Source organism: Bidens hawaiensis, unplaced genomic scaffold (assembly GCF_021521415.1).
Source record: "Bidens hawaiensis isolate Kalapana, Puna unplaced genomic scaffold, B.hawaiensis_p1.1 tig00012724_1, whole genome shotgun sequence".
Taxonomy (NCBI): Eukaryota; Viridiplantae; Streptophyta; class Magnoliopsida; order Asterales; family Asteraceae; genus Bidens; species Bidens hawaiensis.
The window spans coordinates 476797-548885 of record NW_027492052.1 but is presented as its reverse complement, the minus strand read 5'-3'; the positions used below and the strand labels follow the sequence as shown (position 1 = coordinate 548885).

The 72089-nt window shown below is 32.2% G+C and overlaps 5 protein-coding genes and 1 pseudogene across 7 annotated transcripts in view; 3 read left to right on the top strand and 3 right to left on the bottom strand.

Moving 5' to 3' along the window:
- The window catches only part of LOC143541930 (TNF receptor-associated factor homolog 1a-like), a 5610-nt gene extending 3437 nt beyond the window's left edge, over positions 1–2173 (bottom strand). For both annotated transcript variants that reach the window (XM_077034614.1, XM_077034615.1), the window contains exons 1-7: positions 1863–2173; positions 1601–1712; positions 1429–1517; positions 1282–1350; positions 1068–1197; positions 476–634; positions 42–390 (exon numbers count right to left, since the gene is read on the bottom strand). In XM_077034614.1, the coding sequence (XP_076890729.1) occupies positions 42–390; positions 476–634; positions 1068–1197; positions 1282–1350; positions 1429–1517; positions 1601–1712; positions 1863–2037 (1083 nt within the window). In that variant the 5' untranslated portion in view covers positions 2038–2173. The remainder of the gene's footprint in view (positions 1–41; positions 391–475; positions 635–1067; positions 1198–1281; positions 1351–1428; positions 1518–1600; positions 1713–1862) is intronic.
- A 7320-nt stretch (positions 2174–9493) lies between these two features.
- On the bottom strand, positions 9494–11577 carry LOC143541899 (TNF receptor-associated factor homolog 1a-like). Its single transcript, XM_077034591.1, has 6 exons — positions 11466–11577; positions 11288–11399; positions 10359–10517; positions 9947–10271; positions 9787–9869; positions 9494–9548 (listed from the first exon to the last, which is right to left on the bottom strand). The coding sequence occupies exons 1-6, from the start codon at positions 11575–11577 to the stop codon at positions 9494–9496; spliced, it is 846 nt and encodes a 281-aa protein (XP_076890706.1).
- A 3314-nt stretch (positions 11578–14891) lies between these two features.
- LOC143541898 (TNF receptor-associated factor homolog 1a-like) lies at positions 14892–16980 on the bottom strand. Its single transcript, XM_077034589.1, has 5 exons — positions 16724–16980; positions 16555–16643; positions 15945–15976; positions 15773–15831; positions 14892–15258 (listed from the first exon to the last, which is right to left on the bottom strand). Exons 1-5 carry the CDS (start codon positions 16978–16980, stop codon positions 14892–14894), a joined length of 804 nt encoding a protein of 267 aa, XP_076890704.1.
- Positions 16981–23298: 6318 nt separating this feature from the next.
- Positions 23299–31852, top strand: LOC143541928 (quillaic acid 3-O-glycosyltransferase CSL1-like). The gene is made up of 8 exons (XM_077034613.1): positions 23299–23944; positions 25910–25999; positions 27445–27561; positions 28120–28332; positions 28542–28644; positions 29485–29663; positions 30215–30562; positions 31143–31852. The coding sequence occupies exons 1-8, from the start codon at positions 23312–23314 to the stop codon at positions 31695–31697; spliced, it is 2238 nt and encodes a 745-aa protein (XP_076890728.1). The 5' UTR covers positions 23299–23311; the 3' UTR covers positions 31698–31852.
- Positions 31853–49382: 17530 nt separating this feature from the next.
- Positions 49383–49910, top strand: LOC143541897 (transcriptional regulator TAC1-like). The gene has a single exon (XM_077034588.1). The coding sequence runs from the start codon at positions 49383–49385 to the stop codon at positions 49899–49901; it is 519 nt and encodes a 172-aa protein (XP_076890703.1). The 3' UTR covers positions 49902–49910.
- An 11367-nt stretch (positions 49911–61277) lies between these two features.
- On the top strand, positions 61278–69819 carry LOC143541927 (quillaic acid 3-O-glycosyltransferase CSL1-like; annotated as a pseudogene). Its single transcript, XR_013136831.1, has 8 exons — positions 61278–61922; positions 63889–63978; positions 65423–65539; positions 66098–66310; positions 66520–66622; positions 67462–67640; positions 68189–68536; positions 69117–69819. The product of XR_013136831.1 is annotated as a quillaic acid 3-O-glycosyltransferase CSL1-like (transcript).
- Positions 69820–72089: the final 2270 nt, after the last annotated feature.

Sequence of the window (72089 nt, the reverse complement as noted above, 5' to 3'; positions counted from 1 at the left end):
AATAATAATAAAATAAACCATCAACCATAATAAATGCTAACCTTAGTACGGTTTTGAGGAGCTTTATCTTCTTTTGGGGGCAAAGTTTCAATAGCAACCCTTTCAAGTAATAGCAATACGTCATCAACTAGAATAAACATGTCGTTTTCCATATTGACAATGGGTATTGCTGGTATTTCTTCGGTGTCACATTTTCCATTTATTTTATTATTGTTGTTCCGGTCTTCAAGAGATTTTAATCCACTGTATAACGAGTCCATTACCAAAGTTGATGTGACTTCCTTTTCTATAAAGAACTGCTTCACGACGAATTTCAAAATTGAATCTGATTTCTCGCGTGACATTCGACGCCTTGAATTTTGATCGATTCCCGACCAGAAATGGCAGAAGCTGAAACATGTGAATAAAATAATATTACAACCCGACCTGTATAGAAAGTACTGCTTTGCAGCTACAACGACTAATGATTACATACCTTGACCATCTGACTTTATCTTCTATCAACTTCCCAAGCCTTCCTCGTTTTTCTTCCACATAGCGGCGACATATTTGTTCCACATTTGACAAATATACCCTTACGAGTTCTCTCCTATAAAGACGGTCAAGACATCGAAAAGGACGATCCGCTCTTTCCCTAATAAATCGTTTAGTACATGTCATCATTTTCCATCATAAATGTTTCTAAGCCGAAAGATAATCCAGATACGATCATTAAATAAAAAAAAGTAAAAAGAGAAGAGGAAATGGTTCATCATGGTGATTTTGAGATATTCGCCAATTGCACTGTTAGGGTAATAGGGTAAGTACTAAGTAGTTTTAATTGCACGTGTGCAGTAACTCTATATTATTATGGTATATTTTCCAGATATTATTATATTTCCGAAAAGAATGAAACATTAACTGCATGTCTGCACAAACACTTACAAATCAAAATAGATACTAAAAATCGTACATTTTTAAAATTTTAAATAATAAGATAACTAAAGTACGTGCCACATAAGATTAGAATTTTTTTTAAAGGCGTTACAGAATTAACAATAAAGATTGAGAATGAGGAAGCTAGAAACCTGATAACCTGGACTTGAGCTTTTATTATGAGTGTGTCGGCATCAATAAATCCATCTAAAACTTTGGATAATTCCATGAACTTTTTCCATCCCCAATCATGCTCTTTCTTCCAGAAGCGATGTAACGTATCTGCAAACATGCGTTTTATCAAAATTCAAACAGAACAATAATGGTAACAAACTAACAAGAAAAATCACAAGAATAAAAGCCAACCAGAATACTTCGATTTCTTGGGGTCCTTATTCACCACAGCTATTGTAAATTGTGCAAAATGACTCCATCCTGCATCAGTATAAGAACATCATACAAACTGTAATAATGAAAACAAATTAAAACCCTAAAAAACTTTATCAATCCTACCTGGTAGAAGTTTGTCATGATTAGCAACGCAAAGAAATAATGACAGATGATTGCAGACATCACACCCCTGAGGGTAGATCAGGATATACCTACAAAAAATATAAGAAAGCTTAAATAAGAATGGAAAATATATGCACATATAATAAAATATTCGGAACAAAAGATAACATACCATTTGTAACCGCCAACCTCAAACGCATTGCTACGAAGCTCTCTTTTATTAATCTGTGAGAATTTGTCTATTTTCCATGTATACTTTCCATATAAATCAGAAGGTTTTTGCTCTGCATGTTTAATAATTCATAATAAGAGTTACTTCTTCAACACACATGAAATATATTCCTTTCAAAGATTCTAACTTTTTACACATATGAATAATAAACTCTGCCTTTAACCTTGTATTAAGAGTAATAAAAAAAGGCATACATACATACCACAATCATCACTGTCATCAATATCCCAATACGGCGGTGACGTTGAGGTAATACCATTCTCCACCTGCTCAGACGATCGCCACTCCGCCAACGCCTCCCCAGAACGTTGCTGCCCGTTCGATACTCCCTCTAATGATCTGCCAACTCCAGATTCCTCACTCGAACTCCCCGCCATTCTCACACTTCACGCCTCCCAATTTCCCCTAAAAATTCACAAAATTCAACCATCAAAATACATCAGATTACAAAACAACCACGTGCAATTCAACCAAAAGTTACAAACAATCTAAATTAAGCTCCTGAAGTACATCCATTTAAACTCAATTCGACAACAAAAACTGAATTGATTGCATATAATTCAACCAAAAAGTTAAAAAAAATCAAAATTAAGCTCCTAAAGTACATCAATTCAACAAAATCAATAAAACAATTGCATACAGTAACGCAATTAAACCTAAAACATGTAACTAAGTTCTGAAGTACATAAATTTGAACCCAATTCGACAACATCGGTGAATTGATTGCGTACAATTCAACCGAAAAGTTTAAAACAATCCAAATTAAGCTCCTGAAGTACATCAATTCAAATTCAATTCAACAACATCGATAAAACAATTGCATACAGTAACACAATTAAGCTCAAAACACGTAATTAAGCTCCTGAAGTACATTTGTACATCATTTCAAATTCAATTCAACAAAATCAATAAAAACAATTGCACACAACAACACAATTAAGCTTAAAACACGTAATTAAGCTCCTGAACTTCATCAATTCAAATTCAATTCGGCAAAACCGATAAAACGACTGCATACAATAACACAATTCAATCTAAAACATGTAACTAAGCTCCTAAACATCATCAATTCAAATTCAATCACATAGATATAACAATTGAACCTAAAACATGTAATTAAGCTCCTAAAGTCCACCAATTCAAATCCAATACGACACCACAAAGTCACGTATAAACCCTAATTAATTATTTATTTCACAAGCCTACAAACCCTAGAAAACGAAGCTGATAATAATAATTAGTGAATGAATCACACGTGAGTCCGATTCAGTTGTAACACGAATTGGCAAACAAATCGAGACGGAAGATCAATTACATGCATATCCAAACCCTAATTGTTTGTTGTTAGCAAATTGGGAAATGAATTAATATATAGAATTAGCAAAGGATGTGTGATATTAATAAGTGTAACGGACCGATTGATGCGATTATGAGTAGTAGTAATAAGAATAATAATTAGAAGAACCTGAATAGAAGAAGGAGAAGAAGAAGAAGAAGAATTTGTTAATGGCGATTGTTAATTTAGGTCTAGAGAGAGAGAGAGAAAACAGAGAGAGAAAGTTAAAGATTTTGAGGTACAAGAAGGAGCAGCAGCAGAGTAACTACAAAGTACATATTATTATTATGTTTATTATTATTATTATTATTATTATTATTATTATTAATGTTGTTGTTTCGATTCGAATTGCGAGTACACTCGGGTTTTAGTTTCACCGTGTGTTACGTCAGAGAGTTCCGCTGTTGTAACGACACTACAACTGTCAAGTGACGGCCGACGGTATGGTTTCTCGAGGGAACGCCCAAAGGCAAATTCTGAAGTTAGTATGAGTCTAGTTAAGACAACATAGTTGTCTTAACTGAGTCTATGTTAGCTTCAGAGTTTGGTTTGGGTCATCCCCCGGGAAATCATACCGTCGACTGTCATTTGACAGTCGTTGTGCCTCCACAAGAACGAAACTCTCTGGTGTAACACACGGTTGGACAAAAAACCAGGTGGGTTCGGGATTCAAATTGACGACCTTACACAGGCGTAGCTCAAATTCCTTATTGACATAATCCACAAAACTAGGGTATAGCCCGAGTGACACGCGGGTGGAATAACATGTCACTAAACATAATCAACTTAAACATCAATTTAAACAAACATATATTTCTTTAACTATTAAAACTTGATAGATTTACATTGTCACCAAACACATCACCATACCAACCAAAAATTAATGGATTTACATTATCTTAATATTAAAACTTTCAAATTACAAGAAGTTAATTTGAGCATAACAACCATTACACATCAACAAAATAACTCATAATGTTCTTTGCTATTAAACCATCATCAACATCTTGAAAACTTCAACCAAAAGAAAATCATTTTTCTTAACACACCTGAAAATTGTTACAACACAATAGCAGATTATATAAAATATAAACCACACAAAACAACATGTATAATAATTAGTAACATATAAATATTACTAAAGTTGTTATATGGAACCAATAAATCTTAACTTCCAAATTATAGTTATTAGAAAGTGTAAAGAGGTGTTGACCATCTATTACTTGTATTAAATCTAACAACAATATCTAAAGAATTTATATTGAAAATGTATATTTAGAATGGTTTACTATATTTAAGGTTAATCAAAATCAGTTAACAAAGACAATAATAAGTTGCTTAATTCAAAAATGAAATAATAATAAGAATAATATATAAACATTAAACTCTCTCCTTAATTATTGTTTTTATAGTCAAACATTATAATATATTTGAATTTCAAATTAGTGTAAAATAAAAGATTAACATTTTTAGAAACTTCTAAAATTTTTAAAAAATAAAAGATTGATCATAAAACAAAGTATATTTAGAATCTATGATTATATACTATTATATAATTTTATGTAATATTATATAATTTCATATCACGAATAAACACCTTAACAATCTTTTCTCATATAACAATATCTAGATAATTAGAGACTGTTAATAATATAATCGTAAGAAATTCATAATTAGTTTAATTGAGATAAATAATAAATAATAAAATATGTTGATTTTGAAAACGAAAAGGTGGCCCGATACGTTTACCAGTTATGGGCAAACCGGACCGTTTTAAACAATTAGAAATCCAAGGCTAGCTTTCTAGATTTACCAATTATTATTATTATTATTATTATTATTATTAAATTATAAAATTCTGGAATAATAACGGATTAATTTAATGTAGATTAATATTTTTAGAAACTTCTAGAATGGATTATACTTGGAAAATCAATATTATACTTTTTTGTTTAATTTTAAAAATCACTATTATGATTTAGTAAATTTACTAAATTTATAATTCAGTAAATATTAATAAAAATTTAGAAACTTTATAATTATATACGGTTATATAATTTTATTTAATATTATATAAAAACATAAATTATTTCCTTAATTATAGTTAATTTAGTCAAACCTTTAAATATAGTCAGTAATAATTAGAATTTGAATTTTAAATTATAGTCAAAGGTTAATTAATTATGGAATCAGTTATGTACATTAATATCTTTATTAAATTCTAGAATAAATTATATGTGGAAGGTGAATATTATAATTTAATATGTATTTTAATTTTAAAAATCAATATTATATTTAGTTTAGTAAATTTAGTATATTTATAATTAGTAAATTTTAATAAAAAAATTAGTAATTTTATAATTAATATTTCAGGAATATTAAATTAAAGATTAAAGATCATAACCTGATAAAACATTAAAGAGTACTGAATCAAAATTGGCTGGAAAAATAAAAAAAATTGAACGATAATTATGTTTCTTAATATTTAATAAAGAAAAAAAATACAAAATTGGACAAAAAAACATAAAGTAGACAGAATTTTAGAAATGGACAAACAAAACAATAAAAAACTGGCCGGGAAATTTTAGAATTGGACAAATAAAATAATAAAAAATTGGCCGGAAAACAATTAAGAATTTGAACGGAAATTCAATTCTGAATATTCACTAAACAAAAAAATAACAAATTCATCGGTAAATCTTATTAAACATAAAAATATGCTTATAATAAAGTGGCCGGAATATATTCATCGGATCTTACTATACTATTAAACCAATATGCGCAAGAATGGATTGTTAATTACCTTTAATATATTCATCGGAGAATAGATCTGTTATAAAAATCATCAATTGAGGAAAAAAAATCCTTATAACATCTCCTCTGACAAACAGTGAATTGAACGGAATCCAAACGATTCGAGACCTGTCCACCTATGAAAGTGAAGAATAACATGGTAGATTAAAAAATTGATGGTGAATAATGTAGAAGTCGGAATATGACCGCCAAAATTAGAGTTGAATATGAGCGGCATAATTAGGGTTAGTATGTTCGTGAAGAGGTCAGAGAGAAAAATGACTGGTTGCATTGGTTGTGGGTTATGGAAAATGGAGAGGGTTATGTATTTTAGGTTTGTGGTTAATATGACACGTGACATCATTAGAGAGACTCTTATATTGGAAATATGGTGAGTTGGAGGCCTAGGTGGACAAGCTAGTAGAATGGCATGTGGAAGAATGTATTGCTTTAATAGTATTTAAAGAAATTACATAAATAGGGATCGACCATGCCATCTTAACTGGGTTCATGCTGGCTTCAGAGTTTGACATTGGTGTTCCCCTGGAAAACCATGCCGTTGGCTGCCACTTGGCAATCGCTGTGCCGCCACAAGAGCAAGATTCTCTGGCGTAACACAGATTGGACGAAACCCTGGTGGGCTCAGGATTCGAACTGTCAGCCTTGCATAAAGTGTTAATAGCACAAGTAGAACTTGTGTTTCTATTGGATTACCATAATACTATTTATATACATGGTTGGACAAGTGAGAGCTAGTGGATTATGGATTTATGTATGGTTTTCTGGTTTCGAGCTTGACTTGTTTAATTTAAAATAATTTGAGTTTAGCTCGTTTTGAAATGTTCAAGCTTGATTGACTCGTGGATAATTTTTCTAGCTATTGTTTTTATCGAATCAGCTCGTTTATTAATTATTTTGTATGTATATAAATATAATCATTTTTTATTCATGTTTCTAATTATATATACAGAATAGGGTTAAAAAACACAAAGTAACAATTTTTTTTTATTTATTTTAATTATAAGATTAACATTATAAAACAAGTTTTAAAAATTACACGAGTTACAATATTTATCTCATATGAGGTACACATGTGTCACTCGCTAAACACTAATCATTTTATTTGTTTTGTTTGTTGATAGATTAATAAGACATAAAAAGAATGTAAATATACAAAATTTAAAAATTGATTGATTGATAATAGTTTTTAAGGTTTTCTCGTAATTTTGTGATTTTCTCACGATCTCTTCCTTTCATACACACACACACACACACACACATTGGCGGACCTACATAGGAGCCCATGGGTGCACAGGAGCCCAATGATTTTTGAAACTTTTGTAGAAACGGCATAGAAAAAATATCAGTGAGCTTATAAATATTTTTTAGGTAAATTCATTTTAACAAATTCTAAGCTATTTTTTCTTCTTTCATGTAAATCTTTGAGTATTAATACTGTAAAGCCCTTGTTCATTAATTTGATTGTGTGTTTTCTAATTAAGATTCTTTTATAATATCGTATTTTTATTTGTACTTCGCCATCTGAAAATTCTAGCATTCGGTTGTGAAAAATTCGACAACCGAGAAAAGGTGAGCTCATTGGAAATAAACCTTGGGTCCGCCACTATATACATATATATCTAATTTAATTGGCTTCTCACCAAACCCTAAATACTAAATAAAAATTATTATATCTGCATCTATATAAATAACAAGCTTATTAGTTCAGTCAAATTTGGTATACGAACGTTAGGCTCGAGCTTATTTATTAAACAAGCTCTGAGTTACGCTTGAGTTTGGACTCGGGTGTGTTGAAACTCGAACAATTCTATTTCTTAACCATTAATGTACTTATGTCAAAGCTTGTTTCCTTAAATTCAATAAAGACTGTTTTTTTAATCTTTATTATTATTACTTGAAAGTAAATGTGTAATAAATATATTTGGAAAAGTTCTCAATATTAATAGTTTGAATTTAAGGAATGAGAATAATGTGTATACAAATATATTAATTTATTATCATAAAGACAGGATATAAAAGTAGACTTAAATTTCAGATTAAAGTGATTTTTTGATTAAACGTTATTAAAAATAAAAAGACCATCACAATGACATGGCAAAAGGCAATAATCCGGTGAAAAGGGACCCCCACAAAATATTCCTTAACTATAAATATTTTATACCTTAAGGTTATGTGTAGTTAGGGCCGTCCAAACCGCTCGACGCTCGAACTCGCTCGCCGCTCGCTCGAAAATTGCTCGGAAAATGCTCGCTCGTTTTTTCGCTCGATTGAAAACGAGCCGCTCTGCTCGGTTTGGTTTATAAACGAGCCAAGCAACGAGCAAGGGAATGCTCGGTTCGGCTCGGCTCGAATATTTTTAATTTATTTGATATATAATTATATATGAACAAATATATAAATATATAGACAAAACACATAAACATACGCTTACAATTATTTTTACCTCTTAAAATTTTTCATATTCCGTTAATTTTATAGTTTTATTTGTTCAATTCAAGTTTTTAGAAAACTAAAAGTTTGTTTACATGATCATTATATCTCACTCTAAAGTTATTTATAATAAAAAATTACAATATATTACATGTTTGTCTAAAAACTACTAATTTATTCATAAAATATATTATTTACAACATTTAAATTTGTTTCTTATTGATTTTTTAAAGTGAAAAATAAATAAATAATGCTCGAAATCGCTCGATGTTCGATCGAAAAATGCTCGATTCGATTTTGGCTCGTTTCGGTTTTCGCTCGGCTCGAATTTCAGCCGCTCGGTTCGGTTCGGTTGTAAACGAGCCAAGCAACGAGCAACCCTTCGCTCGGTTCGGCTCGGCTCGTGAACAACCCTATGTGTAGTGGGGCTACAAATATGAATGACGAGAGCGAGAACACCGCCCCCTGAGCAATAAGAGGGCCGACCCGGGTGAGGGGGGGGTGTTACTTGAGCGACCCTACCTTACCCTAAACTATAAACTATATCCTAGAATTTGACCCAATGTGAGATCTCTATCTTCCTTCGATAGGATGCACACAATTAACTACATGCTATATATGCCATATATCATATATAAAACTTTCAAGCTAAACTATCAAAGTTTATCTCAAAACATTTAAAAAAAAAATTCAGAAAAAAAAGCATGTATTCAACTTGTAATTAGCTTCTAGTTTGCATGATCTTCCGTGCGGTCAATAAGTTTTATAAGCGAGGACAAGCGGTCACATAAGTTTTATAAGCGAGAACAAGCCTTCGAATAATGCAAGTGTATCAAACACAGAAACTCTCGGGGTCCCTTTTCACACGAACGTTTTGGTTTTGGTTTTGCCTTTCGTTTTTGTTTTTGTTTTTGTTTTCGCTTTTGCTTTCTCTTCCTCTTCTTCACGGATTAGCTCCTCTTGTCTGTTCCCAAAGCTTCGTTTTTAGCAGGATTGGCTTTGCTGTTCAAAAGGGGGTTGCGGCGCAGCTTGTTGCCCGTTTGCCTGCCACTTTATTGTAATCGTTTTATAGTATATTATATAAAACTTCGATTGTGAAACCGCCTCTTCTCGGCCTGCTACTTCTATGTTGCTGGTGGTAAAACATCGCAAACGGTTAAATAATCAAATACTAGTTTTGCTAGAATAACATCATACTTTTACAAAGTACATAAATTGATATTCTATATATTTTCTTATTCCAACAAAGATTATTACGGAGTACTTACTAGTATTAAATTATTACTCCCTCCGTCCCGGTCAGAGTGCCTTAGTTTGAAAAACACAAAATTTAAGGTAGATTAAATTATTGTTTTTTTGCTTACCAAATGACAATAATGCCCTTGAAAATTGGGTCCATAAATATTGTTTATTAATGTTAGTTGTGTGTGTTTAAGGTTAAACTTGGAAATTGAGTAATAAATTTTGAAAGTGAACATTTGTAATTAGACAAATAAAAAAAGAAATGTGGACATTTTTAATGGGATGGAGGGAGTACATTATTTACCTGGACATATATGCTAAGACGCTTAATTCAATGATTCTACGCCCCAATTCAGCAAGACGCCTTTCTTTATCCTCAACAGAATCCTATAACAAAAAAGAACATTACGAGAGATTATTCTCGAAAATTTAAAATTACCAATTTACCCCTACTATTAGTTAACCTTAGTTCGGTTTTCATCGTCTAGAGGCAATGGCTCCAAGACCGTCCTCTCAAGCAACGGCAACAAATCATCAACTAGAATAAACGAGTCGCTCTCCATTTGGATTACGGGCACTTCTACATCACATTTTGCTTCGGTTTTTTCACTCTTGGTTTGACGTTTAAGAGTCTTTAATTCACTATATAACGAGTCCATCATCAAAGCCGACGTACTCACTTTTTCTGTAAAGAAGTGTTTCACAAACGCTTCTAATACGACATCCGATTTCACTCTTGCCAGTCGGTTTCTAGACTTTTGATCAAGTCCCAACCAGTATTTACAGAAGCTGAAACAAATAAATGAAAACAATATTTACTTAAACTACACATGATATTATTATTGTCAACTAAGAAATATGCATAGTATTGCATACCTTAACCATCTAACTTTATCTTGTATCAACTCCTCCAATTTTCCTCTTGTTTCTTTCACATATTTGTTGCATATATCCTCTACACTTGATATATATATCCTTGCGAGTTCTCTCTTATATTCACTTGCAAGGCATCGAAATGGGCGATCAACTCTCTCCCTACAAACACATTATCACACAAAACATTAGTTAAACGACGTTAACCGTCTAACTAACACCGATGGCTAGCTTAACAAACTAAAACGGACACATGTCAATGAAGTTTAAGTTAGAAACCTGATAACTTGGACTTTAGCTTTTATTACGAGGGTGTCAGTATCAACGTCAATAAACCCAGCGTACCATTTCGGATAACTTAATGAATTTTTTCCATCCCCAATCAGGCTCTTTCTTCCAGAAGCGATGTAACGCGTCCAGAAAACACACGTTTAATCAAATAAATGAACAATGGTGACAATGATACATAATAATAATAGTAATAATAATAATAATAACAACAAAAAAAACCAACCCGAATATTTTGATTTTGTAGGGTTTTTATTCACCAAACACAATGTGAATTGTGCGCAATGACTCCATCCTGGAAGAAGCTTGTCACGATCGGCAACCCAAAGAAATAAAGACAAGTAGTCGTGGACATCACACCCGAAAGGGTAGAGCACGAAGCACCTACAAACCATAGCAAGAAACTTATATAACTTGTCTTTTTTTTTGGGTCAATTTCATATATACCCCTACGAACATTAACTGAAAATATCATATATACCCAAGCAATATCATTATATCATATCTGCCCTTGTAAAGAAGTTAAAGGTGGGGCATATATATACCATATATATATATATGACATTTTCAATGTTTTTAAGGGTATATATGATAATATGAAATTCGTCTTTTTTTACGAATATATTTGAAAAAAAAATACCTACCATTTGTAGCCGCCAACCTCGAACGAATTGCTAGTAACTTCAATCTTGTTAATTTTTGAGTAGTTGGTTATCATCCATGTAAACTCTCTATATAGCTGAGAAGGTTCTAATCCTGCAATAGATTAGAGTTCATTAACATATACTGAATTGCGCGCATGGCATAAAAGAAGATTCATACCACAATCATCATCTTCCGTGTTAAAAGAAGGCGGTAGCATAGAAGCAACTCCTTTCGTTATTCCTTCTAGCGATCGGCTAGCCTTGGACTCGTGACTTGAAGTCCCCGCCATTATAGCACTTCCTTGAAGTTCATGATGTTAATGTTCAATAGAATAAATTCCATGTGACAAATTTTAGCCTTTTAGGATAAGTATCAACTTATTTGGGCTAAATACACGAATCTCGGATATCTAAGACGCTGGCGGGAGTAGTTTATAAATGTGAAACTGATCACACGGTTCGTTTAATAGTTTCGGAAAAATGTAGCCAAAATAGGGGGATTGTAAGCTTAAGAAGCTTGTTAGGATGAACATGTAAAAATTTTAACAAGAAAATTATTAAACTTTAAAAATAACTTTCAGCATCAATGCAAATGAAATGTAGCAAACATAAAAAACTATGGTTGCAAACTGTAATTTCCTAGAAAGACAGTGTCTCTACATGTTAAAATGTTTGTATCTTTGTTGATAAATATTGCCCTTTTGACAATGTTATGATCAAGAACCATAGTTATCAAAGGCTGTAGGCGCAATCAAGGCGTATAAGCCTCGCCTGAGGTCTAGGCTCAAACGGATGAGTCTAATTTCTGATCTCCGGTGAAGCAACCACAGATCTGTTCCAGACGGAATTTAGTAGAAATTTGCTGGAAACAGGCGAATCTAGCCGGAAAGTCATTTTTGGCCGGAAACTTATCAAAAGAGCGCCTTTGATGGTGCAATGCGGTATGGTTGCGCCTAGCTAGGCCCACCAGGCGAGCGCTATTGATAACTATGTCAAGAACTAGTTCTCAAAAAGTCATCATTGCCCTTAGACTAAGTGGCTTTCTATCAGTTTTGGGTTGAAACTATGGGGCTGAAACTTAACGAGTTCACGGGTTAATCTATTTATTTTATATTTGAAAAATACTCTAAAATTTATTTTATTTAATAGTTAAGTTGGTTCATTATTTTATTTTAAAATCTTAAAACTTCAAAAAGAGACTTACAATTATTTTGTAGGTATATGCCTTTTCTACTATAAATTTGTAAATTTAGAGTATAACATGCACAAAATAAAATAAAATATATAAACATCAATATAATCAATTATGGTTGATATTCGTACAATCAAACCATGGGTAAAACCTTTATCGTGGCCCATTGTGGATCCAATCCCTGTTTTTTCCTCAGTAGTGTAAATTTACCCATTTTCGTCCGAAAACTTTTATACATTGTCTAAATTTACTCGTTTTCGCCGAAAATGTTGAAACCCCCCTCCCCGTTTACGAAACTTTTTATACGTATTAAGTCAGGTCCCTACGTTTTCATCCAAACTTCGCCACTAAATAAAACCATACAATCAAACCATACTACTAAGGACTAATAGATAACAAAAATCGACAATGTATGCAGAAATTATTAAAAGTGTTGGCAGATAATAATATTACCTACCTTTAAGTCTCGACAAAATGAAGAACTATGACTTTCAACTTCGAACCCTTGCCGTCATTACGAAAACTAATTAGGGTTTATCTTCTCTATGATAATTAGCGAATTAATAGGATATATAATTATATGTTTACACTTCATGGCTTTAGAACTTTGGACGTAATCATATTAACAGAATGACCCTTCATGTTTGTTGTGTTTTAAATATTGAGTTATTACATTTTCTCTGGCAAAAGTTATTTAGTTGTAAAATAGATTATGCAAACTGAGGTATTTGTTGAGATGTATATATAGAATCTATAGATACTTCAATTCAATAGGCGTCGGGTGGTTTTTTTTAGGCGGCTACTAGATTTTATATAATTTAGTAGTCGACGCCGGAATTTATAAAACCAGGCGGCGCCTAGATTAATCTAGTAGCCGTTTGGATTTATAAGCCGTTTAGAAAAAAAAACACCCAACGCGAAGAAAAATTCACCTGGCGTCGAGAACATTTTGTCGGACGGTCAAAAAAGCCGCCTAGACTAATATAGTAGCCATCCGGATTTATAAAATTTAGTAGCCGCCTAGAAAAAACCACCTAGCTCCTAGAAAAACACACCTGACGCCTAAAAAATCCACCCGGCACCGGGAACATTTTGTCGGGCTGTCAAAAAAGGAGGCGATTGATGGGACATTCTTGACATGTGGCTCACGGTCATTGGGGTAGAATAACTACGCGGCCTGATTAGTTTTGAGCTGAACATAATGAAACTGGTGGGAATTGAATGGACATTTTGGGAATTATGATGGTCAAAACGGACACTTTAGTCATTCTATTAATTAGCTGAGATTAATGAGATTACAAAAAAAAAAAAATCTTTTGTATCTTTGTATGCATGTTTAAATGAGATGGATAATGGACATGGGTTGTTGAATGGTCTTGGGTTGGCAGTTGATGTTGTGCCGTGGTTGTAAGAATCTCGTCTAGGCGTCGATATTAATCTTCAATTAATCTCTAGTGAATACCCCAGTAGCTACTCGCCGATTAATTGCTATTTGCCTATTTGGTCAAAATTGAAAATTTATAGTTAAAATTTTGGTATATATATGTATATTTGAAAGATTACGTTTAAATTCCTATCAGATTAATCCATATTAATCTCTATTAATCATGATTAATTGCTAGTTCCTCTTTGTAAACTTTGGAGTTAAACAAGCTTTAGTGATTTAAACACCTTGTGATTTTAATTGTTTACGGTTCCAATATGCTTAAAGCTTAAGAACCCCGTCGAATTTTATGATTTGAACCAGCCCATCCTCCTAGCTTTATTTTGCATCATTACTCGTCATGATTCAATCGCACAACCGAATTCAGCATATTCAAGAATCTTGTTTCAAGTTCAACATAAACATAAGTACTCAAAGTTTTTGAATGAACCGTAGGATAATTTCAAATTTTGACACATATGAGAAACCCAATAATAAAATATCAATCGAAGATCACACCAGGGGCGTATGCAGCTTTTGGGGAACACGTTCGCCTAACCTGTACAAATTTCTTTTAAGCAATATATATATTCATGTATTTTGACATCAGACCTATAGAAAACCCAAATTTTAAGTGATAGACAATCAGTCGTGTGTCCATGGGAATTTTTGAACCCGTAGGAAAAAAATATTGGCTATTAAAAAAATAATGTGCTGAAACTGAAAGCATCGTTTTGGGTTAGTAATAACTTTCCTTCCTTTTAATCTTGCTAGTGATATTTCAACATCCATCGCCGTTGAGAAAAAGATCCGCGTAAGTTCACTAATTATAAATGTTGATGAACTGATAATCGAACATGATTAGATTGTTCGAGTTTGAAAGGGTTACATCTGCTTCATGTATCATCTTTTTTTGTATCTTCAAGCATTTGAACAGCCTCATTGTATGCAACTTCTGTTTTATTGAACATATAGTCTAGAACAAATATTTAGATGACTTTGCGTCCATATTCGGTGAGGCACTTTTCATCACTTTCGACAGCTTGCGAAACCTCACCTAAGTCCCCGGGTATGTGATTTACAACCATTGGAACCAATGGTTCCACGGCTACCCTCTCAAGGAGTAGCACTAAATCAACAACTAGAACGAACGAGCCTTCCTCCATACGAACAACAGGCATTGATGGTTCTTTAAGGGCCGTTAGTCCATCGCATAAGGACTCCATCAACAAAGTTGAAGTCACTTCCTTTTCTAAAAAGAAAAGATTCGTAATTAGCGGTAATATTGAATCCGCTTTCTCTCTTGACATTTGGTCCCTCGAATCTTGACTGACGCTTGACCAGACTTTACAGAAGCTGAAACATAGATACTAAATTTATAATTGTAACCTCGTGACCAGTGGCAGAACCAGAACTCCTTCATTAGAGGGTCATCATAAGGCTCTCGCTATAACTGGAGAGTCCAAATTATAATACTCCGTACAGCAAAGAGGGTCAGTGGACCCTCTTGACCCCCCTCTGGTTCTGACGTTGACTAATTCGTAAAAGTGTAAAACAATAAAAGTGTACCTTGGCCATTTAACTTTATCTTCGAACAACTTTCTAATTCTTTCTACTTTTTCTTTCACGAAACGGCTACATATTGCCGCTACATTTGACATATACACCCTTTCAAGTTCCTGTCTATAGAACTTGCCAAGGCATCGAAATGGACCGTCACTTCTCTCCCTACAAAACCATTACCGCGTGTTGGTATTTTGTGACATGTCATATGCTAACATGAGAAACAAGAACCAAACCTTATAACTTGGACTTAAACTTTGATCAGTAGTGTGTCATTATCAACAAACCCGTCAGATAATTTCGATACCTCCAAAATCTTTTTCCAACCCCAAACGTGCTCATTCTTCCAGAAACGATGTAGCGTGTCTGCATATACACATTTAGTACTATATGTTACAATGTAGTAATGGCGATGTTTAGGACAAAAGGTGAGAACAACAACCAGAATATTTCGATTTCTTGGGATCTTTATTGATTACGGCCGCTGTGAATTGTGCAAAATGAAACCAATCTGTATAGAAAAACATTGTATTTACTTCAAGATTGTCATGGTTTGGATAACGAATACAAATGAAGGATAAAGTAGGGGTGTGCGTGGTGTGGTTCAGTGCGGTTTTGGGCTAAAACCGAACATAAAACCAAAACTTCAGTTTTTGGATTTTTGAAACAGTTCGATTTTGGTTTTTTGGATTTCGTTTTGGTTTCAGTTCGGTTTTAGTTTTTCGGTTTTTACCATTTGAACTTGAACATTTTAGGCTGAAAAGAAAGTTGGACGGAAATAGGTATAAATAATTTTGTTAATTAATAACTAATAGACTATTATACATTTGGCTCAAAGTATTCGAGTTACATATTTATTATATTCTTATAGATTATTTAATATAAAATCTAAAAGAATAAAAATCTAGAAATTCAGTTCGGTTTTTATTACATGCAACCCCAAAACCAAACCGTTAGTTCATAATTTAACAAAAACATAAAACCAAACCATCGGTTTTTGTTTCGGTTTGCGATTTTCGTTTTTTTTTCGATTTCCTGCACACCCCTATGAATCCTAGGATAAAGAAAGAAACCATTATTCGACCGTACCTTTAGGAAGCGTGTCATGATCAGCAACACAAAGAAATACAGATAAATGATCAGATACATCACATCCTTTTGGGTACAAGAAAATGGACCTAAAAGCCATTGGAACAAGCTTAAATAGTTAAATACACATTATGCAACATAATGTGCATATAGAGAAAAAAAAACATACCATTTGTAGCCGCCAACCTCGAAGGCGTTACTACGAAGTTCTCTTCGGCTGATTTGCGAAAACTTGTCTATCATCCATGTATACTTTCCATATAGTTCAGAAGGCTCTTTTCCACAACAAGGACATAAACGACGATTCATACCGAAATCATTGTTATCGTCAGTCTCAAATGATACAGGCAATATAGAAGCAACTCCTTTTGTAATTTCCTCTAGTGATATGTTATCGTTCGACTCGTCACTTGAATTCGTCGCCATTTTAGCACCTCCCTGAAGATACAGTTTAAGAATAAATATCATTTTTTTTGGCCAAATTCATTAAATCTTGGATATCTAAGAAGCTGGTAATTGGACTATCAATGGAAGTTTGAAATATGTTACATCTCATGTTACATAGGTTCATTATTTTATGTTACTAAAAGTTTGATAATATTAACAAAATTGTTTTATAGACAAACAAAAGTAAGATAATAAGATTAAACCGTGAAACTGCATAAACCGGCCATTGGCTTGGTTTCACGTACGTTTGTTTTTCTCTTATAATTTTGATCGATCGGTTTCAAAAATTTTCAAACCGTAGTAAACGGTTTGGTTGTGGTTTACAAAATTTTTCAAACCGTAGTTTTTCAAACCCTCTAATTTATTTTGAACAACTTATTTATTATATATTTTATGCAATATTTGTAAAAAAACAAATAAGCCAAAACCGTGTAACCAAAATCGAAACCAACCAATTAGTAACGGGTCGATTTGACTCAGTTTTGATTATCAGCGGTTCACTTTCGGTTTTCAATGATCAATAATCATTACCACCGGTTTGGTTCGCTGTTTAACCTAATAAACCGGACCATAAACACCCCTAAAAACGGCAACCAACCGGGCCTCGAATGTGTAGAGAGCTCAACACATTTACTTAGTAGCTGTATTTAGATAGTAAAGGCTAGAAAATTATATTACCTTAATTCTATGCAAATTGAAGAACAATGACGTTCAACCTAGAACCCTTGCCGTCATTAGTTAACTAAACTAAAGTAATTAGGGTTTATGTTAATGATATTGAACGAATTAATATTAATGATTAATAATAAATTTATACCTATAGCCAAGAATTTCGGACGTAACCACAACAGAACAGCCTTTACGTTTGTTGTGTTTTATTTCAAAAAACACTCTTAAAATTACTATACATTTTCTTTAATATGTAAATAGGGGTGAGGAAACGGTACTGGACTGGATCGAGATTTTCGGTATTGGTACTGGTTGGTACATGTACCGAGCTCAATCCTGCATGTACACGAACCAAACAAGCACAAACATGGATATGCTCGTGTTCGTTCATTTTACTTTAACCGGAACACAAACACGAACACGAACAGATAACTGAATTTTTTTGCCCGTGGTTTGTTCATTAAAAGATGAGCATGTTCTTGTGTTTAAAACTTAACTTTTCACAAACACAAACGAATTTCAACGAAAATAACTAAATAAACATAAACAAACAATAATGAACATAACTGACAAAACATTAGGGGTGAGTACGGTTCGGTTCGGTTCGGTTCGGTTATTGGGTAAAACCCAAACCTAAACCTAAGCTATCGGTTATTTTAGAATACCAACCAATCGGTTTTCGGTTATTCGATTATTCGGTTTTCGGTTATTTTTGATTTCGGTTTAGGTTATTTTCGGTTTAGGTTATCGTGAGTAGACATTACAAAAAAAAAAAAAATCAAAAAAAAATATAGTACCACATACATATTGAATTCAAAATACAAAAATAGGCACGTGTTATGTGGAACCAAACAAATACAAAGTTGTTTGAGTAGTAGAGTTTAAAATTTTAACAACGTTCTTAATAAAAAAAACTAAAGGTTTCCGAAATCTTCATTCATTGTCTTATTTATCTTCAAAGTTTAGACCCAATCTTGATCATCTTCATCACCATCAATGGTAGATTCTTTTGGTGTTATGTTTCTGGTCATAATATCTTTTACAAAAACACGTAGAAAACATAGGTTCGATTAATCGGTTCGGTTCGGTTCGGTTTTTTTAAATGGATATAACCTAACCTAAACCCAAAAATCGGTTTTTCGAAAAACTAAAAATTTAACCGCCGGTTAATGCTTCGGTTTGGTTTTTTTCGGTTCGGTTTTTTCGATTATTCGGTTTCGGTTAAGTTAATTCGGTTTTATGCTCACCCCTACAAAACATAAACGAAAACAAACGAATATAAGTTAGCATTATTGAACACACAAACAAGTCCAATAAATCATAATTCGTACGTCTAAAATAGTGTTTTAAATTTACATGATTTATTGAAAATATTTGTCATCATTAAAATTTATACGAAGGTAAATAAATGAACATTAATGGATGTTCACGAACATAAATGATTGAAGAAAACGTGTGTTCATATTTGATTCGTTTAATTAAATGCATAAAACAATGTTGTTCATTCGTTTGTTTATTGAATAAACAACTTCTTGCTGAACAATTCATGAACATTTAGTTCGTTTATCGACCTAAATTTTCTCTAACGCCCTGTTTTTGAGTTTTTTTAAAGGAAGGAAAGGAAAACTAAGGATAGTTAAAAAATGGGTGTTCTTGAGTTTTTTTTAGGATGAAAAGGAAAAGAGTAGGAGGAGTTAGGAGGGATTAAATTGATATTTTTTCCCAATAAAGTATCCTCTCAAAAATGGGTTAATTACTAAGGATAACATAGTTTTCATTTCCTTTAATTTCCTTCAAACTCAAGAACACACCTAATTAAAAAAAATTTCATTTCATTCCCTTCCATTCACTTCCCTTTCTTATCCTTCCCTCTCCTTTTCTTTTCTTTCATTGGTTAAAAAACTCAAGAACAAGGCATAAGGGATTGGAAAAGAAAAGATACGAAAATTTTTCTTTTTTCATTCTTAAGTTTTTTCATTAAAACAAAAGAAAGAGAATGGAAGGAAAAGTTAAGCTTTTTTTCCTTTAAAACTTTCCTGCCAAATATGGCCAGATTGTGAAGGAAAGTTTATATTTCATTACTATATTACCAATTTACCCTATCTTAATTCTCTTTTACATGTTGCTATGAGGACATAATTGTAAAAATACAAATTTTTTTACTATCTTTTCCTTCAAATCTAACTCAAGAATGTAATAAACACTTTCTTTTCTTTTCTTTTCTTCTAACTCGAGAATGTCTTTTTAGTATATAATTTCTTTTACTTTTTTTCTCTATCCAATCTCATCATTCTTTTCTTTTAACTTGAGAATGTCTTTTTAGTATATAATTTCTTTTACTTTTTTTCTCTATCCAATCTCATCATTTCTTTTTCTTATATTTTAAACTCGAGAATGCAGTGTGTTTGATCCTTTAAGTTAAGTAACTATACAAATAGCTCATATGGTTATATTTTGTTACATATTTGGTCTCTAAAAGACAAGCTATGTTTTTTATGGAGTTTATACAAGATGTCATATACCTTTACATAAATTCTTAATTATCATAAAGATTATATTTATCAATACAAATCTTGAATTAAATTATAAACTCCTATGCCCGAAAATAAGGTTTTTTCAATACCCGGATATAAGGTATTCAAAACTCGGTTCTATACCAACCCGAACCCGGTGCATAGGGTATGATTTTTAGTGACAATACTTGGACCTAAACGTGACCCGGGTATGATCAATACCCAATTTTCTAATACTCAGCCATACCCGAACCCGGTTTCATACCCGGAACCGGGTATTTGAAAAACTCGATTCGTGCAACTCTACTTTATGGTATATATGCAACTTCTACTTTACCGAATATATGGGCCACAATAAACATTTCAATGATGCTCCGTCCAAATTCAGTGAGGCATTTTTTATCACTCTTGACAAAAACCGCACCCGAGTCACCATCTAGCACAACAAATAGGTCGTGTATATAACTATAACTAAAACTAAAACTTTTAAATGTATAAATTATTTTGCACTCATATAATTATGATTTAGGGGTGTGCACGAAACCGAAAAAACAAAAAGAAAAACGAATGGAAAAATCAAACCGAAAAACCAATTTGTTGAATTACTTTTTCGTTGAATCGTTTATGTTGTATAAACTTGGATATTAGTTTTATTATTATTAACGTTTAAACTGTTATGTTTTGTTTATTTGGATGAGATTAAATCATATTAAATGCAAGTATTTTTTTCGTTTATAATTATTTAGGGCAAAATGTAAAATATTCTTTTAATTATTATATTTTTGAAAAATATTGGGCACAATGTCAAAATATCACGGGCTAAGTTTCTTTTGCCCGGAAATTACTAGCCCGGTTAGCAAAACCGAAACAGCCGAATTAAACCCGAAAAACAAGACCGAAAAAACCGAAACCAAAAGTATTTGGAAAACCAAAAAACATAAACTTTAATTTTCGGTTCGGTTTTAGCCCAAAGCCACACTACGCACATACAAGTTATAATTATAAGTGTAGGTATTTTATTCAAACTATATTTACTATAATTATTATGATTATGATTACTTACATTCCTCTACGCTTATTAGGTTGGGTGTTGTGAATGGGTTCTACCACCTTTCCACGTCATCATCACATAAAAAACAGAACATTGAGGTCGTTCCGCATAATAGCCTATTACGAGTTAAAGCCCCTTTACCATCGCATTATATCTATGTATGGGCAAAAGAAGCCTTGGCCCACCATATTCCCCTTGCCGCCCATCAACCGATTCCCCCCTCCCCACAGTATTTATCCTTTGATTTGGATATGTCAAGTATTGTTATATTGTTCTTCAATTATTTCTTGGAATAAAGGGCCGGCTCAACGTCCTCGAATGCCTAAAACTAACTAAAATATTGAGGCTTATTTTCTTTTCTTTTCTTTTTTATTCGTATAGCGCTAGAGAGTATACAAGAATTATAGAATATGGATGATATGCACTTATAATGGATATAAAACAATATTCCTTAGCTTGTGGCCCATCAACGAATTACTAATTATAAAATAACTCTACTTTCAATATCTCATGATACATAACTCTTATTAAAATAAAGACCCTATAAAATTAAAGGTTTAAAGTCTTTGCCTCATTTAGTTTACTCGCAAAACAACCACAATGGATCATAACCTATTCAACATGTCCTTATTAAGGGTCATCACCGTCCACTGGTTTGACTACAAATGAATGAACACAAACTAATGTAATATTAAAAAAAAATCACCTCCACTAGCACATGACAAACACAACGGACTTTAAAAGTCATCATTCTTACTCTAATATCTAATAATAAACTCAAGGAATATATTATCGTTACACCATATACCATATATTTATGGGGTTATTAGTTTGATTCTAACGTGTTATGAGAGTTTATTTAAAGTTTTGTTTTTATTTATTTTTTTTATTTTATGATGATTATTTTATTTTTTAACGTAGTTTTGTTTTAATTTAATACATATATATTAGTTTGTTATTATATTTTTCAACGTTTAGGTTTTATCAATTGAGATGTTTAGGTTATTTAGATTTTTAACGAACAAACATAAACGAACACGAGCATGTTGATTTTTTTAAATGTACAAACATGAACACAAATATTTGTCTAATGAAAAAAGAGGCGTTGATGTAGTTGACGATGGTGGGTAGTATTGGAAGTTAACCGACGATGGAGATGATAGACCAGCAACGAAGAAAATGTAAAGCAGATAAAATAAATTAGGGTTTGATAATGAAAGTGTTTGTCAATAGATGAGATCTTATAACCTATTTGAGAGCTATTAGAGTTTTGTAAGACACATAACCCGTGAAAATATTCATTGATAATTAAGGTGTTATTTCACAAATAAATGAGATGTTATAACCCGTTTAAAGGTTATCCGGGTTTGATGAGACCCATGACCCGTGAAAATTATTGTTTGCTTATGAAATAATTTTACAAATAAATGAGATGTTATAACCCATTAAAAGACTATCCGAGTTTGGTGAAACCCATACCCGTGATTTCCGGTCAAATGCATGAGAAGCCTCCATTTATAAGCAATCTGGTGGCTTTAGAGAATGGGGGGAACAACCTGAGAGCGACACATAGGATTTTATGGTAGGCAATTATAAAGAAAGTTAGATTGAATTTTAATAACTTTAAATTTTAACTATCGATCAAGATTAATTCAAACTTAAAATTGTTTATAGACAGTCTGAACCTTAGAATATTTTCCTTCAATAATCACATACATATTTTCACGCCATCACACTATTTATAGTGTTATTGAATTTCAATAATTCCAACTTTCAAAAGTTGATTGAGATTAATTCAAACTCGAAAAATGTTTACAAACAACCGAATGTAATTTCATGTTATCACAAAGCAAACGGGGTTACTTTTCAGTTGGTATGACCATATAGGATCGCTGAAGAAAAATATGTTTAAAGTTAAAATTGTCTATAAACATTTTCATAATTGGAATCAATCTCAACCAATATGTAAAAATTGATATTATTAAATTAAAATTCAATAAACCATGAATGAGAAGACTATATATATATATATACACACCCACTCTACATAGAAAGTAATAAGATTGGATAATTAACCATGACTCCCCAAATGAACTCCACCTCTCACCCTCTTCATCTCTACCATCCCAAAACATCAACAATAATCATCAATAGACTATACATGTTCTTCCACTCCATAGCTATAACCCTCATCATATACTATAGACTTACAAATATTCTCACAATATTCAACTCCCATTCAAAAAACCAACCATTTATTCCCCACATCTTAATCTTCATCTCAGAACTCACTCTTACCTTCATTTGGCTCCTAAGCCAAGCTTTCCTATGGCGACCAATAACCCGAACCGTCTTCCCAGAGCGATTACCAGACGACAAACACCTCCCACCCATCGACGTGTTTATATGCACAGCTGATCCAATAGCAGAACCACCACTTGGGGTCATGAACACGGTTATATCCGCCTTGGCTTTGGATTATCCACCCGATAAGCTTTCGGTTTATCTTTCGGATGATGGGGGTTGTCCGGTAACGTTGGAAGCCGTGCATGAAGCTTTTAAGTTTGCTAAGATATGGGTTCCGTTTTGTAAGAAGTATGGTGTGGTTACTATTTGCCCAAAGGCTTATTTGCATGGACAAGAGTGTGATGATCATGATCAAGTTGTGGTGGATAGTGATGAGTTTGAAGCTGAAAAATATAAGATTAAGGTGATTTGTGTGTTTTTCTTTCTTTATTTTAATATCAATACGTCGTCGTCTAGTGGTAGAAGGCTTGAGTTTTTTAATGGAGACTCAAGTTCGATCTTCACCTGTATCACGTTGGGTGGATATTGACAATGAATAATTTGGACTAAGCTAGTCTTGCGAAGTTGTTTGTTCAGATCCCGAACTCACTCGGGTTTTCATCCCACCGTGTGTTACGCTAGAGAGTTTTGCACTTGTGGTGGCACAATTACTACTATCAAGTGGTAGCTGTCGGTAATGTTCCCCGAGGGAACGTCCAAGCCGAACTCTGAAGCCAACGTGATTGCCTGAGCCCAATTATAATAATATAAAAGTGAGACAACGAGCCTTTCCAAATTAAAGAGTGCGATGGTCTAAACATTAAAATGTCTTCATTTACAAAAAAAAAAACACTACTTATTATTATTTTTGGAAAGTAGTTTTTATCGTTATTGTTATTTGTAGCAAATAATATCTATAGACTATGATTATTACTTTAAACACATTGTTTAAACACCTATTGTTTATAGAACTATTGTAGATGACAAAGAGAAATGTAATTTTTCTAAAATTGAATACAAAACATTGTTTTAAAGTATAAACCATAGTTTTTCGTTTTCTTCTTTTTTTCTATTTAAATTAATGTATAAACAAAATTTAGGGTTCATTAGGTTTTTTCTCTTTCATTTCGTAAGTTTGGTTGTGTTTGTAACGGCTGTCAAGGAGGCACTGAGAATTGTTTTGAGCTTCACTTTTTTCATTACTTCAATGGCGCTCAAAGGGGCAATTGCCTACGTCCTCTTTCTTCTCCCACTAATACTGACGTTTGACATCTGGTGATTCTTACGTGGACAATAGTGACGTCCCGTTGGAGCTTCATAACACATAGTCTTAGAGCACTCCTAGCATTTTGTTACTTAACCGAAAAGTATAATATCGTTACTTTAAACGAGTTTGACAATTATTTAATACGTGTTAGAAAATAAACACATCATTAAATTATAAAGAAGTCAAGTCTAAATACTAACAGGACCATTCTTGTAACTCAGTACACATCAATGTAGAATATTCTAGTGATATTTATTTTTAAAGTCTTCGGTCTTCAAAGGAGGACTTCAATTTTACTTTCTCTTTCGTTTAGGGAAAAGACAAATATGTTGCTTTTAAATTTCATTATAGTTCTATATATCATACTAATTATTATTTTATAAATTCTATTATTTTAGTTGGATTTAGTAAGTATGTCAAGGAAAATAAACATTTTCTATAATATTATTAACTCAAATGAAATCTAGCGCGGGGGGTGGGGATGGGGGGTTAAAAACATTTACGTGGACGGATATTTTATATTTGTTACTCGTCATTTATAAGGTTTGCAGTGGTATACTCGCTTATGTTATTATATAGTTAAAAAAATGTACTTGTTGTTAACCTCATTACCTGAAAGTCTGAAACCCGGTCTTAAAATCACGTAAATAACAGGTTTGAAATATTAAATGTTAAACTGTGTTTCTAATAATTAACTTTAACAATTTCGCACAATATATTTATTGTATTTAAAGATTATATGATATATTAGTGTATTTAAATATGATTTTGATGATGGTTAACCGGTTCGGATAATCAAGCGAGTGTCACTTAACATGATACTCGTCCACAACCCATGGTTTTTTATTTGCTAATCTCGTATAAAATCCTATACATGGTATCTCGGTCCAAATATTTAAGTTTCGAGTTTTCCAATTAAGTTTGGCTTCTTTTGTCATCCCTATGGTATAATAACTTATTGGTGTGTGTCACTTTCGTTTTATAGTGTTTTAATGCTTGTATCAAAATATCTTAACCGTGTAGAGTTTCGTTATTGGTTTTAGACTTTTAGTCCACATATTAAATGGTCTAATATTAAATGAAAATGACAAACATATTTGTTTTGATGTATGTATGGCGTAGAACGAATACGAATCGTTTGCTCAAAAAGTGACCAACATTTCAGAAAGCGAACGTTGCATACCAAACAAAGACCATTCTACTGTCATAGAGGTACGTCAACTTTTATTTTTATTATTATTATTATAAATTAGTCTGAAAAAGTAAATATCTATACTATATATATTACCCCAAACAATGGCAAATTAAGACACTCATTTTTAAGTAATTTACAACACTTAAAGCATGAATTACATGTGTAATTAAGGGTAAACTTGTTTTTTAAACACAATTCACTCAATTTACAAGTTTGCCCCCTCATCTTTAACCATATCATGTTTTTAGTTTCAACTTTAAACAAACTTCTCACCCACGATTTTTAAACGACAATAAGTTTTTCATACGTTAATATTTTTGTAAAATTATTGCACCATAAAAACGAGTATTTTATTCTTTTTAATTTGTATATAATATTACTATAATTTTTTCAATTGAAAAAAATTAATATGTTACGTATGGGTGTTCAATGCCGGTTTTAATTGTTTTAAACGAAAACTAAACCATTAAAGATTGAAACCAAACTGTTATTAACGGTCTGGTTCTGATTTGGTTTAAGAGTTTAAGCTTTGATAATAAAATTTGCTTAAAATGATTATTAATATAACTGTATCATTAATTCCAATTAAATCAAAATATGATACTTGAAAGGATAAAGGAAGTAAAAAGACGACTGAAGTAAACAACCTAGCCGTGAAACCAAGCCGATGACCAGTTTAAACGGTTTCAAGGTTTTAAACCGAACCATGAACACTCATAATTGTTACGTGATTAATAGAGTCTGAGTTCAAAGACCCGCTGCACCGCGCGGGACTCGTCTAGTGTTTTATGATATGATATGATTTATTATTTTATGATAGGCCAGTTAGATTTTAATAATTCTATATTTTTACAGTTGACCAATAATAATCCTATTTTAGAAAATAGCTATCACCGATTCCAACTTTCACACTAATTGTTTTTATTGAACCTCCGCTAAAAAAAAACTTAACACCATTAAGTTTTTTTCCCAAATTACAAACTAATGTTTTATGGCTTTTGATCGAAATGAAGATACGAGTCGATTGATTTAAAACTTTTCTCGAAACGGTAGTCCAAACAACTTGATTTTGTTAATTGGAAGTTTAAACTCCCTAATTGAAGCATCGTTTCGTCATTTGAACAACCATTTCGAGGTAAATTTTACATTAATCGACTCGTATCCTCAATTTGGTAAAAAAAAAACCCTAAAAACATAAGCTTGAAATTTAGAAAAAAATTGACGCTGTTATTATTATTATTTTTTGTTATAACGGAGGTCCAACGAAAACAATTAATATAAAAGTTGGGACCGTCAACAATAATTTTTGTAGAGTGAGATTATTACAGATCAACTGTTAAAATGTGGATAATTTATCTCCCTCTTATTTTCATTATTTAGGTTTTGAGACGAATTATATCCATTTATTGATCACACAACTTTTTGTAGCATTAAGAGAAATGACTATCATAATGATTTACAGGTGATGGTTGATGAAAGCACACACAACCAAAGGAAGATGCCTCTTCTTGTCTATGTTTCTCGTGAAAAAAGACCTTCTCATCCACATAACTTTAAGGCTGGAGCCCTCAATGTCCTTGTATATATATCTTTCTCTACACGCGCACACATATACACACACATATATAGACGAATTTTTGGATTTGCAAGTGGTTTAGAGATTCGAGAATTATATATATGCTAACTGAAAGTTAATTTGTACAAATAGACCGTTCGCTACACCTATGAACGGACTTAAGTGAAATCTAGCAATAGTTTTTTTGAGTTAGCCGGTGTTACAACTTTCAAGCGAACTTGGATAAGGACAAACGTGGAGTTCACTCCTTTGGGCGACAAGCTCAAGCTAATAGTAACTCTCGTAACTCTAAACGGAATCTCTACATAGAAAATACGTTAGATGAAGTTTGCTCGTTTGATAAGCAAACTCTATCCAAGTTCGACTTCCACACCCGAGAACTCAAAAAGACATGGTTAGTTTATCTTGAGGGTATATAGCAAATTGTCTATTTGTACAACCGCATTTAAAATAACTAGAAATAATCTCTAAACCACTTACAAATCCAAAAGGTTCATTTGTTTATATAAAGTTATAAACACATTTGAAACTAAAGCTAACTTGATGAAGATAAACTTGCAGCTCAGAGTGTCAATCTTGATAAGCAATTCACCATATATACTAGGCTTGGATTGTGATATGTATTGCAACGACAAAAACTCAGCGCGTCAAGCTATGTGTTACCATCTTGACCCAAACTTATCTTCGTCTCTAGCTTTTGTCCAATTCCCACAAACGTTTCATAACACCAGTAAATATGATATCTACGATAGTCAGTTGAGATCCACCTTTAAGGTAAACGAATTGTTGTCATAGCGTGCTAGACATGTTTGGGATTGCCTATGAAAACCGATAATGGATTTATTTGACATGCAAAAATTAAAAATGTTTATTGGTTATATAAGCAATCCCAAACCCCTAAATCCATTGCGTTTGCAATGCCAAAAAAAATATGTTTATTGGTTATATAACTAACTAACTAAACTTATTGGACATTGAACCAGACGCTATGGATCGGTATGGATGGGATTAAGGGACCGTGTTTGTCTGGAACCTGTTATTACTTAAAAAGAGAAGCATTATATGAGCTACCCTCAACTCAAGAAGGTTTGTACTAATTATATGTTTAAAATCATGTGATAAAGATTGATTTTTTCTTCTTGATCGAAATCGACCAAAATCATTGAAAAATGGAGACTCCATTGCCCTAAATACGTAACCTACAAACGCGTGTTGTTAAATACAACGGAAACGACTTAAAACACCCTCTAACGCACCTATTCGTTGCCAAGTTAGATTTCCATTCGTACTTTAAAAACACTTATTTTATCTCCGATCATACAAACACACTCACAAATCTTTAGATTTCCACACCATCAATATTTTTTTACATTGATTTTGAATATTCAAATTGGTTTATGTCAAATCAACCACGACCAATATTTTTATTCGTGTCAAACACTATACACCAAACCCAGATGCACCAACACCTGACGTGGAATTATACATTAATTGGATACCCGTGTAATTTTATATATTTTTTAAACCAAGATTCTGCATTATATAATCTTTAATTTACCAAAAACGCTAAATATAAAAAAACACGTGTAATACGCAATTCACATACTAATTTTTACAAATTAAATAATTATATAAAAAAATAAAATAATGTAAAGGCCCTTCGTATAGCCCCGACACACCAGCTAGTGACACCTAATAGGCGGTGCATTGACAATGGTCTAAAAAGTGTCCTAGGATTCTAGGAATACATAAATGTAGAACGTTTAACTTATGAGTTTCAAATAATTATAGTAAAACCTTACCTGTTGATCCCTTATATTATTGTAAATCAAAATGCATGATTTGTAAGTTGTTCCTTCTTAGATTTGTAACATTAGTTATTCCTGGTTGATGTGTAGCATTACTCCTTTTCTCTGATTTTTGTAGATATCAACTTAAAGGAAGCAAAGCAAAGTTTTGGCTCTTCCAACGAGTTCATTCGATCGCTTTATAAGAAACACAATGCAAAACTGGATCGTGAGAACTATTTGTTAGATGAATCGTTACAAGAAGCAAAGCATTTAGCCTCTTGTGAATATGAGAATGATACAAAATGGGGCATTGAGGCAAGTGTTTTCTTATCCGAATGTTTTTTTTAACAATAGCAATGTTTGTGGCTTAGTTTAATATGAACTGGCCGGAAATTGCGTAAGTCATTGTGTTAAGTTAAATGAACGAACACAAATTAATACGTCATTCATGAATTTTGGTACTAGATGGATAATATACAAATATTAAATACTAAGTGTTTTTTTTAAGGTTGAACAAATTTATAAGCAAATAAATATCATTGTATTTCAAAATTGGTTCTCTCTTTTTTTTTATATGTATAATACTATTCTTAGAATCTTTTTATAAATTTTTTTTTATGTATGTTCATTCATTTATATATCTTTATCAATGAAATGAATGGACAAAACAAGCAATTTTTTTAAAGGGCAGTGTTATTCCGTTTGTTTGGTTAAACTTAAATGAATGAATATAAACAAACCGTTCATTTAAGTAATCTTGTTGGTTCCTTTTCTTTGTTTTTTTTTTTGTTTTTTTTTTCGATTAAACTTAACCAAATGAACACGAACAACCCCTAATCAGCATCCTTATTCATGAAATATTACAGGTTGGTTTTAGATACTTCTCCGTGACTGAAGACTTCTTCACAAGCATCCTTATGCACTGCAAACATAGGTTCTCAATTTACCATATGCCGTCACGACCATCTTTTATGGGATCTTGCACGACAAACTTTAACGATCTTTTGACTCAAGGCACACGATGGTCCGCCGGTTTGATAGAAGTTGGTCTATCAAGATTCTCTCCCATTATTTATGGGCCATCAAGAATGTCTATTCTTCAAAGCTTTTGTTATGCATGGCTGGCTTTATTTCCACTCGCATGCATATCTTTGTGGATTCTAGCCACCATTCCATTACTATCCTTGCTCAATCACATAACTATATATCCAAAGGTTTGATTGTTACTTGTTCGATTTCTATAATATTATCGTTACTTATGCAGGTTACAGACCCAATAGATTAAATCCATCGTAAACATAGTTTGTAACCTGCATAATATTTTAATTAAAAAAAAAACAAAAACAAACCTAAAGTAAATCAATCCAAACTAAACGGAAATAAATGTTCATTTTCAGTTCGGTTTTAAACCAAAACCAAATTGGTAATTCAATTTTCGCTTTCACAAAATCTGATATCAGTTAAATTAAATCTAATAAGACGGGTAACATATACCTATGATTTAAGTTTTGTCATTTAGCCCAATTCAGTTACAAATAATAGTAAAAAGAGTATACATAAAAATATTTATTAAAAAAACCAAAAGTGAACAAAATGGTTTATTCAATCGAAAACATAAAACGAACCGGATTCAAATTTGGTTAATTCAATCGGTTTAAACCTTACCGAATTTGGTTCGATTTTCGCCTTTTCAAGTTACAACCAAATAAAATCCCAAACCAAATCGAATAAACCGAAAAAATGAATACCCCTATGTTATGTTTCACAAGATAATATTGTTCGTTAATTACGCAGGTTACGGATCCTTTCTTCCTTGTGTTTCTATATGTGTTTGTATTATCAAATTTACAACACATGAGAGAGATTCACTCAACAGGAGCTTTAGTACTCCAAACATGGACACATGATCAAAGAGTATGGATGATAAAGGCAATCACAAGTCATTTATATGGAACCGCTCATGCAATTATGGAAAAAATTGGAGTAAAAGAAGCAAATTTTTTACCAACAAATAAAGTTGACAATGAAGATGAAGTAAAACTACATCAAATGGGTATATACAATTTCCAAACTTCAAGTGTGTTTCTTGTCCCCCTTTGTTCTTTGGTCACCCTCAATCTTCTAGCATTTGTAGTTGGGGTTATTCGGATAACGTTTCATAAAGAGTATGTTGGTGTGATGTTCATACAAACGTTCATCACGTTTTACATCGCGTTGATGGGTTATCCGGTGCTTGAAGGTATGATGTTGAGGAAGGATAAAGGAAGGATTGCACCTATAGTAAGTTGCTACTCGGTTATATTTTCGGCTTTTGTTTTGTCTTTTGGAAAACTCCTTGTTACATATTAGATATTAGTTTGAGAAAAATAAGCATATATATATGTTTATGAAGTTCATAAGATACTGATCATTATGTAATTCATTGGTATTTATTTGTGCCTATTGCATGTATTAATTGATATTGTATCTTGGCTGTGGAGTGTGAACTCATGGGTAGAAGTTAGAACCATTCTCTGAAAGTGTAAGTACCTGGACTGGCCCAAGCCCAGGCCCAATAGTTAAAACCGGACCATTGTAGTATTGTACACGTCCACAAGTTACAAACATTTTATAGTCACTTTTAGTAATAAGTAGTATTATATATACATGTTCGATGGACGGATTATTTAATGTCATAATGGCTTGATTGTTTTTTTTTGTGCGTTTTAAATCAAGTCTTTACAACAAACCAAACTTATTCAATAATTAATTCATGTTTAACAAAAGTAATATTTTATTAGTTTCAGTATTACCATTACTATATAATCATCTTAATTGTTAAAATCATCTTCATTTCATTGTTTTAAAAATCTTCTTACCTTCTTTTTTTAATTTATAAGACAGAAAAAAAAACCGAGTGATACGGTTTAGGTGACGATCGAACATGGATAATTAAATGAATGGGGTTTTCTTGTTTATGTTTGTTATAAAAATGAGTGCGTTTGCGCTCTTTTATATTTTCTTGTTAATAATGCAAACAAACGGTTCATGGACGTAAATAACAAACATAACTAAACATAGACGCATCAACATAACTAAGTTAAAAGCAATTATTAGTAAATGTGAAAAACAATGCCCTGGACCTAAAAGTTTATTGACATTAGACTAAGTTGTGATGTGCCTAAAAAAGATTAAATGAATATGTTCACGAACAAACTTAAACAAGCACAAACTAGTGAACATATATAAATGAATGTAACGAGCAAACATAAATGAACTTAAATGAACGAACATTAGCAAACATAAACACACAAACGGGACATGTGTTCAATCGTTTAACTAAATGAACATAAGCTTGTGTGTATGTACGTTCGTTTATTAAATAAGCGTACTTCTCACCGAATGGTTCACCGAATATTCAGTTTGTTTACACGCCTATATGCATATAATGATATAAATCAATTTTTTTGAAGATTATATTTTCTAAACACAAGTTACATTTTATGTAAATAAATAAATGAAGATATAGAGTAAAACACTTTGGTTAAAGTGATGTGATTAACATAGATTTGTATAGGGTAAATTGGTCTGGTTAAAAAGGAAAGAAATGATTAGAGAGAAGGGCATATTCAGAAGAGTCAAAATGGTTAGTGTGTGAGTTTTCCAGGAAAGGAAAGAATGTGAGTTGAAAGACTTGAAGCTCTGCATCCCAAAACTGTTTAAGGTAATTAAAGCTCATCATCATCTTTTAACACCCAGCCACCAGCACATTGTTGGGAAGCATGCAAAATATTATGTCTTCAGGTTGCAAATCATTCAAAGTCATTCACTCACTTTTTCAAGAGAATTGATATGTGCTTTTATTTGTTTTGACAAAGAATCATTTTCAAATTTTGATGGTCACATTCAAAGACTAATTTCATGCTCAAACTATAAAAATATCCAATAAAAAAAAGTGTCAGTGGATGCATGGTTTTATTTGTTTTAAAAGACACATTTTAATGGTTTATAAAGTCTCTGAATTGCGAGTAAGTTTTAAATGCTGGTCGATTTAGATTCTACATCTTAATCAGTCAAACTTGTTAATGACTCAGTCCAATATTGGCAAACATTCCCTTTTACACACTCAAAACTCAAAAGAAAAAAGAACTATTAAGAAGTGATTTTTCGTATGATGTTTTAAATGCTTGTTTTCAAAAACATTGATATGGTTATTTTTTTTTATTTTTTTTAAATAACTAATTTTAGTTTGCACTGAAATGAAAGGTGTCATTAATTTATTTTTATTTTTATTTTTGAAACATAAGATTATAGTAAACTTATTGCTTTTGGCAATATTTTCTAGCTAGTATTATTGTGTTGAATATATGAGTATTAAATTCCGACAATTATCAATCCTTTCCTTGTCGATCATAAATTCATATTGCCATTTTCTTTCTAGTTTTCATCTCCACCTAAAGGTGGCATGGAGTAATGGCTTTTCATTATTTTGGTAACTAAAAATTTATAATATTTTGTTTTTTTACATTTATTGCAACTAGAAACATATAAATTTGTTTTACACTATCTATTTAGTTGAATCTAATTAATTACTAGTTTTCTGGTTTATTGACAAAGATAAAACCTTAAATATAACCAAAGGGTTAAGACTTGCATTGGAAAGTCTTGGGTTTAAATCTCTTGAATTTTTTTTTTGAATGAAGAGTCTCTATTATTTAGAAGACCTAAACTCGATATCTCCTAATCAACCTCTTGGTGATTTTAAAAGCTTTCTTGGTGATTTTAAAACCTTTGTATTTGCCAATGAACCACCAACTCATCGATTTCAAGTTTCCCGGATGATATAAATTCATTGTATAAATTTTAATCAATCTTATTTGAATGAAATTAGTTAAATATCATTCTGTGTAGTCTACAAGCTAGGTGCAATTGAAAATCTTATTGACCAAAAACAAATGTCATCGACGGCATATAACAATCGTTAGTAAATAGATAAATAAATTGATTTGCTTATGAATATAAATTTTTAACGGCGTGAACATGCAATTAATCAATAGATTATATGCTAAACGGTTGAATAAATTGAGTTGGGCCTAGTTTTGTTAAAGTTTCTTTGAGATTTCTCATTAAACTTATACGTTTTACAATATACAAATCGATGAGAGTCTAAGAAAAAAATAAATCTTAAGAACATGTTACCAGAAAACTTACAAGACCTACTATTACATTACTACTCAACAAGATTAAATCAAGAAATTAAGGTTATGATCGAAACAGTAAAAATAAGCAATTTGAATATTAAGCCTTAATCATGATCACAATCAATACCCAAATGTCAAAGACAATATTACAAGTTGTAGTGAGAACTCCAAATAACAAAACATATTCTAGATTAAGCAACAAAACACTGATTATATAGCTAGTGACCAAATTCTAGATTAAACAAGATCATATGAACTTTGAGGATTTAAAGTTGTTCAACATAAATTAATGTAACCTAAGAGCACCCAAGTCGAAGTTCCAAATCCAAATCATCAAACTTAGTCTCCACAAGCATCCCAATGTCCAACTTCTTGACATTAATCATGCCCTCCTTTCCATGAGAAGAATCTTCCATTAGATCGGGTTTTCGAGTTCTTGCTTCGGGTTTCGAAAGACATAAAACATGTGGAAGACAACATGAATATGTGAAGGGTTGGAACATTGTTGGAAATGATGAAGTGTTTGAAGATAAACATGTTGTGAAATTAGGTTTAGGGTTTTGATCAAGAAATTGAGATTGTGGATGAAAAAGAGAGATATCTTTGAGGATTTATTTGTCTAAGCTTAGCTTTTTCTCTTCTATGAACATTCATGTGACCACCAAGTGCTTGAGCAGATCTAAACTCTCTCTTACAAAAACTACAAGTGTAAGACTTTGGAGGCCATGAAAACTCACCAAAACTTTCTTTATTTGTTGGTTTTAGTACATTGTTGTAGTCTTTCAGCCTGTTACTTTTAGTACTCAAACTTGCATATTCCTCCATTTTAGCTCTTTGGGAAGAAGAAAACAGTAAGAAAATAATATTGGAAAAGTGAGATGAGGGTGATGAATTATGATGAAGGATATGGAAGTTTAAATGGAAGGGAGGAAGAGGTAAAGATATTTAGTTCCCTAAAGTTGGTGACTACTTGCTATAAATAGAAATTCTTGTCCTGACTAAGGTACCTTTTGCTCATATCTACCACAGATCTATCCAGATGGTGTTTCAGTCCTCTCCTTAAAAAAACTTATTTCTATTCCCTATGCAATTTTTTCATTACTTGTGTATATTGCTGTAGGTTCCCTGGACGGATCACACGAGATATCCCGATATACACAGGTGCGGAATCCCTGTGTAGATCGTTACGGACGTAGAATATTAGCTCACGAACACACGTACACACAATACGAACAACCACACGTTATATTGATAACTCAAACCGAGATGCTTACAGACTCACGTCAATAGACTCACACGTAACTGAACTCGATCAACCAAAGCACAAACTGACCAACTGATTCACCTTAAACCGTAAACAGTTAACTACTTAAATACACGACAACTTCGCCTCAGGCGAAGTTGTCAATAACTTCGCTCGTTGAACAAGTTCGCCTAGGCGAACTTGTCAACAACTTCGCTTGGTTAACAAGTTCGCCTAAGCGAACTTGTCAACAACTTCGCTTCTAAACAAACAATTACATAAACAATATTACAGACTCGATTACAGACTTTATACATATGAACTACTGACATCTATGCACTAACAATTGCTATTAAATTAAATATTAGTTCTATGGAAATCAAAAGTTCAAAACATATGTCTTGGTAATATGAGCACTATATTTATTTACTCTTAGAATAACCTTTCTAAGATTATTTTTGTGTGTGATTGACATATTTGTAAAGTTTTACTTTGTTCCGTTAGTTTGGGTGATGGTTTAAGTCTTGTGGACACGTGGTTTGCATCTTTATTCTTTTGAATGACGATGAAGACTAGCTAAACCTATAGAAAGCTCTTTGGAGGGTTCGATGTCGTGAGGCCACATCTACTTAGTGGTGTTTCACCTAGATTTTTCTTGTGTTAAGTGATCTAAGAATTAGTCGAATGACCGAGGAAAACGAGACAGAAATGGCCACACCGTAAAAATGAAATAACTTGGATACGTAACAATTAACATCATGTACAGTTTGGTCTAGTCGTCGGATCCAAGTATCTTGCTCCAATTTTAGCTATTTTTAAATCTCTCATAATTTATTATAAAATGCATAAATCACTACATAACCGATTTCTCTAATTTACGTGTTTATTTATATATTTAGTTCCATCAATTGTCTGTTTTCATATTTTTAAATGTGAGCGAATATATATTCTAAAGAGTAATGATTTCCGAGCTTTCCAAATCAACCAAAAATATGTTTCATGCTTCTCTTCAACCCGAACAGTCTGAAATAACATCAATTAAGTTTATTAATCGTCTATAGGGATGAAATTGTACGTTTTGCATATGCAATGTTAATTAGTTCATGTTTGCTAATATTAATGAAACAGTACACAATTCTTGGGAAATATGAAATTAAGACTAAAAAGTGATGGTAGACTGTGATTATCATAGGGATGTTATATATATATGTATCTGGTGACGGTGGTGGTATATATTATGATGCTACTTCACGTTATTTTTTATGATTGGTGAAAACCCTAAAACCTAGTTGTGTTTTTAATTATTATTAATTTCCACAACATAAAACATCCTCTGACGTTTACTGTGAAGTAACATATTTTGTAACTAGCATGTGCATCTTTCTGTCTCTTTACACTCCTTACCTTATTACATCAATTAATAATTATTACATTTTGTAGAATAGGATCAGGGATCTACTATACATGTTAAATTAATATTCCTAGCTACTCAATTGGCTTCCTTGTTGAAAGTAAAAAAAATGTTGATATAACTTGTAATTAAATCATTATTCAAAATATTCAAAATCGGTTATCACGAAAGTCATAACCGAACCATCGTTTGTTCAATTGGTTCGATTATTTCTGTTATTGTTTTTTTTTCTTTTTCTTTTTCTGTTCACCCCTAGTTTAAAATATTTAGTTGAGTTAATTAATTACACAAAGGACCTTAGTTAATTGGTTTAGTTATCTCTTTTTCATTTAATTAACCACGTAACCCACCCTAACCCGTGTCTTCTTCATCAACAAACATATATATATTTCATCGTCAAAACCAATTGTTGGTGGCCTTTATTCGCTTTTCTCATCTTTGTCATGCTTTTGCATTGTTGGATGCGAACGTTTGTTGTAGATGAGATGCAATCATGAAGATCTTATAAGCAGTTTGTTTTTGTACTTGTCTTTTCAAATATAAATGAAACAAGTTCATGTTCATCTGAATTTTGGTGTTTTGAGGTCCGATTTCATCAAGTAGGGCACCACCGATGAGGTTTTCACGTGAAAGATATGATTTAGTTAATGATCTGGTTTCACTTAGCAACATCTTATGTTATTTAGATTGCCACATGTTATGTTATACTTACTAGCTTCTTTTGCTTCTGGTTAGTTTTACTAAGTTTTTTTAGAGTTGGAATGTTAGCAACTAAGTGTAACCACTACATTATCTGGCCTTGAGATTGAGAAAATGTTTGCTCTCATGTCACCATCTTTAGATCATTCTAATAGTTTTTGTTATATGTGAGATTATACTGGATATGTTTGTTTGTTTGACGGTTAAGTATTTGTAAGAAACTTTTTCTTAGCCACTTAGTTATAAATTTGGCTAAGTTATCCAATTGATGATTCTGGTGTTTATGTTACAATTAATTAACAACATAGTTCATTGTTAATTAATATTGTATCCATGAATACATCTATTAAAAATAAATATTTATTTTTACTAATAAATACCTAATATATATATTTTTTTATCTTTCTTATAGATAAATGCCGTCCATATTAATAATTCATAAGTATTGATATTTAGGGTCAAGTTATTCTACAAAGGGTGATAAAAATGAGAAGTGTGAGAAGTCATAAATAATTGACATGTGTCAAGTAAGGACCAAAAGAAAAAGGGTATATGGATAATTGTACACATTTTCCTCCAATGCAAGGCACATGTTAATATCCCCAATATTTTAGAACGTTTATAACTTTTTCGTCTGATATTTTTTTTTTAAAAAATATCATCATAATAAAAGCGTTTTTTTATCTTTAATATGAGTATGATTTTTGTTATATAAAATTTAAAACAAAAATCACGTCATTGTGTCCTTTCGCACACCATTGTGTCTTTTGCTTATCATTGTGTCTTTTTTCGTCATTGTGTCTTTTCGCACACCATTGTGTCTTTTTTCGTAATTGTGTCTTTTCGCTTATCATTTTTTTTGTCATTGTGTCTTTTTTCGCACACCATTGTGTCTTTTTTCGTCATTGTGTCTTTTCGCACACCATTGTGTATTTTCGCTTATCATTGTGTCTTTCTTCGTCATTGTGTTTTTTCGCACACCATTGTGTCTTTTCGCTTCTCATTGTGTCTTTTTTCGTCATTGTGTCTTTTCGCACACCATTGTGTCTTTTTTCGTCATTGTGTCTTTTCGCTTATCATTGTGTCTTTTTTCGTCACTGTGTCTTTTTTCGCACACCATTGTGTCATTTCACTTATCATTGTGTCTTTTTTCGTCATTGTGTCTTTTTTTTGTCATTGTGTCTTTTCGCACACCATTGTGTATTTTCGCTTATCATTGTGTCTTTTTTCGTCATTGTGTCTTTTCGCACACCATTGTGTATTTTTATCTAATACATAAAACACAATGCTCAATACATGTTATACAATAACTTGAAACGTAAAACACAATGGTGAATACGTATAACACAATGACCTAAAACGTAAGACACAATGGTGAATACGTATAACACAATGACCTAAAACGTAAGACACAATGGTGAATATGTATAACACAATGACTTGAAACGTAAAACACAATGGAATCAACATATTACACAATGACACAATAAACAACAACAACACACAATTAAAAAACCCATTAATTTTTTTTATTTTTATATAACAATATTGTAACAACCCCAAAAATAGGGCTAGAATTTTTTTTAAGAAAACTTATCGTTAGATACCGAGTGGAATGTTGATCGAACAGTCGAAGCGAACTGTACGTCGATGGGCTTGGCCCGAGTCGCCAAGATTGTTGCTAATCGGCTCGGCCCGATAATTTTGTAGAACTCGATAGAATATGGATAAGCTCAAGAATAATACCATAATATAAAACATGGGCTCGGCCCAAATTACTCAAACGAAATAGAGACTCACATAACTCAAACGAACCCTAACTCAATAACTCCAAAAAAAAATAACATGAGTCATTCCACAATTATGTGAATCATACCGGTTATACAAAATAGTTAAACCAAACATCAATTAGTTCCTTATATTACCATCCGCTTCACAAAACAAAATGAGACGAAACCGATAAACAAGATTTGTGACACGTTATATAAATCACCTACGCCCATGTTTATATGTAAATACATAAACCGGTCTTAGTAAAACTATAAATAATTATGTAATAATAATAACAAATCAACCAATATATCTTCAAAATCCTTGCCTCCCAATGGAAATCTCTTTCTCTCTGCCCCTATCGAAGCCATCTACAGCCCTGCCACCAATCAATCTTCTTCTCCAATCACTCTTCATGCAAAATTGATTCCCTGCTTCAAAGATATCATCTCCCTCACCTTAATATTATCAATCTTTACAATTATAAGCATCACTCAAACTCTTTGTGGTGCTTTCCCCGCTTGAAAAACCGATCCAGCAGACAAACAACAAGAAACCTGGTAGTTTGTTATCATAATGTACAATCCATAGTTCATTATGTTATAATCATCTGATTGGTTCGGATTTTATAAAAATCCCAACCTGAAACTCCTCCCTTGCTGTCTAATTACCCTCAGAACCAGAAGCATTTGTGTGCTCATGCTCGTCATCTCCACTTAATCAATATTACTCTTCAATGTATACACTCAAACTCACTCTCTGCTCCCTATCTAGGAGGGACCGAACCAACCTAAATCACAAGGAAAACCGGGTAATCACTAATGTAATAATGTTCAACTTATTCTTATCTTATTACTCTGATATTATAATAAACCGGTAACCAACCACAGCCCCGAAGCTTCTGTTTTTGCTCATGGATTGAGTTCAAGAATCTATCCTACTCGTGAAACCCTAAAGAGTTCGAGGTATTGCAGCTCGTATTTGTTGTATTTTCGAGTTGATTTCAAGCTTTGAAACCGTGTTAAACCTGTGGGAAACTCAACCAGTAAACTAAAAGAAAACATATTAATATGTAACCTAAAACTATAATGGAAAAAATGTTAAAATCGGGTTTATCATAACCGTGAAGTTAAAACCATTAACTATTAAACCGAAAACTCAGATTTTAAAACCAAACTAGCGGAGCGTGAACCAAACCAATAAGCTTTGCAAGTATATCCAAGATATGCAGAAATTATTACCGGTTTGGAACTTTAAAAATCATGTAATATGCAGCCCCGAAAACTATGGCTAATTCAAGGCCATTCGGAAACTCGTTTACATGAAAACTAGTTGAAAACAAACCCGATAGGTGACCATACTAACTTCTGGACATTTAACAAAAGTTCCAGCAGTTACACATGCATGTTTAAGACCTCAAACCTGGTCAAGACCAGCCTCAAAAGTTAATATCTAACCGAGTAAGAAAAACCATCTGAACCGACATTTTGGTGACCCTTTTGATAAGAAATAAGCCGTACAACCCGAGTAATAATATGATATCTTTTTGCATCCATAAAAATAATATTTTAATGGTTTACAATCTGACCTGAAACTATTTTAAGGGAAACATCGCTTTAAAACCGAACTAGAACCCAAACGGGCCAAAACCGGCTCCGTTAGCGAAACTGCAGCTACGGACAATCTTTTAAAACCCACGAGATGTCAAAACAATTTATTTTTATTTATTATAACAGGTCCTAACTCGTTAGGTGACGAAAAGTGAGTTTTTGTTAAAAATATAACGAAAGGGCATTTTTGGAAACCGGTTATTTCTCAAAAACTGAAAGTATAAGATTGTGTTTTTCAAACAAAGGCTTATGAGTTCAAATGGCTAGATAAAAGCTATAAATGTTTAAAGGGACAATGTATTTACAAAATGGGCCCGTTTGCATGCTTAAACTCATTGTTTCGTTTGAAACGACAACGAGCCGGCTTTTAAAGACTGAAAGACTAGAGAAATATAAAATGGATATTTTTTTCCAGAATTTATATAATTAAAATGATTTACTATAATTTTATAAACCATTTTCAATATTCACAACACCCATTTTTGCTAAGAAATAGCGTTTAAACACGAGTTATGGTAAAAACGACGTAACCCGAATGAGCATTTGAAAAATATAAATTTTTCATTTTTCTGAATTTTAACAGTAAGTATAAGTTAATAAAACCATGATTTTAGTGTTACTTATTATACAAAAACTATCTAAGCCTTTAACTCGGTTATTGCCAAAATAAACGTTAAACGAAGGAACAAGGACTAAAACCGTACGGCCCAAAAATTTCTGAGATATCAGACCTGAAAATAACTCATTTTTTATGATATATATAATTCTGGAAATGACAAGTTTCAGTTACAAAAGTATTCGTTTATTTAAACTATTCTTTCAAGACATTTCGTTAAAAACCGACAACACCGTTGATAACCGGTATTGTCAATGTTTGTAAACACAGGACATGGTTGTTTAAATATGTATCATTAGACTTTTGATATCAATGAAATGTATATAAATTCTATGGTTATATGGTAACCCAAAACCTAACTGAAAACCGAACTTTCCAAAAATAGAAACTTTATCAAAACGACACATGAACCAAGGTAACTAAAACTCTCGGAAGCTGAATTATATACGTAAACACAAAACAATAATCTTGTTAATTATTTAAGTACAAACTTCTCATAAAGGGAAACTTTACTCATCAAGAACCAAATGCGTTGGAAAACACTTAAAATTAACTAGTAAACAATACCAATAACGAATTTTACATTGTTCTTCGATAACTTATTGTTGATTAATATATGTACTAGGCGTACTTGGTGATTTCTAGCATAGTGCAAGTTCATTGATTATTTTTCATATACATATTGCATGCGGACTGAGGTGAGTTTCATGCTGCCCTTTTTACTTAAACTTTTTGGGCTGGATACATGCTGGGTTTACTTATGGTGTGATGTTCATCAAGATGTGTTTTACTGCTAAATTTTGTCCCAACTTTTACACAATCATTAGCCCGAGGGAATGGGCTGGAGGCTTGTATGGGTAGTACTATTTGGGAGACCCCCACGCACAGTGACCCTATGTTGGGTAAACCACACTGAGATCTACGGATTGTTGCGGCATATAACCTACGTGTTTGATTATTGCTTTTAACAGGGTGATAGTCCGGGACGGTTTAACTTCTAGTATGAGTTGGGGATACTTATGCTAGTTGCAGGTTTGATTGTGGACTTGATTGATGCGCACCATGCTTTATACTTACATACACACAAACTTGCTCGCTTTTATATATGAACTGTTTTATGTGTATGTGAGCTAAAGTCACGAACTCACCAACTTTTTAGTTGACACTTTTTAGCATGTATTCAGGTACCTGGTGGATAGTGATTTGGATTAGCATTGTAATGAGCATGACTAATGATAGAGGCGTAAGTTGAGCAAGAACAAAGAAGATTAGATGCCAATGAGATTAATAGAACCCAACACGGATTGCAGCAGTGTCAGAGAAGGGAAGAGATAGTTGTGTAGTTACACCTTGTCATAAATATTTAGTACAAATATTGTAACTTATCTTTATCAATAATATTCCGCTGCTTACATATGGTACCAATTTGTCCTTGAAACTCCCAGCCCCCTATTGGCAGGGTGTGACAAATATGATACTCATATTATAGATAAAAAACGCTTATTATTATGGTGAATTTTTTAAAAAAAATAATGTCGTATGAAAAAGTTGTTGACATTTTAAAATGATGGGGAAATTGACATGTGCCTTGCATGTGGAGAGAGAAAGTCAACAAAGATGAGTTATTACCTTAATGCCATTTTCATCAAGTTTTATTTATTAAATTAATCTCAGCCATTCAAATCTAAAATCAATTGACTGGATTCCTTCTCTCCCTTCTTATTTTTGTTGTCCTTAGTATTTTAACTTTACCCTGATATTTAGTTATCATAAGCTTTGCTTATACTCTCTGCCTGCCAACCTTTTCTAATTCATTTGGGATATCGTTGTGAGAAAATTAAAAACATCCATCTTATTCATCTAAGCAGTTTGGGCCTACTCAACTTTGGGCTCACTACTTGGGCTATTCTATTTCATTTTCACCCAATCATAAATTCAGAAATCATGACCACAATAATTTATCATCCACTGCCCCAAATTCAAAAATACTAGCATAAAAGTTACATTCATTTAGTACAGAATCATATATTTTTTATTCAATTAGTAGGTCAAATTGCTCTTTATTGGTCAATTTTTAGTGGATACACACTACTAAGTTCATATGGTTTACATCCAAGCCTCTTAACTTCGCATAGACGTTACATCTCCCACTTTATCTCATTCACTTCGACTCACCATAAGGGGGGGGGGGGGAGGTGATGGCATCACTCATCACACACCCCACCCAATCAAATTATGTCACGTCACCAACCCCAAATCCATCACATTTTGATGGAATTTGGTAGGGGTGATGTGGTGTGATAGGTTTTGGTATATATACATATAGGTTTTTGTGTGAGTGAGAGGATTGTATTTGGGGTGTGTATATATGTATATATAGAGAGAGAGTTCCATCACTCAAACCCACTTAAAGCGTGATGGCCAACACCCAAAACACCTCCATCAAGCTTGATAAGGGAGTGGCGGCGGTGTTTAAAAACAAATCACGCGGTGCCCCGTCCCCCCTAAGGAAATGGTTTAATTAACCTCCTTAACCCCATCAATTTGAAATAATTCTTAAATTATTGTGTGTATCGAGGATTTTAAAACCCAATAAAACTTTAACTCGTCTTGTCATTAATGCCTCTTAATCCATGAAGGAAGTGGTGTTCCACTCGTAATCGGCCTTAACGTCCTAGGTGTTAAGGTATAATGCTAGGCCTAACCCGTAAACTAACCAGCTCATGATATTAAAACAAGGTAAATATATAAAAGTCATAGTAATATTTGAATATTCCTATATTTCATTTTCTTCTAACGTGACTTACGATTATAATGGCAAATAAGACAAAAGTACATCAACGAATATAAAGAGTCAAGTTTCAAATATGTTGTTGGACTCTACGAGTCTACGTACGTACATGCAATGCAATGCAATGCAATGCATTAATTCGTCAACTATTTAGCATGAACTGGAGACAGTATATATGTTTATTTTTAATTTATACTAATTAATTAATGCTAGCTGGAGTGTATAGCTAGCTGTTATCTTTCTTATAAAAATGTTTTCATACAGACAATTAATATATATATAAACATTAAAACACAATATATATTCAAACGACAAATCACATATCAAAGTGTTTGTCATATATATTGTGATAATTATAATTGTAAATAACTACATAAGTCATTGGTTACTTGATCTACTTCCACTTGTGTGTTTGTCCTTCGAAGAGCTAGCTTCAAATTTCCAGAGCAGCATATGCTAGCTGTATTAATTTCCTGATACATTTTTATGAATTTTAACAAGGCCTAGTCCAAAAAACATAATTTACAAAAGAAAAAAAAGCCAATTTGTTTTATTTTATTTCAAAATTCTTTTTATTTTATTTATTTTTGAAACGCCTATTTGGATTAATGACGGACCAATGACCCACCCGATCATCTTTACTTAATCCTTAAGAAGAAAACCAGCGTAGGTAAGAAAATCCTCTCAGCAAACCTAAAACCTCATACTTTTTGTCACAGGTGAAACATACTTAAACCCCAAGACCTCCAATAATTTTAGAATATAGTTAGTATACAAAAAAAAGGTTTGTTAATATAATCAATGCACTTGTATAAACATAATATTTGTAGTCATTAATTAATAAAACTAGGTTTCTTACCCGTGTGTTACCGCACGAGGGCTTAGTTTTTGGTGTTTTGTTGAATCTTAGTGGAAACTCAATAGAAAAAGAAATGGAAATAGAAGGTGGAAAAACTTCAACTAAAATCATTTAATAAAAACTGAATAACATTAATTTTGAAGAATATTGTTCATACTGCCTGAGATATCTGTAACATATGTACGTTTATTTAACCCTAGAAATCACATATTAATTAAAATCACTAGCATCGCTTTTAAGATAAAAGATAACTCAAATAAAATAAAAAGAACAAATTAAAACCATATATATGGTGTACAATCAAAAGAAAACAAAGGAAAGGTATAGAAAAGGACGAAAAGGGAAATACGGGGATGAATGTCATCTAAAGACTTCCACTAAAAATAAAAAGATACAAACATTAAAGACCAAGACAAACCACCAGAAGACGAGATGAAGGAAGCTGTCCAAACAATTAATCATCTGAAGATAATCTAAAGTTTTAAACCAAAGAACCAAACCTCCAACCTAAGAAGGAAGAAGACACCAAATTATTCTCGTCCTGTTTGCGCCTTTTTTATGTTCCATAAGACCATAACGTCCCTTGATTCACAATGTTAGCGGGAAGTTATCATTAATCTTTATTTGTGGGATTCGATTGGGTGGAAGTCGCACGAACAAACTTATGATTACAAATATCATGCATATACACAGTTGTGTAACATATGATCGACGTACAATCGCACAAACTCACTAATAAGTCGTCTATAAATCTCTCAATATGTATTTGTATTGATACATTTAATGTGGATCTTCAAGTTATCTTAAATTAGGAGAATCCTCTCGATCTAAGTATATTAGGTAAACGCGTGTAAAATCAACTGTATGTAGTCTTTTTCATGTCTAAATTGCACAAGATCATGTATAAGAGATCATGTATAAGAGTTGTGTGATTGTGATTTAAGCCATTTTGGGATACTTATGGAGATAAGTTGGGTGATTTGATAGATGCATTTGAGCATTGGGTCTCACTTTAGACTACTCGATCTCTATATTTGATTTTGATAGAGGACATGTACGTTTTCCTTATTTCATCATTCATATATACTCTATCAATAAATATGATAAGTGAGATTTTACTATCGCATTTGTTTGTTTGTATATGTAAAAAATTACATAATTGTTGGATACCAGACTACTTTTGGTAGTCGTGGTTCCAATCCAAGATGAATGTCCCATATTTGTCGTCAGTTATATATTCTTTAATAGACAAAGGCAAATCTATGGAGGAGGATCCCTACTTTTTGGAATTCGCTATTGTCGAGTTCGTGGATTTCCAAATGGTATCGACATTCCTAGTACCAGAACCACGATCTTAAACTAAATTAAAGATCATTTATAGACTTATCTTTTAAGATTTAAAAAATATGATATTTACGTATTTTATACGCTTCAAACATTTTATGCATGATAATGATCATAATATGTATGCAATATATTACATTTTAATTTGTTTTAGTTGTAAAAAATATAAAGTTATATACAATTTAAAATGGTTCAAAAGGAAAATGTACTTGAAAATCATAATGGATCCTTTTTAACAAACTAGTTAACGAATATACTCAATATCCACATGCATGTCTGATAACTGAGATATACCTCATAAGTATTATGCCATGTATGTTACACATACTTACAATCGCTTATGTAACAAAGATCATCAACATTCATCAGGTTGTCCTCTCTATGGGTTGAGAGAATAATGAAAATTAATGTTGTTTAAATAAACAAGGTTTCATATTGGTGATGGCATTCGTATATATGAGCAAGTCATAGTTAAGTTTACTGTTAACTAGTTGTGACATATTTAAAAGAGGTTTGAGATTAGGATATATTGTAGACAGAATTACAAATTTTGTCCTTTAAAAAAATCAAATTACGGTTCGTGTCCTTTTTTTAGTTTCTTTGCAGGCGGTGTACTTTAAACATTTTCTTCCTACACGTTATGTCCTTTACGCTAACTGGGTTAGAAAAACTCAGTTAAATACTCTCACGTGAGGCGCATGTGAGGGCATTTTTGTCTTTTCGTCTCTACCTGCAACTTCTTCTTCTTCTTCATCTTCTTCTTCTTCATTTTTGTAGATCTCAATCAACTCCGTTTGACCTCCAGCAGCCACCATTCACTCTCCAGAACCACCACTGTTTGAAACCTCCGTCACCCTCCACCACCATCGCTCATCACCCACCACCTTCCCTACCAAGTCACCGGAACCACCCAACCTTCAGATTCTGAGCTCTGGCCATCTCATACCTTAATGGAATCATTCTTACTAATAGGCTATTGATATACAAAAAAAGTGAAGTGGAATCGAAATCAAGAAAAAGAAATGGTCTTTGACTAATTAAAGCCAAAATTATGCTAGATCCGCAAGTTTTGAAAGCTCTAAAACGGAATTAAGTCGTCGGAAAACAGATTGTGACGGAGATTGATTCATCGGCCCGACCTAACTCGTTTTGACTCCCCAGGTCTGACCCAGGTACTGTTGGCCGGAAAATCGATTGTGACAGAGAGGGTTTGATTCCGGTGAAGTAGAAGATAGGGGGACGGTAGTGATGGCTTCTTTTTAAAGTGTTAATGATGGCAAGTGGTGGTGTGGGGCGGTTGGTGATGGTGATGGCGTGTGAGTGTGGGTGATGTTGGTGGTGGGTTGTATGGGAAGAGAAAGGGCTGAGGTGTAGGTTAAGTTATATCTTATTAATTGAGATCTGCAAAAATGAAGAAGAAGAAGAAGAAGAAGTTGCAGGTATAGACGAAAAGACAAAAATGCCCTCACATGCGCCTCACGTGAGGGTATTTAACTGAATTTTTCTAACCCAGTTAGCGAAAAGGACATAACGTGTAAGAAAAAAATGTTTAAAGTACACCGCCTGCAAAGAAACTAAAAAAAGGACACGAACCGTAATTTAGCTTTTTTTAAAGGACAAAATTTGTAATTCTGTCTATATTGTATATATGTATCATCATATTATGAATATATTTATAAATTCAAAATGAGATAGCGATGCAGCTTGTTGTCCGCTTAATTGTCTTCGGTTTCTATGTAATTGCTACTTTTCAAATATATGACTTGCCATGCATCTATTAGTTTATAGACTTTCAAGGTAATATGTATGTACAATAGGTTTGTCTTTGCCTAGAAGTATGTCCATAAAATAAATATATATGCGTAGGGTCGAGATACTGTACAATAATTTCTTAACGTACGATAGGTACGCGAGACGCTCAAAAGCAAAAAAACAAAGGCAAAAATTCTAAAACGCTCAGCTGAAAACCTAAAACGCTCAGCCAAAAACTATTAAAAACGGGTTTTGTGAAAAAAAAAATTGATCGATAAACTATTCAAAATCTGTTTTTCGGTGAATCAATGATTAATTGGGTATGTATTGATGATTCTGAGATGTTGAGATGTGCTTTATAGATCAATTTCGTGAATATAAATATTCTTATACATTAAGATACGTTAAGGATTATTGTATTGTATCTTTTGTCTGTATGCCTATATACATGTATGTACTTATACAGGATTTTTTTTGTTTTTTTTAGCATTTTGTGTAGTCGGTAATAAAATACCAATTACATCATTTTTGTATGTATTCTTATTAACTTAAGCAGAAAGGTAAGTCTCAAAGCCGGCAGCTGACAGAAACAAGCAGCAAGATATTAATCCATTACTTTTTTTGTCAATTCTCCTGTAACCCAACGTACCTTTTGGTCAATATAACCTCCCTCTTGCCTCTTCAACTCTTAAACTGCATCAAACCCTAATTTTATCATCCTTTATTCTCTAGACAACGCAGTTTCTTGATCTTAAAGTTATGGGTTCTGAGAAGCATGGGAACAATTCAGAGACTTCGAGCGATCAAGAAACTGATCGCTCGTTGTCTCCTAATAGCTCGAAAGAGGGTTTGGGTCGCTCTTACGAGTGTACCTTTTGCAAAAGAGGGTTCACAAATGCTCAAGCATTAGGTGGTCACATGAATATTCATAGAAAAGACAAAGCAAAAGCCAAAAAACACAACAATGCTTCAACCAAGCCCAAGAAAGATCATCATTCGACGGTTTCTTCGAAATCTTTTAATTATCTTATTCCTAATGAAGAGGCTCAAAATCATGGTTCTTTATTCGGGTTCTCGACACACAATCATGGTTATCAGTTTATGCCATCAAACCCTAATTTTAGTGCTCTTCATGAGGAGCATTTGAGGGTGAATTTGAATCTTGGAATTGGGAGTTCCGAAATGGGAAGTGGTAATATAGAGCGTGCGAAAGTAAGGCATGAAGATTGGATCCAAAACGATGTCGATTTGGAGCTACGTCTAGGTCAATATCCTTAGATTGATCTATCTTTTTTGCTTATGACAAGAAGGAAACACATGTTCAAAATGGAAACAAGAATTGGCTGATATTAGGTGAAGTACTTCTTAATTTCATTCTATATATATTTTGTACCTTGGTATATATATACTACAAACCTTGTTTATTTGTATGGCTTATTAATCATGTACTATTGTGCTCTATATGTTCAACTCATGCAATATACTAATTTGAACTAAAGTATTTGAAATTATTAAATTCTACATTTTCTTCTGCTTTCCCTCACATTTAGAAGATTCATGCTACTATAGCTTGTTTTGGTCCTTAAACCGCCAAAAACCGACACCTAATTATTCTTCGGACAAGAAGAATTTGGTAGTGATATCTTAAAGCCATAGAATTTAAAAAAAAATGGTTCCATATAACACTTTTGCATACTTGATTTGTTCTAAGAAGGCAACTAGTATAGTCATAGTTTATGTTTACTTACACTGCTTTATTACAATTCTAATTAATCGTTAAAACTTTTCGGATGCGCGTTCTCCCTCTTGATAAGTTAATAATATATGTGGCAACAATGCTTTCTTTATATTCAACATATATGGATCACAATTTCTTAAGACCTTGGCATTTGATATATATGTTCTAAGAAGGCAACTAGCTAGTTTATGTTCACTTACAAGGCTTTATTACAATTCTAATTATCGTTAACTTTTCCGACGCGTGATATACCTCTTAATACTTTCTACTGTTCTAGCTACATAATGGATCATAATTTCTTCAGTCAACATGATTTGTTGTCTTTGATGTTGGTCACAGCTTTGGTCACCTTGGAAGGTATAATTAGTTGTAATTTTCTTGTTGTTTTGTATTTTGGCCTGTCTAAATTATTAACTTTTCTAAATTGTATAAAACTATGCACGTACTGATCTTATGTTTACCAACTAATTGGTATTATTAGGTGCTAATTATTCAAGCCTAGTGTTTAACTCCCAAATTATCCAATTGTCATCTTCACCTTCTCATCTTCTGTCATGTGGATCTTTAATCAACTTACTTTCTTAATTATCAACCTAATTAATTTTCCATGAAAAATATGTAAATTTGATAAACTTGCACATGCAATTGCACCTATTAAAATACATGATCCTACAATGATCATAGTAATTAACTCTAGAAGTAGGAATGCTCGCTATGCGGTTTAACCGAATAACCAATGTGGTCCATTTGTTGTTTATTCGAGTTATTTGGTATTTATACCTGTCCGATGGACGGGATAGTTTAATATAATAATTTATAAACCCTTTTTTTTATCTTAACGAACACACATGAACATTAAATGAAGATACACTAAGAAAACTCAAAATAGAATGTATAGGACCTACACTAACATAACCATAAAATGATATGAAATAATAAAGAGTATACCAATTCAAAATATAATAAATGATGATAAACCCGAATGCATCAAACTGATAAAGAAGATCAGTAAAACATTTAATAAAAGATGGTACCTTGGCATGTTGATAAGTTGCTTTGATCATGGTCTCTATTAGAATGTTCACATTTTAATTTAGGAACATTAACACATTTTTTTGTGCATACTTTTACTTAACTTTCAGTTAGTGCCATATTAATGTTGCCAAAAACTACCTTGTGTCACCACCATTTTAAGTATGACTACCCAATTAACATGGTTAGTATTTAATCTTGAGATGATCAGAAGGCTATAATCGACCCAAAAAACGGTTACACTCTTTCGGGTTAGTAATATATATAATTTCACTTTTGGTTATCGGTGAAACCGAATTAAACAAATTGGTTTAAATGTTACGTTTTAAATTGTCCCCAGCCCCTAAAAACCGAATAAACGTGTATTTAACTCGTATAATAACTATGATATCATGAATAACTCGATCCAAACAGCTTTCCATTTAACTTTTGGGTGAATTAATGCTTCTTTCATGAAAATTTTAGGTGTGTGTTTCTTTGTCTAAGGTGTGGTTTATTTCATCCGAGTGAAGACCTCTGACATGAAGATACAAACACCTAAAAGGCTAAATCAATATTTTTAAAATCGTATCGGACATCAGACATGTCGCTCTATTGGTTCACTAATAAGATTGGTTTTAAAACCGGATTACATTATAATCAATGTAACTTTAAAAGTTATATGTGAGATACAATATATATATATATATATATATATATATATATATATAAATCTAATTTTCATCTTTAATTTAGGAAATAACTTAGTAACTATGACATTAATAGAGATTAAGAATGTATATAATATATTAAGATCATAAATATCTAAAAATTATATAAATCATGCATGTTTCTTTCTAGTACTAAACAAAGGGAGGTCCTATAAAATGGTGCCCTACTCACCTAGAAAGAACAACAACCATGACCCCATGCTCATGTTCCCAATGGTGTGCTGTATAATTTCTTGTTGGTTTTATTTAAATTGTTATGTTCTAAGTAGTTTTCTATGTCTCTAAGAAGTTTTGTTGATTTTTAAATAACTGGCCGGCTTAAACATGTCTGGTCCATGTGTGCGTAACCAGACCGGTGCAGTTTCTGCCTTCTGGTTAAACCAGTTAGACCGCATACTTCTTTTTTCTTTTAAAAAATAAAAACAAAGGCTTAGGATTACTAAAGTAACATAAAAGTCATGTCTTTAAAAAAAACACTACTAAATTAAACAAGCCATAAACCACAATTTCTAATGTTGTTTTTTTGTAAGGAAAATTAATTGAACTATGTAACCAAAATGTTTGTAACCGAAACTAGTCCATAATATATAACTAACGTTGTGTTCTCGAGTTTCATTTAAGGTCCTTACATCTTAATTTTTTTTTTCATAAATCATGCATTCTTTCAAGCCCAATTCTTTATGCCTAGTATCCTTCCAGCTAATGGTGTTCATTATTCTAATCAAATATGAAAAATTCAAAATTCATTTCGAACGGGATTCAAATAACGAATTTGAACTCCGGTTTCAAACATCCAGACGGGTTTCATTATTTGAACATAATTTCTCTTCAGTTTTAAACCTATTTTGACTCTATGAACTTCAAACTGAACCGACCTGTTTATCAATTTTTTTTTTCATTAGCAAAAGTTTTCATTTCAAGTAAAAGCATCCAATTATAATAAAGAGACATGTATATTCTGTTTTTACATTTATACACTCGAAATTCGGGTTATTTGAATTTTCCGAATGCGGTCAATTTTTCGGATTCCGTATTCAAATCGGTTCAAATTCATATGCAGTTTCAAAATTGTTAAAATCGAATAACCCGAAAACCGAACCTAACAACTAGCAACTTAGCAAGTGAACAGACACTATTACTTCATTCATAGAGCCTAGAGGTATTCTTAGACAGGGTTGTTATTGAGTTTGATGGGCTGGAAAAAAAAGTTTTGTTAATGGGTTGTTACTTGTTAGCAATGGGTCCCAATAGAGAGACCATTGAGTCTGTCAGTCTAGGCCTCTGGGCCATATATAGGCCCACTTTTAGAATACCCATGTCCACGAATTCTCTCCAAGTCTCCATAAATGAACGAAATTTTTCAAAAATGGCTTCTTTTATAATAATAACAGTTTCAAAAATGGTATGACTTTGATAGATAGTTACAAAAATGGTGTAACCGTGATTTGAAACCACGGTTTGTGTATTTTTATATGAATGTGTCAGTTGAGAATTTAAAGAAATAATAATTTTGATTAAAATAAGGCAAGTTGTGGTTTTAAACCACAGATTGCATAAAAAAATAAAGCCTAATACCACTTCTAGTTTTGTGGTGGTTTTGCTATCAAGCTGTGGTTTGAAACCACGGTGATGTGCTTAAAACAGTCAATTAAATATTAACTAAATTAACAAGTAATAAAAACTAGACTTAAGACTCAACTACAAAAAAATACCGGCAAGTGAACCGGTCAACTGTACTAAAACTAAGTAAGTCCGGAATATCGAACCCACAGGACTCTATAAATTACGTTAATTAACTAATTAGACTCGACTTACGACACGACTATTTATTATTAATGTTTAAAGGGGGATTTTTAAACTAATATTAAACTAAGAAAGTAAATAAACAAGTTAACGAGAACCAAGCAATTAAACACAAGATCGAAACCAATCAGAGAAGGAATCTACCTAGGTAAGAATCCCATGCATCAACAATCATCAAGCAATGGACAAATAACATGATTGTGGAAACTGATTTCTAAACGTGTTCATCTAACAAACCCTAAGGACCTTTGACTGAATCAAATGAAATCCCAAAGAACAATTATTAGATTATTAAGCAATCAGTTGAATTGATTTCCGCAAAGTCATCAATTAGGGTTAATTAATAGTATCTAAAGCAAGCAATCTTACGAAACACTAAACCCTAGATAACTTGATAAACTAACATGACATCATGAACATGGATCAATACAATAAGCAAGAATATTGTCACTACTATCCTAGCATGCAATTGACCAAGACACATGAACAACTCCTCACCTTACAGCTATTGGAATTTAGCAAAACATTTAAATTCTTAACCAACTGTCAACAAGCTTCTATGATCTAATGGGCCCATTTAATCACAATAATCAAAACACCAAGTAATGATTTAAACATAAACCCTAAATCTAAAGAACACAATCAAAAGATAAAAGATCTATGTGAAGCTATAATTAACAATCAATTAAGATAATAAACATTCATATGCATCATGAAAGCAAAATCAAGTCTTTTACTATTAAATCAACAAACCATAATCAAAGCATAAGTCCAAAGCAAGAATCAAGTCTCAAACATGTTCATAAAACCTAGGTAGACATGAAGTCTAGCCTAGAATCATTATTAAAAACAATCCTAAACAAGTCTTAAAAACAAAGAGGAAAAACATCAAGAATAATGAACAAGGAACGAAAGTTAGAGCGATAAAACCCTTTGCGATTGATCCTCGAACACCCGGATGAAAGCCCTCTCGATCCTCCTTAGTTCCTAGCTTCAAATCACCTTCAAAACCTTGGAAAAACTCTTGAAATCGGCTGCCAAAAAGCTTCGGATCGGCTAGGGAATGAAGATGTTTATATAAGCGAGAATGGGCTTGGGCTTGCAATTTTTGGCTGACCAAAAGGCCTAGGCGCCCGGCCTAGGCATCCTAGGCATTTGCCTAGGCGCGGCGCGACGCCCTTTTAGGGAATTTTCGTTTTTTGCTTTTTATTTATTATTTAATCATGTTAGATCCCTTTCTTGAACTCCAAGTAACGTTTAGAACCTTCTAGGCCTTCTTTTCTTTCAAATCACCATATACATGAAAACAAATCGAAACGCTAAGTGGAACAATCATGTAATCATTAACGAGCAAAACGTACTTAAACTTCGCATGAAAAGATAGAAAGAATTAAGTAAAACATGCAAGACACCAAAAGAGTTAAAACACGATAAATATATAAAACTTGACTCAAAACCTAAATTAATAAAAGATAAACAAAACTCGAACTTAAACGAACTTAAAACATTACGGAAACACAACTTTACACGGGATTCGAGATGTATAAATAGACGTATATCACACGGTTTGATCTTTTACTTTTTATTTCATTTAGATATGTATATATAATTTTGTTTTTTTAGTCAACCAGTAATTTCAACCTAGGTTTGGTTTGGTTTTCTTTTCTTCTTCAATTTATTTAGAATGTTCAAGCTTATTTTGTTTTTCTTCTTTAAGATGGCAATTACTATTAGTCACTTGTATTTCAAACCGCTTCAGTCACTTGTATTACACTCTCATATTTTGCATACTATACATGCAATATAGTCATATATGTGTGTGTGTGTGTGTGTGTGTGTGTGTGTGTGTGTGTGATAATGTTGAGCTTGGTATATTCATCAAACCCTTCATAGAAATTACCATCCTATCATTTGCTAAAGTAATTCTTTGGAGCTTCGTATATACCAGTGTTGTTAATTACAAAATGAATCCATGAGTAGTTCTTGGTCAAGTAATTCTGATTTGTTATTTTTAGGTGAAAATTATCGAGCCTACCATTTGTTCCATAATAACAATTTTAGTCAAGAACCCCTAATAGTTCGGTGTGACGATCAGATATTCTCGGAATGCATTAGACGTAAACCTATATAAGAGAACGTCATGCACCACGTACTGTAAAAAAAGTTTGAATGTTGCTTACATTTCTCAGCATTTAAAAAATTAATTTAAAAGATCAAACCGTGGTTTCAAACCACGGCTTGACTTACAAAACCACCACACTAACACGAAAAGCGGTATTAGATTACCACTTTTGTACAATCCGTGGTTTGAAACCACGGCTTGCCTTATTTTAATCAAAAGTATTATTTTATGAAATTCATGTCTGACACATTCATAGAAAAATACCCAAACCGTAGTTTCAAACCACGGTTACACCATTTTACACCATTTTTGTAATATATATCTAAAACATGTCATTTTTGAAACAACTTTTACAAAAACACTATTCATGAAAAATTTTCTAAATGAACAAAGTTTAACAAGTTGAATTCTTATGTCATATTAAACCTACAACTTAGATCACAAACAATTATGTCATATTGCCATCCACCCAGGCACCCACAACTTAAATCATATACATTTATGACAATTAGAAAAACTATCCTATTCTATGAAATCCATGTACATGAATGTACATGAAGATCCGTATATTATACTAGATGACTTATTTATTTATTTATCTGTTAAATTATATTAATAAAATATATACCATGAGTCTATGATGAGGTTTCAAATCATAAGTTTTTTATTAATTTTTACAAATGAAGAGCATTTGGAATATACCTTGTAAAATGTGATGATGATTGTATTTTCAGCAAATCATTTTAGTTAATTGGAATTTACCTAAACATCGTTTATGAGTTAAACGTGTGGTATACACACTCGGTCGAGACCATTCTGACTTCCGGCACTGACAAACCGAAGGTTCAAGGGGAAGCCCACAAGCGAGGTCCAAAGGGATAATCCTGTGGTGGGGATTTAACGAGAGACACTCAACAAACGAAAAATCAATTATAGTAATTGAAAGACACTGAAACTTGCTTTGGATATACGTGGTTGGTAGAAACAATATAATTTAATCGATAACTGACACACTCTTTTTATGAATCATTGTGTTGTTTCAAGAAAACTTTGTGATAGTTTCTTAATTATTAATTAAAAAACACGTATTTGGCATGTAATTTGTACATGGATTTCATAACTATAAATTATATACTAGTTCCTTATTCTTTTTTAATCATTCGATTAATATTCTGAGAGTACAATCAACTGAACATGTTTACACAGCAAAACAAAAAAAAATCCACGTTCTTAAAATACTATGAAACATACAAACTGCAAGTCCTATAATCTTTCTTAGTGTTTCCAAGAATATAAACCATTGGTTTTCAAAGTGACCTAAAGTTATGTCCAACCATGCTTAATTGCTTATTGATACCATTATTTGAAAATACATGTGACTGAAGAGACAATGAACACAATAATCTTGACTTTGTTTGCAATAGGTGTCCTAAAGTCAAAAAAATATAAAGAACTCGGCCCATCTTCTTTTACTTTGCTTTTGCATCATTGGACCTAATATGGGCCCTTATGTTAATATCATTCCATTTTTAGTGTCCTTTCATATATTCATTAGAATTTTAATGCTTGTTATAATTTGTGAAGATGATTGTAGGTAAAACATGTGAGGGTTAAGTTATCCTACATACTCTTTTAAATTTAGAAAAGGTACTAACGCACAATCAATTTTATAATATAACATAATGCCGAACAAAATATTACATAATGCTAAGTAATATATGTCGAAGAAAACAAACACAACGATAAAAAATAAACAAAAGACACAATGATAAATAAAAAGACACGATCATATGAACAAATACAAGCTAAAAATCGAAAAGTGAAAACCTAAAATCTAATATCGTAGAGTTTGACGAGACGTTCCAATGCTGCTAGTTTGAGTTCGATCGAAGTCCGTTTGATACTTTTTTTTTTACTTCCTAGTTTGAGAGAAAACTATGTAATGAATCCAACCCAACATGTTATTAGGGTTTTATGTCTTCCTAGAGGTTGGAGCAACTATCTTTGATACAAAGGATGAAAGGATTATGGAAGTAAGTAGTAACATTAAAAACTCATATGATTTTATTGTATTATTTTTGTTTCGGCAAGAGATGTTCTTTATTATAGTTATAACGTTATTAAGAACACGATAATTTACCTCTACCTTCAAAAACTATGATTTAGAATATTGGTGGTAAAAAAAATGTTTACATGAACTAAATGGTTGATCGAATTATTTAAAAGTAGGAATTCTTCATACAGCACACCAAGAAACATGTATTTATTAGAAAATAAATAAATTGTCACACATAACTAAAATTTCTTGTATGATATCACGACAGAAAAAACATATGACACTTTCAGTCAATCGAGTCCAAGTGCTAACTTGTGAGGAAGTGAGGAGCATTCCCGTTAAACAAATGGCACTTGATTCTCGTATTTACAAATGGGATACGCCACCATTGAACGTGCCTTCCACCAACCATTCTTACATCCAATATGAGATGGTAAATTACGTTTTTCAGAGTAAGTTGAACAGTATTAGTGTTTATTTATGGATCTCCACAATTTATTCTCATATTCAAAATATCATGGTTCTTGGGCACGGACATAAGCGATATTCTTTTTATGTAAACAAAATATTTGTAGCGTAGTCAAAACTAAGTTTCCCCAGACATTTTACGTCGTATGGCGCCCGGTCAGCATTTCAGTATTTTGCAACAAATGGGCGTAGTCAAAACTCTCCTGCAATCATTACGGAATTATTGCTTTTTTAACTATTTAACATAAATAAACATATAAATTAAAAAAATAAAAATAAAATGAACATATAAAGTTCCTTAACCCCCCTCTCCGACGTTTTCTCCACAAAATTCCTCACTGATTTATCATCTATAATGCTTAAAGGGGCGGTGTTTTCAGGCATTATGACATCAAAACGTTATAAAACCACCACTAAGAACGGTCTAAGAAATAGTTAGTAGATTGTGCATTTAAAATTATAAATTCGACCGGTGTTGAAAATGATAAGACAAGAGAAGCATTAGTAAAAAAATTAAACATTTCGGTAATATTTAAAAATACGGTGGTGTGAAAGTATACAGAATAATGAAATTAATATATAGAATTTAAAAACCTTTTTTTTTCTCTTTAAAACAACCAGACAACATCACATGTGTTATTTTTCTTATATTTAAATAACTTACATAAATTCAAACTAAATTATCATATCAATCTATTTTCCAATAATTACAGTAAAGTTTTTCATTAATCATTACGTATTTGTTAATAGTAAGATATTTTCAAGAATTCCATTAATATAATATTTCTTATAAAAATCATTTAAAAGTATTTTTATTGAAGTCCTTAGACCAAGTGTAGTGAATTGAGCCTCTACAAAAGCGTTATCCGCCATGTGATGTCATGTAATCATAGGGACTTTATGGCTAAAAGGGTGTGATGGATGAAGCTCTTTCAAATCTTCCATCATTATTATTTTATTAATTATTTTTTATATTAAAAAGATTAACGAAGCAACCAATCAGATTCTTCTTCTCCTCCACCTTCAGGCGCTGTGTGTGAAGCCCCTCCTCTATGGCGCCCGGTGTTCCCAGCGTTGTGGGGCGCCATGGTTGGGGATGCCCCACTACAAGTGGTCTTATATCATCTCCGGTACTCCAACCAGATATATTAAGAAAAAAAAAGTTATGATTTTTATCCAATTTTACATTTTATCAGGAGTCTCGAAACTAAATATGATTTAGATATATATACATAAATTACTACTCACTTCATATATTCGTTTATATATCCGTTTATATATGTCCTTATTAAGGGTCATCACCGTCCACTGGTTTGACTACAAATGAATGAACACAAACTAATGTAATATTAAAAAAAATCACCTCCACTAGCACATGACAAACACAACGGACTTTAAAAGTCATCATTCTTACTCTAATATCTAATAATAAACTCTTAAGGAATATATTATCGTTACACCATATACCACATATTTATGGGGTTATTAGTTTGATTCTAACGTGTTATGAGAGTTTATTTAAAGTTTTGTTTTTATTTATTTTTTTTATTTTATGATGATTATTTTATTTTTTAACGTAGTTTTGTTTTAATTTAATACATATATATTAGTTTGTTATTATATTTTTCAACGTTTAGGTTTTATCAATTGAGATGTTTAGGTTATTTAGATTTTTAACGAACAAACATAAACGAACACGAGCATGTTGATTTTTTTAAATGTACAAACATGAACACAAATATTTGTCTAATGAAAAAAGAGGCGTTGATGTAGTTGACGATGGTGGGTAGTATTGGAAGTTAACCGACGATGGAGATGATAGACCAGCAACGAAGAAAATATAAAGCAGATAAAATAAATTAGGGTTTGATAATGAAAGTGTTTGTCAATAGATGAGATCTTATAACCTATTTGAAAGCTATTAGAGTTTTGTAAGACACATAACCCGTGAAAATATTCATTGATAATTAAGGTGTTATTTCACAAATAAATGAGATGTTATAACCCGTTTAAAGGTTATCCGGGTTTGATGAGACCCATGACCCGTGAAAATTATTGTTTGCTTATGAAATAATTTTACAAATAAATGAGATGTTATAACCCATTAAAAGACTATCCGAGTTTGGTGAAACCCATACCCGTGATTTCGGGTCAAATGCATGAGAAGCCTCCATTTATAAGCAATCTGGTGGCTTTAGAGAATGGGGGGAACAACCTGAGAGCGACACATAGGATTTTATGGTAGGCAATTATAAAGAAAGTTAGATTGAATTTTAATAACTTTAAATTTTAACTATCGATCAAGATTAATTCAAACTTAAAATTGTTTATAGACAGTCTGAACCTTAGAATATTTTCCTTCAATAATCACATACATATTTTCACGCCATCACACTATTTATAGTGTTATTAAATTTCAATAATTCCAACTTTCAAAAGTTGATTGAGATTAATTCAAACTCGAAAAATGTTTACAAACAACCGAATGTATTTTCATGTTATCACAAAGCAAACGGGGTTACTTTTCAGTTGGTATGACCATATAGGATCGCTGAAGAAAAATATGTTTAAAGTTAAAATTGTCTATAAACATTTTCATAATTGGAATCAATCTCAACCAATATGTAAAAATTGATATTATTAAATTAAAATTCAATAAACCATGAATGAGAAGACTATATATATATATATATTCACACCCACTCTACATAGAAAGTAATAAGATTGGATAATTAACCATGACTCCCCAAATGAACTCCACCTCTCACCCTCTTCATCTCTACCATCCCAAAACATCAACAATAATCATCAATAGACTATACATGTTCTTCCACTCCATAGCTATAACCCTCATCATATACTATAGACTTACAAATATTCTCACAATATTCAACTCCCATTCAAAAAACCAACCATTTATTCCCCACATCTTAATCTTCATCTCAGAACTCACTCTTACCTTCATTTGGCTCCTAAGCCAAGCTTTCCTATGGCGACCAATAACCCGAACCGTCTTCCCAGAGCGATTACCAGACGACAAACACCTCCCACCCATCGACGTGTTTATATGCACAGCTGATCCAATAGCAGAACCACCACTTGGGGTCATGAACACGGTTATATCCGCCTTGGCTTTGGATTATCCACCCGATAAGCTTTCGGTTTATCTTTCGGATGATGGGGTTGTCCGGTAACGTTGGAAGCCGTGCATGAAGCTTTTAAGTTTGCTAAGATATGGGTTCCGTTTTGTAAGAAGTATGGTGTGGTTACTATTTGCCCAAAGGCTTATTTGCATGGACAAGAGTGTGATGATCATGATCAAGTTGTGGTGGATAGTGATGAGTTTGAAGCTGAAAAATATAAGATTAAGGTGATTTGTGTGTTTTTCTTTCTTTATTTTAATATCAATACGTCCTCGTCTAGTGGTAGAAGGCTTGAGTTTTTTAATGGAGACTCAAGTTCGATCTTCACCTGTGCCACGTTGGGTGGATATTGACAATGAATAATTTGGACTAAGCTAGTCTTGCGAAGTTGTTTGTTAAGATCCCGAACTCACTCGGGTTTTCATCCCACCGTGTGTTACGCTAGAGAGTTTTGCACTTGTGGTGGCACAATTACTACTATCAAGTGGTAGCTGTCGGTAATGTTCCCCGAGGGAACGTCCAAGCCGAACTCTGAAGCCAACGTGATTGCGTGAGCCCAATTATAATAATATAAAAGTGAGACAACGAGCCTTTCCAAATTAAAGAGTGCGATGGTCTAAACATTAAAATGTCGTCATTACAAAAAAAAAAAACACTACTTATTATTATTTTTGGAAAGTAGTTTTTATCGTTATTGTTATTTGTAGCAAAATAATATCTATAGACTATGATTATTACTTTAAACACATTGTTTAAACACCTATTGTTTATAGAACTATTGTAGATGACAAAGAGAAATGTAATTTTTCTAAAATTGAATACAAAACATTGTTTTAAAGTATAAACCATAGTTTTTCGTTTTCTTCTTTTTTTCTATTTAAATTAATGTATAAACAAAATTTAGGGTTCATTAGGTTTTTTCTCTTTCATTTCGTAAGTTTGGTTGTGTTTGTAACGGCTGTCAAGGAGGCACTGAGAATTGTTTTGAGCTTCACTTTTTTCATTACTTCAATGGCGCTCAAAGGGGCAATTGCCTACGTCCTCTTTCTTCTCCCACTAATACTGACGTTTGACATCTGGTGATTCTTACGTGGACAATAGTGACGTCCCGTTGGAGCTTCATAACACATAGTCTTAGAGCACTCCTAGCATTTTGTTACTTAACCGAAAAGTATAATATCGTTACTTTAAACGAGTTTGACAATTATTTAATACGTGTTAGAAAATAAACACATCATTAAATTATAAAGAAGTCAAGTCTAAATACTAACAGGACCATTCTTGTAACTCAGTACACATCAATGTAGAATATTCTAGTGATATTTATTTTTAAAGTCTTCGGTCTTCAAAGGAGGACTTCAATTTTACTTTCTCTTTCGTTTAGGGAAAAGACAAATATGTTGCTTTTAAATTTCATTATAGTTCTATATATCATACTAATTATTATTTTATAAATTCTATTATTTTAGTTGGATTTAGTAAGTATGTCAAGGAAAATAAACATTTTCTATAATATTATTAACTCAAATGAAATCTAGCGCGGGGGGTGGGGATGGGGGGTTAAAAACATTTACGTGGACGGATATTTCATATTTGTTACTCGTCATTTATAAGGTTTGCAGTGGTATACTCGCTTATGTTATTATATAGTTAAAAAAATGTACTTGTTGTTAACCTCATTACCTGAAAGTCTGAAACCCGGTCTTAAAATCACCTAAAAAACAGTTTTGAAATATTAAATGTTAAACTGTGTTTCTAATAATTAACTTTAACAATTTCGCACAATATATTTATTGTATTTAAAGATTATATGATATATTAGTGTATTTAAATATGATTTTGATGATGGTTAACCGGTTCGGATAATCAAGCGAGTGTCACTTAACATGATACTCGTCCACAACCCATGGTTTTTTATTTGTTAATCTCGTATAAAATCCTATACATGGTATCTCGGTCCAAATATTTAAGTTTCGAGTTTTCCAATTAAGTTTGGCTTCTTTTGTCATCCCTATGGTATAATAACTTATTGGTGTGTGTCACTTTCGTTTTATAGTGTTTTAATGCTTGTATCAAAATATCTTAACCGTGTAGAGTTTCGTTATTGGTTTTAGACTTTTAGTCCACATATTAAATGGTCTAATATTAAATGAAAATGACAAACATATTTGTTTTGATGTATGTATGGCGTAGAACGAATACGAATCGTTTGCTCAAAAAGTGACCAACATTTCAGAAAGCGAACGTTGCATACCAAACAAAGACCATTCTACTGTCATAGAGGTACGTCAACTTTTATTTTTATTATTATTATTATAAATTAGTCTGAAAAAGTAAATATCTATACTATATATATTACCCCAAACCAGCAAATTAAGACACTCATTTTTATGTAATTTACAACACTTAAAGCATGAATTACATGTGTAATTAAGGGTAAACTTGTTTTTTAAACACAATTCACTCAATTTACAAGTTTGCCCCCTCATCTTTAACCATATCATGTTTTTAGTTTCAACTTTAAACAAACTTCTCACCCACGATTTTTAAACGACAATAAGTTTTTCATACGTTAATATTTTTGTAAAATTATTGCACCATAAAAACGAGTATTTTATTCTTTTTAATTTGTATATAATATTACTATAATTTTTTCAATTGAAAAAAATTAATATGTTACGTAGGGGTGTTCAATGCCGGTTTTAATTGTTTTAAACGAAAACTAAACCATTAAAGATTGAAACCAAACTGTTATTAACGGTCTGGTTCTGATTTGGTTTAAGAGTTTAAGCTTTGATAATAAAATTTGCTTAAAATGATTATTAATATAACTGTATCATTAATTCCAATTAAATCAAAATATGATACTTGAAAGGATAAAGGAAGTAAAAAGACGACTGAAGTAAACAACCTAGCCGTGAAACCAAGCCGATGACCAGTTTAAAACGGTTTCAAGGTTTTAAACCGAACCATGAACACTCATAATTGTTACGTGATTAATAGAGTCTGAGTTCAAAGACCCGCTGCACCGCGCGGGACTCGTCTAGTGTTTTATGATATGATATGATTTATTATTTTATGATAGGCCAGTTAGATTTTAATAATTCTATATTTTTACAGTTGACCAATAATAATCCTATTTTAGAAAATAGCTATCACCGATTCCAACTTTCACACTAATTGTTTTTATTGAACCTCCGCTAAAAAAAAACTTAACACCATTAAGTTTTTTTCCCAAATTACAAACTAATGTTTTATGGCTTTTGATCGAAATGAAGATACGAGTCGATTGATTTAAAACTTTTCTCGAAACGGTAGTCCAAACAACTTGATTTTGTTAATTGGAAGTTTAAACTCCCTAATTGAAGCATCGTTTCGTCATTTGAACAACCATTTCGAGGTAAATTTTACATTAATCGACTCGTATCCTCAATTTGGTAAAAAAAAAACCCTAAAAACATAAGCTTGAAATTTAGAAAAAAATTGACGCTGTTATTATTATTATTTTTTGTTATAACGGAGGTCCAACGAAAACAATTAATATAAAAGTTGGGACCGTCAACAATAATTTTTGTAGAGTGAGATTATTACAGATCAACTGTTAAAATGTGGATAATTTATCTCCCTCTTATTTTCATTATTTAGGTTTTGAGACGAATTATATCCATTTATTGATCACACAACTTTTTGTAGCATTAAGAGAAATGACTATCATAATGATTTACAGGTGATGGTTGATGAAAGCACACACAACCAAAGGAAGATGCCTCTTCTTGTCTATGTTTCTCGTGAAAAAAGACCTTCTCATCCACATAACTTTAAGGCTGGAGCCCTCAATGTCCTTGTATATATATCTTTCTCTACACGCGCACACATATACACACACATATATAGACGAATTTTTGGATTTGCAAGTGGTTTAGAGATTCGAGAATTATATATATGCTAACTGAAAGTTAATTTGTACAAATAGACCGTTCGCTACACCTATGAACGGACTTAAGTGAAATCTAGCAATAGTTTTTTTGAGTTAGCCGGTGTTACAACTTTCAAGCGAACTTGGATAAGGACAAAAGCGGAGTTCACTCCTTTGGGCGACAAGCTCAAGCTAATAGTAACTCTCGTAACTCTAAACGGAATCTCTACATAGAAAATACGTTAGATGAAGTTTGCTCGTTTGATAAGCAAACTCTATCCAAGTTCGACTTCCACACCCGAGAACTCAAAAAGACATGGTTAGTTTATCTTGAGGGTATATAGCAAATTGTCTATTTGTACAACCGCATTTAAAATAACTAGAAATAATCTCTAAACCACTTACAAATCCAAAAGGTTCATTTGTTTATATAAAGTTATAAACACATTTGAAACTAAAGCTAACTTGATGAACATAAACTTGCAGCTCAGAGTGTCAATCTTGATAAGCAATTCACCATATATACTAGGCTTGGATTGTGATATGTATTGCAACGACAAAAACTCAGCGCGTCAAGCTATGTGTTACCATCTTGACCCAAACTTATCTTCGTCTCTAGCTTTTGTCCAATTCCCACAAACGTTTCATAACACCAGTAAATATGATATCTACGATAGTCAGTTGAGATCCACCTTTAAGGTAAACGAATTGTTGTCATAGCGTGCTAGACATGTTTGGGATTGCCTATGAAAACCGATAATGGATTTATTTGACATGCAAAAATTAAAAATGTTTATTGGTTATATAAGCAATCCCAAACCCCTAAATCCATTGCGTTTGCAATGCCAAAAAAAATATGTTTATTGGTTATATAACTAACTAACTAAACTTATTGGACATTGAACCAGACGCTATGGATCGGTATGGATGGGATTAAGGGACCGTGTTTGTCTGGAACCTGTTATTACTTAAAAAGAGAAGCATTATATGAGCTACCCTCAACTCAAGAAGGTTTGTACTAATTATATGTTTAAAATCATGTGATAAAGATTGATTTTTTCTTCTTGATCGAAATCGACCAAAATCATTGAAAAATGGAGACTCCATTGCCCTAAATACGTAACCTACAAACGCGTGTTGTTAAATACAACGGAAACGACTTAAAACACCCTCTAACGCACCTATTCGTTGCCAAGTTAGATTTCCATTCGTACTTTAAAAACACTTATTTTATCTCCGATCATACAAACACACTCACAAATCTTTAGATTTCCACACCATCAATATTTTTATACATTGATTTTGAATATTCAAATTGGTTTATGTCAAATCAACCACGACCAATATTTTTATTCGTGTCAAACACTATACACCAAACCCAGATGCACCAACACCTGACGTGGAATTATACATTAATTGGATACCCGTGTAATTTTATATATTTTTAAACCAAGATTCTGCATTATATAATCTTTAATTTACCAAAAACGCTAAATATAAAAAAACACGTGTAATACGCAATTCACATACTAATTTTTACAAATTAAATAATTATATAAAGAAATAAAATAATGTAAAGGCCCTTCGTATAGCCCCGACACACCAGCTAGTGACACCTAATAGGCGGTGCATTGACAATGGTCTAAAAAGTGTCCTAGGATTCTAGGAATACATAAATGTAGAACGTTTAACTTATGAGTTTCAAATAATTGTAGTAAAACCTTACCTGTTGATCCCTTATATTATTGTAAATCAAAATGCATGATTTGTAAGTTGTTCCTTCTTAGATTTGTAACATTAGTTATTCCTGGTTGATGTGTAGCATTACTCCTTTTCTCTGATTTTTGTAGATATCAACTTAAAGGAAGCAAAGCAAAGTTTTGGCTCTTCCAACGAGTTCATTCGATCGCTTTATAAGAAACACAATGCAAAACTGGATCGTGAGAACTATTTGTTAGATGAATCGTTACAAGAAGCAAAGCATTTAGCCTCTTGTGAATATGAGAATGATACAAAATGGGGCATTGAGGCAAGTGTTTTCTTATCCGAATGTTTTTTTTAACAATAGCAATGTTTGTGGCTTAGTTTAATATGAACTGGCCGGAAATTGCGTAAGTCATTGTGTTAAGTTAAATGAACGAACACAAATTAATACGTCATTCATGAATTTTGGTACTAGATGGATAATATACAAATATTAAATACTAAGTGTTTTTTTTAAGGTTGAACAAATTTATAAGCAAATAAATATCATTGTATTTCAAAATTGGTTCTCTCTTTTTTTTTTATATGTATAATACTATTCTTAGAATCTCTTTATAAATTTTTTTTATGTATGTTCATTCATTTATATATCTTTATCAATGAAATGAATGGAAGCAATTTTTTTAAAGGGCAGTGTTATTCCGTTTGTTTGGTTAAACTTAAATGAATGAATATAAACAAACCGTTCATTTAAGTAATCTTGTTGGTTCCTTTTCTTTCTTTGTTTTTTTTTTTGTTTTTTTTTTCGATTAAACTTAACCAAATGAACACGAACAACCCCTAATCAGCATCCTTATTCATGAAATATTACAGGTTGGTTTTAGATACTTCTCCGTGACTGAAGACTTCTTCACAAGCATCCTTATGCACTGCAAACATAGGTTCTCAATTTACCATATGCCGTCACGACCATCTTTTATGGGATCTTGCACGACAAACTTTAACGATCTTTTGACTCAAGGCACACGATGGTCCGCCGGTTTGATAGAAGTTGGTCTATCAAGATTCTCTCCCATTATTTATGGGCCATCAAGAATGTCTATTCTTCAAAGCTTTTGTTATGCATGGCTGGCTTTATTTCCACTCGCATGCATATCTTTGTGGATTCTAGCCACCATTCCATTACTATCCTTGCTCAATCACATAACTATATATCCAAAGGTTTGATTGTTACTTGTTCGATTTCTATAATATTATCGTTACTTATGCAGGTTACAGACCCAATAGATTAAATCCATCGTAAACATAGTTTGTAACCTGCATAATATTTTAATTAAAAAAAAAACAAAAACAAACCTAAAGTAAATCAATCCAAACTAAACGGAAATAAATGTTCATTTTCAGTTCGGTTTTAAACCAAAACCAAATTGGTAATTCAATTTTCGCTTTCACAAAATCTGATATCAGTTAAATTAAATCTAATAAGACGGGTAACATATACCTATGATTGAAGTTTTGTCATTTAGCCCAATTCAGTTACAAATAATAGTAAAAAGAGTATACATAAAAATATTTATTAAAAAAACCAAAAGTGAACAAAATGGTTTATTCAATCGAAAACATAAAACGAACCGGATTCAAATTTGGTTAATTCATTCGGTTTAAACCTTACCGAATTTGGTTCGATTTTCGCCTTTTCAAGTTACAACCAAATAAAATCCCAAACCAAATCGAATAAACCGAAAAAATGAATACCCCTATGTTATGTTTCACAAGATAATATTGTTCGTTAATTACGCAGGTTACGGATCCTTTCTTCCTTGTGTTTCTATATGTGTTTGTATTATCAAATTTACAACACATGAGAGAGATTCACTCAACAGGAGCTTTAGTACTCCAAACATGGACACATGATCAAAGAGTATGGATGATAAAGGCAATCACAAGTCATTTATATGGAACCGCTCATGCAATTATGGAAAAAATTGGAGTAAAAGAAGCAAATTTTTTACCAACAAATAAAGTTGACAATGAAGATGAAGTAAAACTACATCAAATGGGTATATACAATTTCCAAACTTCAAGTCTGTTTCTTGTCCCCCTTTGTTCTTTGGTCACCCTCAATCTTCTAGCATTTGTAGTTGGGGTTATTCGGATAACGTTTCATAAAGAGTATGTTGGTGTGATGTTCATACAAACGTTCATCACGTTTTACATCGCGTTGATGGGTTATCCGGTGCTTGAAGGTATGATGTTGAGGAAGGATAAAGGAAGGATTGCACCTATAGTAAGTTGCTACTCGGTTATATTTTCGGCTTTTGTTTTGTCTTTTGGAAAACTCCTTGTTACATATTAGATATTAGTTTGAGAAAAATAAGCATATATATATGTTTATGAAGTTCATAAGATACTGATCATTATGTAATTCATTGGTATTTATTTGTGCCTATTGCATGTATTAATTGATATTGTATCTTGGCTGTGGAGTGTGAACTCATGGGTAGAAGTTAGAACCATTCTCTGAAAGTGTAAGTACCTGGACTGGCCCAAGCCCAGGCCCAATAGTTAAAACCGGACCATTGTAGTATTGTACACGTCCACAATTTACAAACATTTTATAGTCACTTTTAGTAATAAGTAGTATTATATATACATGTTCGATGGACGGATTATTTAATATCATAATGGCTTGATTGTTTTCTTTTTTGTGCGTTTTAAATCAAGTCTTTACAACAAACTAAACTTATTCAATAATTAATTCATGTTTAACAAAAGTAATATTTTATTAGTTTCAGTATTACCATTACTATATAATCATCTTAATTGTTAAAATCATCTTCATTTCATTGTTTTAAAAATCTTCTTACCTTCTTTTTTTAATTTATAAGACAGAAAAAAAAACCGAGTGATACGGTTTAGGTGACGATCGAACATGGATAATTAAATGAATGGGGTTTTCTTGTTTATGTTTGTTATAAAAATGAGTGCGTTTGCGCTCTTTTATATTTTCTTGTTAATATGCAAACAAACGGTTCATGGACGTAAATAACGAACATAACTAAACATAGACGCATCAACATAACTAAGTTAAAAGCAATTATTAGTAAATGTGAAAAACAATGCCCTGGACCTAAAAATTTATTGACATTAGACTAAGTTGTGATGTGCCTAAAAAGATTAAATGAATATGTTCACGAACAAACTTAAACAAGCACAAACTAGTGAACATATATAAATGAATGTAACGAGCAAACATAAATGAACTTAAATGAACGAACATTAGCAAACATAAACACACAAACGGGACATGTGTTCAATCGTTTAACTAAATGAACATAAGCTTGTGTGTATGTACGTTCGTTTATTAAATAAGCGTACTTCTCACCGAATGGTTCACCGAATATTCAGTTTGTTTACACGCCTATATGCATATAATGATATAAATCAATTTTTTTGAAGATTATATTTTCTAAACACAAGTTACATTTTATGTAAATAAATAAATGAAGATATAGAGTAAAACACTTTGGTTAAAGTGATGTGATTAACATAGATTTGTATAGGGTAAATTGGTCTGGTTAAAAAGGAAAGAAATGATTAGAGAGAAGGGCATATTCAGAAGAGTCAAAATGGTTAGTGTGTGAGTTTTCCAGGAAAGGAAAGAATGTGAGTTGAAAGACTTGAAGCTCTGCATCCCAAAACTGTTTAAGGTAATTAAAGCTCATCATCATCTTTTGACACCCAGCCACCAGCACATTGTTGGGAAGCATGCAAAATATTATGTCTTCAGGTTGCAAATCATTCAAAGTCATTCACTCACTTTTTCAAGAGAATTGATATGTGCTTTTATTTGTTTTGACAAAGAATCATTTTCAAATTTTGATGGTCACATTCAAAGACTAATTTCATGCTCAAACTATAAAAATATCCAATAAAAAAAAAGTGTCAGTGGATGCATGGTTTTATTTGTTTTAAAAGACACATTTTAATGGTTTATAAAGTCTCTGAATTGCGAGTAAGTTTTAAATGCTGGTCGATTTAGATTCTACATCTTAATCAGTCAAACTTGTTAATGACTCAGTCCAATATTGGCAAACATTCCCTTTTACACACTCAAAACTCAAAAGAAAAAAGAACTATTAAGAAGTGATTTTTCGTATGATGTTTTAAATGCTTGTTTTCAAAAACATTGATATGGTTATTTTTTTTTCATTTTTTTTAAATAACTAATTTTAGTTTGCACTGAAATGAAAGGTGTCATTAATTTATTTTTATTTTTATTTTTGAAACATAAGATTATAGTAAACTTATTGCTTTTGGCAATATTTTCTAGCTAGTATTATTGTGTTGAATATATGAGTATTAAATTCCGACAATTATCAATCCTTTCCTTGTCGATCATAATTTCATATTGCCATATTCTTTCTAGTTTTCATCTCCACCTAAAGGTGGTATGGAGTAATGGCTTTTCATTATTTTGGTAACTAAAAATTTATAATATTTTGTTTTTTTACATTTATTGCAACCAGAAACATATAAATTTGTTTTACACTATCTATTTAGTTGAATCTAATTAATTACTAGTTTTCTGGTTTATTGACAAAGATAAAACCTTAAATATAACCAAAGGGTTAAGACTTGCATTGGAAAGTCTTGGGTTCAAATCTCTTGAATTTTTTTTTTTTGAACGAAGAGTCTCTATTATTTAGAAGACCTAAACTCAATATCTCCTAATCAACCTCTTGGTGATTTTAAAAGCTTTCTTGGTGATTTT

Excerpts from the sequence above, each read along its gene's own strand:
- LOC143541899 (XM_077034591.1), bottom strand. The coding sequence starts at position 11,577 with ATGGCGGGGACTTCAAGTCACGAGTCCAAGGCTAGCCGATCGCTAGAA. Across the intron at positions 10,272-10,358 it reads GATAAAGTTAGATGGTTAAG|CTTCTGTAAATACTGGTTGG; the intron begins GTATGCAATACT and ends TATTTGTTTCAG. Across the intron at positions 9,549-9,786 it reads GTCTTAGCATATATGTCCAG|GCACTCTGACCGGGACGGAG; the intron begins GTAAATAATGTA and ends TTTCAAACTAAG.
- LOC143541898 (XM_077034589.1), bottom strand. The coding sequence starts at position 16,980 with ATGGCGACGAATTCAAGTGACGAGTCGAACGATAACATATCACTAGAG. Across the intron at positions 16,644-16,723 it reads GAGGTTGGCGGCTACAAATG|GTCCATTTTCTTGTACCCAA; the intron begins GTATGTTTTTTT and ends AATGGCTTTTAG. Across the intron at positions 15,259-15,772 it reads GTTGGAAAAAGATTTTGGAG|CTTCTGTAAAGTCTGGTCAA; the intron begins GTATCGAAATTA and ends TCTATGTTTCAG.
- LOC143541928 (XM_077034613.1), top strand. The coding sequence starts at position 23,312 with ATGACTCCCCAAATGAACTCCACCTCTCACCCTCTTCATCTCTACCAT. Across the intron at positions 26,000-27,444 it reads ACCATTCTACTGTCATAGAG|GTGATGGTTGATGAAAGCAC; the intron begins GTACGTCAACTT and ends AATGATTTACAG. Across the intron at positions 28,333-28,541 it reads AGTTGAGATCCACCTTTAAG|ACGCTATGGATCGGTATGGA; the intron begins GTAAACGAATTG and ends ACATTGAACCAG.
- LOC143541897 (XM_077034588.1), top strand. The coding sequence starts at position 49,383 with ATGGGTTCTGAGAAGCATGGGAACAATTCAGAGACTTCGAGCGATCAA.